General features: G+C 51.6%; 6 protein-coding genes across 12 annotated transcripts; 2 read left to right on the forward strand and 4 right to left on the reverse strand.

The window, feature by feature from the left end:
• Positions 1 to 6,362: 6,362 nt before the first annotated feature.
• On the reverse strand, positions 6,363 to 7,379 carry RNF186 (ring finger protein 186). Its single transcript, XM_009487580.2, has one exon. It carries the CDS (start codon positions 7,377 to 7,379, stop codon positions 6,363 to 6,365), a length of 1,017 nt encoding a protein of 338 aa, XP_009485855.2.
• Positions 7,380 to 11,019: 3,640 nt separating this feature from the next.
• OTUD3 (OTU deubiquitinase 3) lies at positions 11,020 to 21,527 on the forward strand. Of its 5 annotated transcripts, none has more exons than XR_012831641.1 (9): positions 11,020 to 11,189; positions 11,957 to 12,105; positions 12,882 to 12,994; positions 16,157 to 16,279; positions 16,994 to 17,119; positions 17,725 to 17,821; positions 18,108 to 18,289; positions 18,618 to 20,961; positions 21,419 to 21,527. XR_012831641.1 is itself a non-coding variant. In XM_075721492.1 (8 exons), the coding sequence occupies exons 1-8, from the start codon at positions 11,020 to 11,022 to the stop codon at positions 18,792 to 18,794; spliced, it is 1,155 nt and encodes a 384-aa protein (XP_075577607.1). In that variant the 3' UTR covers positions 18,795 to 21,527. The 5 variants fall into 5 exon arrangements, 2 of the variants coding, with proteins under 2 accessions (XP_075577607.1, XP_075577606.1); XR_012831642.1 differs by having other exon boundaries at positions 18,618 to 19,056; positions 20,875 to 21,527; XR_012831643.1 differs by having other exon boundaries at positions 18,618 to 19,056.
• Positions 21,528 to 28,647: 7,120 nt separating this feature from the next.
• LOC104026630 (acidic phospholipase A2 PLA-1) lies at positions 28,648 to 29,535 on the reverse strand. Its single transcript, XM_075721710.1, has 4 exons — positions 29,496 to 29,535; positions 29,074 to 29,218; positions 28,853 to 28,959; positions 28,648 to 28,772 (listed from the first exon to the last, which is right to left on the reverse strand). Exons 1-4 carry the CDS (start codon positions 29,533 to 29,535, stop codon positions 28,648 to 28,650), a joined length of 417 nt encoding a protein of 138 aa, XP_075577825.1.
• A 1,562-nt stretch (positions 29,536 to 31,097) lies between these two features.
• On the reverse strand, positions 31,098 to 32,655 carry LOC104026722 (phospholipase A2, membrane associated). The gene is made up of 4 exons (XM_009478007.2): positions 32,619 to 32,655; positions 31,951 to 32,095; positions 31,580 to 31,686; positions 31,098 to 31,243 (listed from the first exon to the last, which is right to left on the reverse strand). Exons 1-4 carry the CDS (start codon positions 32,653 to 32,655, stop codon positions 31,098 to 31,100), a joined length of 435 nt encoding a protein of 144 aa, XP_009476282.2.
• Positions 32,656 to 41,167: 8,512 nt separating this feature from the next.
• On the forward strand, positions 41,168 to 42,037 carry UBXN10 (UBX domain protein 10). Its single transcript, XM_009479890.2, has one exon. The coding sequence runs from the start codon at positions 41,168 to 41,170 to the stop codon at positions 42,035 to 42,037; it is 870 nt and encodes a 289-aa protein (XP_009478165.2).
• A 4,008-nt stretch (positions 42,038 to 46,045) lies between these two features.
• LOC104025125 (ATP-dependent RNA helicase DDX19B) lies at positions 46,046 to 56,966 on the reverse strand. Of its 3 annotated transcripts, XM_075721495.1 has the most exons (12): positions 56,910 to 56,966; positions 55,810 to 55,858; positions 55,322 to 55,375; positions 54,219 to 54,354; positions 51,767 to 51,859; positions 51,012 to 51,114; positions 50,015 to 50,129; positions 49,659 to 49,836; positions 48,978 to 49,215; positions 47,768 to 47,930; positions 46,791 to 46,982; positions 46,046 to 46,359 (listed from the first exon to the last, which is right to left on the reverse strand). In XM_075721495.1, exons 1-12 carry the CDS (start codon positions 56,964 to 56,966, stop codon positions 46,298 to 46,300), a joined length of 1,440 nt encoding a protein of 479 aa, XP_075577610.1. In that variant the 3' UTR covers positions 46,046 to 46,297. The 3 variants fall into 3 exon arrangements, with proteins under 3 accessions (XP_075577610.1, XP_075577611.1, XP_075577612.1); XM_075721496.1 differs by lacking the exon at positions 51,767 to 51,859; XM_075721497.1 differs by lacking the exons at positions 51,767 to 51,859; positions 54,219 to 54,354; positions 55,322 to 55,375; positions 55,810 to 55,858; positions 56,910 to 56,966 and adding an exon at positions 51,216 to 51,244.
• Between the last annotated feature and the right edge of the window lie 3,982 nt (positions 56,967 to 60,948).

The following is a 60,948-nucleotide window of genomic DNA, read 5'->3' on the forward strand; positions in this document are numbered from 1 at the left end:
GGCACGGCCGAACTGCGGTTAAGCGTCGGACACCATGGCTGCGGAAACATTTGGGCAGATGAGTTTTCCTGGGGAGTCGTGCAGGGCTCCGGAGCCACCCGTGTTTACGCGCTGGGAGCACCACAGCCTCCGCTTTTAATCCGTAGATACGAAGTATGAACAGAGAACGCAATTAATTCAGTCCCGGATAAAATGGCATCTTGCCACAAAAAGATGCGAATGCGATAGCAGGCGGCAGAAACGCATGCTAAATGTAAAAGAGGGATGAGGGATGGAGGGGACGGGGACATGGAAAAGCTGAAAGCTTAAGTAGTTGCAGAACCGAGGGCGTTTGATCCGGCTGATCCCGATGCTTGCAGCAGGACACAGGAGGTGGGAGAAGCTCGGGGAGGGACGGGGCCAGCAGGAATCACCAGAGGGAAGAAGGCGGAGGAAACCCCTCGGCTGGGAAAGCCCTGAGGACTAACACCTCCACAGCCGCCGATACTCACTTTTATCGCAAGCCCTTTGTGTTTGAACTCTCTGCTGCTAGAACGCGGGGGTTTTTTTACAGAAAGTAGCGCTTTTGACAGCCACTGAGGAGAGGAAACCAGCGCCCGGCAGCAGGGCGGCCGCCGCCGCAGCCCTCCCCTCAGGGAGCGGCCTGAGGGAGAGGGCCCCGCCGCTCACCCCTCAGCCCGCGGAGCTGCACGCCAGCCGTACCCAGCCCCTCTCCCGGCTCCCCGCTCCCCGCTCACCCGGCCCGGACCCGACCGGCCGCCGGCCCGGCCTCAAACCGGCGCCGCCGCGCTGCCTTCCGCCGCCGCCTCCCCCCCGCCCGCCCTTTCCGCCGCCGCTGCTACGCAATCTGCGTACGGCGGCCGAGCGGCTCGGGGCGGTCCGGCTTCTCTACGCTTCCCTACGCGACTGGCGTAGCGCGGCGCGTAGATTGCGGAGCGCGGCGAGGGGAGCGGCGGCGTGCTGAGGCGGTGGCGAGGGCGGGCGGCCCCGGGCAGGCCCTCGCCCGGCTCCCCGTCGCGGTGGGGGTGGGGGTGGGTCCGCCTCCACCACGGGGTGCGAATAGCTGCCCACCGGGCCGCACCTGGAATGCTGTGCCCAGTTTTGGGCCCCTCAGTACGAGAAGGACATTGGGGTGCTGGAGCGTGTCCAGGGAAGGGCAGCGGAGCTGGGGCAGGGTCTGGAGCACAGGGCTGGTGGGGAGCGGCTGAGGGAGCTGGGGGTGTTCAGCCTGGAGAAGAGGAGGCTGAGGGGAGACCTGATCGCTCCCTACAACTCCCTGACAGGAGGGGGCAGGGAGGGGGTGCTGGGCTCTTCTCCCAAGTAGTTAGCGATAGGACGAGAGGAAATGGCCTCAAGCTGCGCCAGGGCAGGTTTAGGTTGGAAATTAGGAAAAATTTCTTCACAGAAAGGGTGGTCAAGCACTGGAACAGGCTGCCCAGAGAGGTGGGGGAGTCCCCATCCCTGGAGGGGTTCAAAAAACGGGCAGAGGTGGCACTTGGGGACATGGTTTAGTGGGCATGGGGGTGTTGGGGTGATGGTTGGGCTGATGATCTTAGAGGGCCTTTCCGACCTTAGTGATTCCTAGTTTTTACTTTCATTAAAAAATAATCCAGCCAGCAAGCCAGGAAACAAGAAATTGCTGCTCTGCCCTGAACTGGTTTAGTGGTGGACTTGGCAGTGTGGGTTAATGGTTGGACTGGGTGATAAAGACCTGGATAAAGACCTTTAGTCTTTTCCAACCCAAACGATTCCATGATTCTATGATCCGCAGTCTCGGGCCTTGCCCGCCATGTTGGTGCCCCTCCTGGGGTTTAGGCTTATGTGGGTAGCGGCCCTTTTGCTGCCTTTAAAGCCCTTCTTCCCCTCTGAGAACATCTCGCGCCCTGAGGGAGGCTTACAGAGAGAGGTAGCGACGTGTATTTGGTGAAGCTGCTCTCAGGTTGCGGCACCAAGACTTCTTTGCCGCCTCCGATGCAGGACAGGTTGGTGTCTTTGAGGGTTACCCTGAGGAAAATGAAAGCTTCGGTGGTGCCTCGCACTTGGTGCTGTGTTACCGGCTGGGATCCCAAAGCCATACGTGCAGAAGCCGAATGCTTGTGTGTATGCGCTCATCAGGCAAATATGAGGGCCACGAATGTGTGGCTTCTGATAGTGGTGGGATTACTGGCACAGTCGGCTCAGGAGGCTTTGCTCCATTGTGGTTAATTGGCCTTGCAGAAATCCCAAGGCTTTCAAGTTAGTGCAGCTACCCGAGCATAAGGCTTTTGCACTGTGTTTTGGGGGGTTTAAGAAATGCTCTGAGAGCAGTCTCAGGCTGGAACCCTGAGTCCAGTGCGTAGTAATTTTTGGAGGAATCAGTTTTTTTCAGGAGAGCAGTTTTTCTGTATGATCGCATTTCACGACAGCAAAACTAGTTTTGGTTGCTTGGTAGCTGGGGTAACCAGTTTATGCTTTAAAATGCGCTGGGTGGGACTTATAAATAATTTTTTTAAAAAATCCGGGTACCAGTTCTGTTTAAAAGCTGATTTTGATTTGGCCAAATATCTCGGTTGCTTGCTACTAATATTAGACCCCCTGAGGTTTACTCACACAAGTAGTCGTGTTACTTATAGGTATTTTAAGCATCATCATAGAGTCATTAAATGTGACGCTGAGGTTCAGAAGGCAAGTTCTGTTGATCCCAGTTAGGGTGCAGAAGGTATCTACTTTACCCGTGACTTAGGGAACTGCGCAACACAACGGACAAGTTGCAAATGGTTCACAACAAGCAAGGAATCACCCGGACACAAACCTGTGCTCTCAGACCAAGATCTGCAAATTAGTTTCTTGTGGATTTGACAGTTCTGTGTTTGAGGACCTAAAGTTCTCTTTGTACGGAATCTGAGCGACGTGGAAGTGTGAAATGTGTTATTTATTCCATGTTTATTTTTGCCTGTTCATATCTGATAATGCAGAAGAGCTGGTAAGTGGTCCAGAACAAAAGTTGAGTGGAATGACAATTAGGAGTGAGTTTTTTCAGACGTCCTAAACTTGCGATCTTATTATACATTTTAATAATAATCAAAGCCAGCACAATTATGGATAATTTAAAGTTCTGTAGTTAAAGTGAGACTTCTACATTTAACAGTAATTTAGAACACCTACACTCAAAATTTTTCAGGCACCTGTCTCACGCTCTTACTAAGTAACTAGTGACTGTGGTGGGCGATGGTGGTGCTTTTGTTGACGAGAAGCCTGAAAAGGGATTGGAATAGGGGAAGTTGTGGCTTTGGGAAGAGCCCTGTTGCCAGAGAGGCAGAGTGGGAGCACAGCGTGACAGAAGGATAGGCATATTTTTTTAAATTAAAACTGGCTTTTGTACGTGCATTGTTAAACAAAACACCTTTGAAGTTTCTGGTCCAGGATTCTGTCTATACAGACTATAATCCTTAAATACCGCTGTTGGGTCTTACCACGCTCTTAATGTCTCGATGGGATTCTGTCTTTGTAAATCACAGTTCTCAGGTGTTTATGCAGTTTGTCAGGTACAGCTGAATATTACTGCCTGGGCCCATTTCTCATTACGAACCTCTCTCTTTCAGGCTACAGTGTGTTACCTAATGACTGTCCGAAGTTGGGAGCCAGCTAGGTAAGGTAAGCAGAGCAAGGTAATTCAGAGCTGGAACTTTCTTGCCAAAAAGACTGGCGTGAATTAAAACTGAGTGCAAGCAAATCCTTCACATTTTAGAATGGGAACACAATTTTGTTGGCCTTTTCTCCATAAACTTAGTTGCTGCTTCAAAGGTTTACTTTGTCATTGAGCCTTATTTTGTCAGATGAGAATCAACAGCTGTTATAAAGATATTGGGTTCTAGGGCCTAACGACTCCCACCAACATCCACGAACTCTGAATCAGGTGATTGTTAGTGGCTCTCAAAGGCTGAAGAAACCTTTCAACCGAACTGCTGAACGCAGGCTTGGAAGGTGCTGATACCAAGCAGTGGGGGTGGAAACCTGGACTTCCACAGCTGCTAATCTTACCGTATGGATCCATGAGGGTCCCTTCAGAGAGCCAGCCTCTCGCTGGTCATCGCACAGCACGCATGCTTCCTTCCTGGTGTACACTGCCTTGAGGGAGGCCCTTTTCTGCTCGCCATTTTTTGGACACTGTAGAATTTAGTGTAATAAGATTGAACACACCCTTTTGAAAGGGCAGGGTGATACCTAACAAACTGATTTTTCCTGTTCACATTCATTCTCTGATTTAGTTTGCTCACACCCATGTGCTGACATGCCCGCACGGGCTGGCCGGGCTCCGTGGTGTGTGATACGGAGTATGAGGGACACTGCCTCTAAAATCATCATTATCTTCCTTGACTGATGATGGCAAGCTGATACTGGGTGTGACTTACACACCCTTCCGGAGTTGGTGGTGTTGGGTATCTTGCTTAGTCTCTTCCCCTTTTAGGCAAAATTCCTCAAGTTTTACCTTTTTTTACTAATTGGGATTATTTTATGGCTCTAGTCCAGGTCATCTTTGTCATCTTATCTTTAGGACAGTCTATTTCCTCCTTGCTGTTTGGTCATTTGAATGAGATTAGTGTTTTGTAGCAATTAGCACATGATTTTCCTTTGACCCTTCTAGCTTACTCTGATGCATTCGTGCACGCTACGTTCAGGCCAATGTTAATAGATTTGTTACAAACCTTTACAGTACGGGTCACCCCTTAGTGCTGGTGAAGGGAACTCGCCAGGAAAATTGTCTATGAGCTGAAAGACTTGGCAAGAGTTTCTGAAATTATTTTCAGTACAGCTGAATATCTGGACCAGTGTATTTGGAATAATACAGTATTTGGGTGGTTTAAAAACTACCTGCCTTTTCCCAGTTGAAAAGCTTTTTTTCTGGTTAGTTATTAGCAAATGTTGCTACATATGTACTTCACAGTAAGTCAGTAGCTGTCCAAATATATTAGAAAAAGCAAAGCATTTATTTCCCTTGGAGGTTCGTGTTCTTAGGTAGAAAATAGACCTGTTTGTTTCCAAGACTCTCGGAGGACAGCAGCTCCTTACCCTCTTAGTCTAATCTGTTTTATCTGCTGGTGAGGCACTATGTATATTTATATACTGAGCAACTGGAGTGCATCAGTTTCCATTCTTATCGAACACAAATATTTACCACAGGCCTGATCCAAGGTCTACTGAGATCCATGGTACTCTTAAAAATGTAACTTAACTAGAGCAAACTCTTAATTTTTTTCCAGTTTAATTTTAGTTGGGTTATAGGATATTTTCTTAGCAACTAAGTATTTTTTTTTAAATCAAGGAAAAGAACCAACACATTACTTCTTTGCTTTACTCACCAACTCAGTTGTACAGATTCCTTAATACACTTTCTCAGTTGTAGTTCCTGTCAGTGAGGAAACTGTGAAATGTTTTGACATTAATTGTCAGTGAGGAATTGAAACACAGAAGTCAATGAGCAATTAACATTATTAAACTTTAATGGACACATTCTGTATAAAAATATCACATGTGGTACAGCATAGCAATTGACAGATTTCTGTTTATCTCTGGGCATCTCCAAGGGGAATGTCATACTTAAAGTAAAGAGGGCAAGAAGAGCGGCGGTACAGGTAGTCAGATAAAGGAGTTCAGGCGAGAGGAACTATTTCTGTGCTAAATAACATGGGAATTTGGAGTGTCACGAGCTTTTGAGAGCCTTGCCCTTTGCAAGCCACAGCCTCAAGATTAGGAGCATTGGTATTGCCTCTTGCTCTCCAATTTCATGTGTAGCTTAGAGTGGCATCAACTGACATTCCCTTTTCCCAGTCCCTTTCCCATCCCTGCCAACAACCGTTTGGGCAGTGATAGGGACCGAAGTGATAACCTGGGTTAAAACTGCTCTCTTCCATTGAGGCTAGGCATCCGGTCCCTGATCTAGCAGTCTTATTTCCCCACATTGGCACAAGAAAAGTTGTACGCGTGTTAAGAGAGTGGGAATACGCAGCCGCAGCTAGGGATTTTCACAGGATGTCATCTCTCGGGTGTTTCAGATAATGTTCTGCAGTGCTAATCAGGAGATGACACGAACAAGACCAAAACAACAAAAGCAAAACAACAAAATATTAGTCTGGGATAAAAATTGTGTGGAAACCCTACAGTTTTTAACTCATAAATATCAACGTATAAATATTTTACTGTGTTTCCAGTAGTGAAATTAAACACCACCGAGCATTGCCATTGAGCCTTAGTGGGATTCCTTAGCCGCCTGTTGAACTTCGTACATGAATGATTGCTTTCAAAGTCCAGTAACTGGTGTGTCTTACGTGCAGCGTTGCGGGCAGGAGCAGTCCGTGATCTCTAGGCAGCTCACGTTAATCGTTTCAGGCAATAGCAGCGATGTGGGTCTCCTTGTGGCAGGAGGTGAGCGAGTCCCTGTTACACCTCCAGTAGAATTTAGGAGTGCAGCAAAGCGCCATAGACATGACCAACCCCAAAGTAAGCATGAGACAGATTACCCATTTTATCAGCCCGGAGTATATAAACGGGAGGATGAGGATAGTGAGGATCACCACAAGCAGCAGGAGCAGCACAAGACTCTGGATAGCCAGTCTGTTGTCTGCCGGAACATTTTCGTCTCTGTATAGAGCGTCTTGTCTGGTCTGAGCCCAGCTATTGGTGTCCAGCCCTATGGTAGAGACGTGTACCTCGGGATTTGAATCGGGGTTTTCCAAGTGCTCCATGATGTCGTCTTTATTTTGAAGTGTGCGGACGAGTCCTCCTGACACAAAAGTGGCTTTTCTGCACAGGGGGCAGGTGATTATCCAGGTACTCCCTTCTTTCCTGAGGATAAGCTTGAGGCAGACTGCGCAGAAGGCGTGCTGGCAGTCCAGGAGCTTCGGTACTCTGTAGATGTTGTACTTGTTGAAGCAGACGAGGCAGTCCATATCCACAGATGTTGTGGTTGAAGGCTGGTGGTTCGTTTCAAAACCGCGTACTTCGGGAGAGTTTGAGTTCAGTAGCGTATCGAGAGGCTTTGAGTTCAGACAGTCTCTTTCCAAAATCTCTGGTTTGAAGGCGTCGGGACCGTCTCGCTCTGTGCCTGAAGGTCTCTCCGTTTCTTTAATATATTCTTCAGCGAGTTCCAGCCCCTTCACGTCTGCGGCATTTTCTGTAGGGGGTCCTGCTCTGCTCATTTCGGCAGCACCTTTTGCGGTGGGCGCAGGACTGTACTTTTCAGCCTGTGGTACTCCAGGAGCTGTCGCTTTGTTTTCGTGGTTCAGCTTGTCGGTGGATTTCTCCGTGGAGATAAACTTCGGTGCAGTTTGTCTTCCCTTGGCTGAAGGATTTGCTGAGTACCTGGCTCCTTTTATGTGTTGCTTTATTCCTGTTGTATGCATAATTGATCAGTGACAGTTAGCTTTAAGTGTGTTGTGCTCTTACAATATGATGTTCTTATGAGATGGGGACCTGACTTAATGATTAACTTTGTGGCCAAGACATTTTACAACGGCCGATAATATCACTGAGCAATTCCTGTCCGGAAGCAGACCCCATGGCATTAGCAGACTGCAGCTTTGTCTGCTTTGATAGCCAGACACTACCATTATTACTAAATTAGTACTTTATTTCTTAAAAGCAATTTCATTGGTCTCTAAACACGGCTTTGCTGGACAGTGACACATTCAGAGGAATTACCTAATATTAACATCGGTGTACTGAATGCAGCGCTTTGATTAGAGGGAGCGTGAGTATCGCCGATTTTGAGGGCTCTGGGTAGGAAGTCTGCTCTTGCTTTAGCAACACTCCCTACCCTAGAGCTGTTACCTACAGCACAAAGTAGAGAATGAGACCGAGATTATTAACATGGAGTAGCGAATGTCTGATTATTACCAACTCGTTTATCCTAGGAGCATCCCTGTTGGTTTCAGTCATCAGAGGGCTTCAGGTGCGAACTGAAGCGTGACTTATGGTCACATAGGGTCTCACAGAGCCCGTGGGAGAGAGCTGGAAGTTAAAAGCAAGGGGTTAGTGTCTTGGTAGGACCGTCTGCTTGTTCTCGGCGTTCTCAGGACAACCTCATGCCACTCAGGAATGCCCTGAGGTGGTGGTTTTGTGAATATTCAGCTCTTCTGCGGGGAGGGGGGGAAGCCTGAACAAAATCCCTCCCTCTCTAATTCGTTCTGCCTTTTTATTTGAGGGGTCAAATACAGATGGTTTCTCAGTAAGAATCCTGAGGAAGGAAGGTAGGAAAGGAAGGGTCGGTAATCCCGGAAAGCTGGACTAGGTCAGTGTTACCGGTAGAAGACACCCGGTACTCAGTCTGTAGCCTCAAGCGCACCTGCGTGCTCAAGCTGTCTGTGCTGCCATGTACCAGCCTCTCCCTCCAACAGCAAGAAATGAAACAGCTGCAATTTAGGAGGGCAGGGAGTTCGGGAAGACTCTAATCTCATGAACTCGCCGAGGGGGGATGAGGTGAGAAGAGCTTGTTCTTACTTGCTGAGCAGAAGGTTTGTTGTGAGCAAACTTCGTAAAAGCGCCTGGGCATCGCTGCTGGATTTCTGCTGACGTGGCATATAGCGGTGTTTGATGGACTTTTGGGTGGCCCCAAATGTTAGGAGCCTGAAGATCTTTCAGTTGCAGAAGTGGGACTGGTAGTTGAAGTGCAAGAACGTCTTGGAAGTGGGCTGCTGAACTGCAAGGCTCACTTATGTTTAAAAACAGGAGAATTTTCTATTGCATCTCACATACCCCTTTATTACTAAGAGGTCTCTCTGCCTGTTTTTTATCAGTCGTATGGGGTTGAAAATCTCTGTTGTGCTTCACGGATGAAAGTGTCAGCCAAGTGTCAAAGGACCTGCCCTAATTTTGACTCAGTCTTGTCCTTGGCGTCACCAGTGACGTCCACTGGCTTGCATGCAGGTTGAACTGAACTGAATTGCCTGTAGCCCTTAATGCTACTTAGGCTAATTACTGTTGCATTAATCATATGTAGTCAGTTTATATATTCATCCTGCTTTTAGTATGTTTGCATAAGACAATGTGTTTCTATGGAATATGGACTTGTTTATGACAGGAAACGGACATAAAAGAGCAGTTGTGCCATCTCAGAGTCAAATCCTCGCTTGCCACAGGGCTTTGAGCACAATAATACTCAAAACATCCGAGAAGATACTGGTGACAGTCCTGTGAGCTTCTTCCCATGCTTGAGCTGTGGTTCAGTAAAAAAATACGCAACTTAAAAATTACCTTGATGGAAAGCCTCCTCTTGTATCCCGTTCCCCAGTGTACGTATGAGCAAAGCAGAGAGCTGCTGTGACCGGGCAGTCACCATCAGATTTACAACGCATCGTCCGGTGCGACAAGGAACTTTTTTACACTGAGGTTGAAAAGGAGGTGGTTGTTGGCAGGGAATAAAGCTAGAGCGGATCGTGCTCGGAAGCGGCCTCGTAGCTGGCGCTAACAAATGTTTATTTGACCTGATAAATGGGACCTGAATCGCCTCGCAGGAGAGTCCTGCCCGGCGATTTTATCTGGCCTTGTTAGTCTGCGACGTGCTTCCATGGCACGTCTGTAACACTCGTGCCGTGGGAGTCGATGCACTCGTGGTCTAGGTGTCTGCTCCCACATTTGGAGTGTTCTCCCAGCGTTCATCACAAAGCCGTTTGGATGTGCCTTCTGAACAGAGAGAGCTCAGAATTAGCCATAAATTCGACTGATGCGCAGCGGTTCTGACGGCAGCAGGCAGGTTCCGTTGCGATACCCGCAGAGCAAAGCGGGGCAAGGAAAAACAGAGTAAGGGGACGGAGTAGATATTTACACAGGAGCAGCACAGGAGGGTGTTAGTGGTGGGCGACTTCTTTAACCGGTTGCTGTGGGAAGAGCGGCAGAGCGGGAGAGCGGGAAATCTTCCCCAAGAGCCGAATGCCGGCCAAGTCACCCTCGCGTTGCTCTGCCCCCTTCTCCTGCCGCGCTCGGTGAGGAGTTTCCCTCCGTGCCCGGGGAAATAGGACAGGGGGGTTCAGCATATTGCACGTTGCATTTAATTAATTGTCGCTGTTCCAGCTCTCCTCCTGACCCGTCGCCGCTGCCAGCCATGTTCTCGTGGTGCCACCTCGTGGGTGGTCATAGAATCATCGAATCATGGAGTCATGGAATCGTTGAGGTTGGAAAAGACTTTTAAGATCATCCAGTCCAACCGTTAACCTCACCCTGCCAAGTCCACCACTGAACTGATTAAGGGGAGAGTAGCAATTTCATGTTTCCTGGCTTGGTGGCTGCATTATCTTTAATGAAAGTAAAAACTGGGAATCACTAAGGTTGGGAAGGATCGCTAAGATCATCAGTCCAACCATCACCCCAACACCCCCATGCCCACTAAACCATGTCCCCAAGTGCCACCTCTGCCCGTTTTTTGCACCCCTCCAGGGATGGGGACTCCCCCACCTCTCTGGGCAGCCTGCTCCCCTCTTTAATTCCTTTTTCAGTTCATTTCAGAGCGCTGATTTGGTGCTGAACAGAGACAGACGAAGCGACCAGCGCTGATTTATAACCGGAGCAGACAATGAGATGCAATTAACAGCAGACGCTAACGAGGCGTGGGACGTGCCAGCCTCAGGCGAAGCACTGGGGTACAGCACTCATGGCCGCTGCTCTTCGCACCCCTCCCAGCCGCTCCTTGACGCTTGGCTGCCCCCTCCTTCCCTTCGCAGTTCCCGCTGCCTTTGATCCCTAAAGCCCTCTGCTTCCCCTTGCCTCGCTTTCCCTCCCGGAACCCCCCCGCCTTTCTCCTCTTCTTCTTCTTCTTCTTCTTCTTCTTCTTCTTCTTCTTCTTCTTCTTCTTCTTCTTCTTCTTCTTCTTCTTCTTCTTCCTCCTCTTCTTCCTCTTGCTCCTCCTGCTGCTGCTGCTGGCGGAACCCTCCGGGGCGCTGGGGGGCGCCCCTCGCGGCGGCGCTCTGGCCGCTCCTGCGCCGCTCTCGATGGTGGCGCCGCGCGGTCACGTGGGGGTGGGCTGCGCAGGCGCAGTGGCCGCCGGCGGGGATGTCCCGCAAGCAGGCGGCCAAGGCCCGGCCCGCCGCCGGAGCCAGGAAGGCCCGGCGGCCACGGCAGCCCCCCGCCGGACCGGCTCCGGACCCTACTTCGGGTGGCGGGGGTCTCGCCAGGCAGCTCCGGGCACTCGGTCTCAAGCTGCGGGAGGTGCCGGGCGATGGGTGAGCGCTGCGACGGGGCTGCCTGGCGCTCCCGCGGCCGGTGCTTCCATGGTCCCCGGGGGCTGGGGCTTCCTCCTCCCCCACGAGTGGTGGGGAGCCTGCGTCCCCGGGGGCTGAGGGCTTTCCCCTCGGGGTTGAGTGGGGCCAGTGCTCCGCAGGGGTGAGGGCTTCCCCGCTGTACCCCGCAGGGATCAGGGGGCTCTGCTCCGTGGTTGTGCAGGGCCTGCGTCCCCTGGGGCTGAGGGCGCCCGTGGGCTGTCACCTGCGGGGCTGCGGGCCCTGCTAGTCCTGGGCCTGCTCCCCAGCGGGGCTGAGGGCTCCACTGGCCTGCTGAGCAGAGCACAGGAAGGCCCATAAATGGGGGTGAAAGGGGCATTAGACGTGTCTGCCGAGAAATTGCTTCCTAGATCATTAGGTTGTCCTTTGTTGCATTACATCATTTGTCTCAGTGTCAGCTTAAGACAGTTTCACCCGGCATTCTTACTGCCTTTGACTTACTCTGTTGGCTCTTTGACTCTTACGTGTTCACTCAAAACCTTATGTTCCTGCCAGCATTTCTTCTAATTCCAGCGGCTGTTCAAAGCACAGGGAATAGGTGCTACTTCACATTCATATCCTTGTTGAACTTACCGGGCAGAAGGAGCGCGGCTCTCTTCCTTTCCCATGCACGCCATATTCTTTCTGCTGCTGTGCCAGGGTCATCGATCTGGTGGTGTATCTGTTAGCCGTGTTTCAGACACACTGACTTGCGGTTTCTCTCTTGATAGCAATTGTTTGTTTCGGGCCCTCGGTGACCAGCTTGAGGGGCACTCGCGGAACCACCTCAGACATCGCCAGGAAACGGTGGATTACATGATAAAGCAGCGGGAGGATTTTGAGCCTTTTGTGGAGGATGATGTGCCCTTTGAGAAACACGGTATGGTCTCTGTAGGACACTAATGGAAGGGGTTACTGGGTAATGTGATTACATCTAATTTGAGCACCTTCTTACTAAACAGTTCCTCATCCCACAACTGTGTTAGGACTCCTCTAGTTTTTAGAAACAGTGAGTTTACATTTCTCTCTGTTAAGTTTCTGGAGAAAGATGAGCTATTAAACTTGTATTATATTTGTCTTGGAAATCGTTTAAATTTAGGAGAAACTTGAAGAAGGAAGGAGAGGCAAAAAAAGGCAAGGAGTAAAAATGTGATGTTTTCCAAAGGAACTTGCAAAAATTGCCTAGCTCAAAAATTGTCTAGCTGTCCTGGAATACTGGTGGGTGTCAAGTGGGTTTCTTTTTCTCCTTGACACTTGATATTTCATAGCAGTTACCCAGGGGAAGAGCCAAAGCAGAGCCCAATACAGCCTTTGTTCGAACAGTTTTGAGGATGTGCCAAGTACCATGCGGGTGATGCAGGAAAATGGTTTGGTCGTTTAGTACGTGGCACTCTTCCTTCCGAGCTAACACAGAACTGACGGCCTTACATAATCTAAGGGTGTACTGCGTTTTTAAGAGGTGTCTGTGGTCATTTAAGATGCATTAACTTCTGTCGCTGCCAAATTCTTGCCTCAGCAGTCACTGTTTCACAGTTGGGATTTCCTTTCCAGAATTTCTTGGGCTTGTGTTGATATTTTGTTACTCGCTATCCCTCCAGTGCTTTTGGAAGTGTCAGAAACTAGGTTTCCAACTCTTCTGAATGTTTTTTCCTTTAGTTACCAATTTGGCAAAGCCTGGTACCTTTGCTGGCAACGATGCTATTGTGGCCTTTGCAAGGAACAATCAAATGAATGTGGTTATTCATCAGCTTAATGCTCCGCTGTGGCAGGTGAGAAACAAAACTTGTATATTTTGGCCTCATTTTTAGCTGATGAATACAAATAGTGTTGAAACTTCCTGATCTATTAGAAGAGAGCAGTCGGTAGCTGTAGTTAGCTGGACACAGTGTAGAGCTGTGCTTGCTTTTTCAGCCTTGGAGGAGAACACTCCAGATCTCAGCTAGGAGGAGAGGGAACGAAAGAAAACAATGAATGCATGAAGGATAAGTATGTGGAGATGGGGCAGCGTGTTTTCGTTTGGTTTTAAGCTACTAGCTTCATTGATACGTTTCTCTCTCCTGAAGATCAGACTACATATGAGGTGACTTTTCTGGTAGGAATTGGAGGCAGGCTTAAGGAGACCTGTATGATGGGGTTCAGGAATATATGGAAACGAAGGTATAGCAGGGCAGTCCCTGCAGCATGTTGGAATGAAGCTCCATCAGCTCTGCACGAGATTTGGAACGAGAAGGTTTCTGACAGTTGGAGAAGTGAGGTTCTGGACTGGGCAGAAGAGGGAAGAAGTTTTAAAAGCTGAAGGCGGTGTTTAATCGGCTTCTGGAAAGGACTGTGTGTATGGTTTCCACCGACAGTGGGACACCGGAACAAGTAATCCATCGGGTCCCTACTGCTCTCTCTGGTGTTGTTTTTCTGTGGCAAGTCCACACTGGAATGGGCCACGCTTGGTCTCTGCCTGTTCATTGAGCAAGTGAGAACCTGTATTCAAGTCAGGATTGTTTCTGGCCCCGATTTACAGACAGAACCAACGAAGTATGTAGATTAAACAGGGCAATAAAGATAAAAGACCAGTTGAAAGCTGTCTGTGGTGTCTTAAATACATTTGAAACAGTGTCAGCTGAATTCCTGAACCCAGATGAGTTTAAACTCTTATTTATATGGCAGCCGTGGGCAGTAAGACAGCTAACCTACTTTTTTTTTAAAAAAAGTGTACCTGACAATTACACAAGTGAGTGGGAATACTCAACTGCTTGACCTGCGAGAGTGTACAGAGGTGATGACCCTGCAGGAGGGTTCATGGGGGTGCTGGTCATGTTTTGGTAGTTTTGAACCGGATACCTCAGTGTACTTAACTCCTACTGATATTTTGTATATCCTCTCGAAAACCTTAAATTCTTTTTCCCTGTTCATTGACCTTGCCAGGGTTGTAAATACAGAGTTCGTGATGAGGTTCTGTTTTGCCTGAGTGTAGTCCTGTTAGTGAAAGGTTGTCTTAGGCTCTTGAGAATGGTCTGAGTAAAGAGAGCTGTTAACAGCTGTAACATAACGAGTCTCTGACGCGCACAGAGTTTACATCAGGGCATCAAACAGTGTAGGGGATCACGACGTGGTGCCAATGTTAGCAAGTTGCTAGACTTGACTAACCCAGGACACCCTTTTTCTTAATTTTCTATACATCTCCATCTTTTTTTTTCCCCCCCCCCCCGTCTCTCTGCTTTGGAGCCTCAGCAAAATTTTAGATTAGATTCCAAAGAGAACATGGTTTCCTGAGAGGCAGATCAGCAAGATGCTTAAAGCAGATGGTGTGAATGTCTCCTTTGGTCCCACCTCTAAAGCAGATGGTGAGTTATCCTTTAATTTTAAGAGAACCATTTGTATCCACTGCAGCTGAGCTGGAAAAATGTGAGCAGAAGTGTTAAGGACCGCCAGCTGTTTCTCAAGCTCTGACCTAACCAAAAGCTCTTTGGAGGTGGGCATCTCTGCATGGACTTTTTAGGGCTTTAAATGCCCGTTACCTTTTTTGGTAGTGACTGTAAATGTAGAGCCTCAAGTTAGCTCAGATGTGTATGTTATTTTATTGGCTTTTTGGATAACTGCTTACCTTTTTTCAGTGTTTTTGCCTTTTTTTTTTTTTTTTTTTAATCTGCAGCTATCTTTTACTTACAGTGCTGGTGTACTGTGGAGAGAGCATGCAAAAAGAGGCTTCACCACTGAGAGCTAAATTGGTTAATTCTCAGAATAATCTTTCAAGAGCTTTGGGATTCGTTAGATTCCTATTTAGGCTCAGGCAGAGGAGAAGCATTGAAAATAAATCTTACTCGGATACACTCTGTTGAATAACTTAATAGGATAAAAGGCAGGAGTTAAGTATAACCAAGTGTTGAGATGGAACTTCAAGGTGAACAAGTGATGAATGGAGAGTATCTGTTGTGAAATCTGAAGTCATTAGTGCAACAAACCGCAGACGTGGTTGAAAGGTGACTTGGTGTATATGCTGTAAGTTGGGATAAGCTGATTTAAAGATGTAAAAGGATTGGGAAATTCTGGAGCCCTAAAGCAAGCTTTTCTTGTCATTCACTTACTGACATCTTCTCCAGGAAAGCTGTCAGATCTTTGAACTCTAGCTTGACAGGTAAGCAAAGGAGATCTGCAAATGCAGTGTAATTTTCTGCATTTCTTGCAAGAGCTGGAATGCTGTGTTGCTGTGAGCTAATGGTTTGAGACACTGATGACTGGGGTAGGAATTATTCTTGCACCAGTGCAGATAATACTGAGAGCAGGAATTTTTTACAGAAACTGCTGTACTTGGTGCTGACAAAGCAAAGGAACATTTGCTTGTTAACAGTGCTCCTGAATGGAGTCAATTCATTTTCATGGTTTGGCTTTATTTCTATTAGTCTTTCTTTTAAAAACAAAACATACCCACTTGGAATGCTAACTTAAAACAGCAGCTTGTCCCAACTGCAGAACAAAACTTCTTCTGGGTGACTGTTTCCACTGTGGTCGTAACTTGAACAGACTCCTTTTTTCCTCATGTTTGAGGGGAAGAAGGCATTTTACACTCAGTGGGAGCTGTCACTGAAACTGGGTCTGGGAAGATGATCAAGAAACTAATAACTTCTGTGGAAAGGTTAGAAAATAGTTTTGAGCTTTCCACTGAAATATTTTCATACTGTCTTTTGTTTGTTATGACATAACTGACCCAACATTGTGTATCTGGTTTTCAAACATTATCCTTGAGACAGAAGCTCTGTTGTTACCGTAGGCACATCTGGATTATTAGGTCAGCTCTTCCTGTTTAAAGATGCTTCAGTAGCTGTGTACTTTGCTTCCGACCACAGTGTTTGTCGTTGCTTCAGAAAAATAATACTTTGAAAAACACAATGCCGAAGTTGATTCCAAATCGTCATTTGCAGTTTATTTGTTTCATTTAGATTCGGGGCACAGACAAAAACAATGTGAGGGAACTTCATATCGCGTATCGTTATGGAGAGCACTACGACAGTGTGAGGAGAATCAACGATGATTCTGAAGCTCCAGCGTATCTTCAGATGGAGGTTGGTTATGACAGAATGTCCTGAAGTCGGCTGTGGGTGATTAACAAAACAGATGAATGTTACCCATTGATTTCCTTTCTCATTTGCATTGAGACTGAGAAAAGAGTTTGGTCCCTGTGTCATGCTGGGGATAGAAAAGCCCGTAAGCTCACTGTAACTGGTGCTGCCTGCTCTCTTGAGACAGGCTGTGAAGTGTTTAAATTACTGGGCTGAAAATCAATCCCCAATCTGATGCTGTGATGTGGGTGTCTTGAAGCAACCCCATCTAAATTACATACTCGTGCTCTCGAATGCAAAAACAAAGGGAAAGGAGGAAAGAGATGGGAACGCAACAGCTGGCTAGAGTAGTCCTCTTCATCTCTCACTTTCTCGTGGTAAGGAGTAAGCTGTGTTGGCCTTGAGGTTCTCTGCACACAACTGTGCAATGTGTGGCGTTGTAAAAAAATTAACACTTCATTTGAAAAGCCGGTGATTGTTTATTGGCACGCACAATCTTGTAGTATGTGAGAGTTTGCTCAGTAGCGTACGAGCTGTGGGAAACGGTGTCAATGATGATGGAAGTCACACAATGTTCAAGACGCTTTGCTGCAGGATATTTCTGAGAAAAGTGTGCCGTAATCATTAAATTTATTACGATGTCAGGTTTTTTTTACTGCATGTAATGAAATTGCTGCGTGTGCTCATGTGATCTGCTAGGCTTTGCTTTTCTTGCAGATGCTTTGCAACAACGATTCAAATAAGGAGGAGGAAGTGAAGCCTCAGAAGGGTGACTCTGAAGATGAGGTTGAAGTCGAAATGGAAGATGCTATACAAAAAGTCTGTAATGCAACTGGATGTTCAGTAAGTATTGAGTAGCCTTTTTATGCTTAATGTTCAAACCTTCTGGATACATGAAAGTAGCCTTGGGAAAAATTCTAGAAAGTATTCATCTTGGACAATTTCAGTACCACAGCCAGAAATCGGGGTGGTTTTCATCCTAGACTCAACCCTTCAATGCAGATGAAATATGTATTCTGTGTGGATACCTTGTAATTTTAGAAGGTTTGTCTTGCAATCTCTCAGAAATTTTACTTTGAAACAAATTCTGTAAAATTTTAATCCTTTGAGGATGTCTGTAGTTGAACATCCCAAATGATGAGATACTCTGTGAATCTTAGCCATTGTCGCTGGATAGCCAGCGTGCTTCCTGCAGATCGCTGCTTGCACTGTGCAAATGCGTAGAACAGAAAGGGTCAAGAGTGAAACAGTTACGCTGAAACACAATAATCCTTTTTCAGGATTTTAAGATTTTTCTCCCTCACCTTTTTCAGAATTGGAATACAGGCTAATTGAAAGGTCATAAAAGCAGACAGCAACCCCCTCTCAGTGGTGCAGATGGTTGTTAAATGAATGTATGTCAGTGATTTGCACTCTCTTCAGCGTTACCTTTCTCCTCTTGTGGACAGGACATTGATTTAGTAAGCCAGATTCTGGAAGTGGAAGACTACAATATAGAATCTGCAGTATTTGCCATCTTTCAAGTGAAAGAAGTGGAAAGAATCAGTAAGTACACAGTGTTTGTCACCTGGTGCTTCAGAAGAAAGCTCTCTGACGTTAGTGGTCGCTGTAAACAGCAGCTCCGCAGGGACAGTAGCGGCTGAAGCTTGCTGTTGGCTGCGCTGCCGCCTCAGCCTTTCTGTGCTCAGGAAGGTTATTAGTGAGGGCAGATTCAGTCCAGCTTCTGAAAAAACCCTGCTTTTCCAGAAAGTCTGGAAGAAGGAAATGGCTGATCCCGAGACAGCTGCTGGGTAGGCAGAGTGTGTCTGAGAAAAAATTCTGTCATTGGTAGGTACTGAGGAGAAGTGTGATCCCCAGAGTGAAGATCAGAAATCGTGTGGCGGAACCCTGCGGGAAGAAAACGGAACTGGTTCAAGAATCTTTGGAAATCGGAGTTTGCGTCAAGAAGAAATAGAAAACAACAAAGGACAGGCTAGATCTGATGAAGAGAATCGAGCCAGCAGAAACCCAAAGGTATGTGAAGGGTGGTTTGGCAGTGATTTGCACGCCCTTTAACCGTTAGGATTGCTTAATCCGCAACTACCTTCTTTGAATTAAAAAGAGCTTCCCCTTACCGGATTTTGTTGCTGCTACAGCTGTGACTTCTCCGATACAAATATTTAATAGTGACGTGTGGCACTCTTCCAAAATGACACAAAATAAAGTCCAGATAAGTAGTTTGGAATAAACGTTCTCTGGCGGCTGCTTTGACATCTGCTTGTCTCCTTTCCAGTGTATTATTTTCCCAAACCGAGCAGAAAAAGTGTGCTTTCAACTTTGTGTTTTCATCCTTCCCTTTCAGGTATCTAAAAAACACAAGAAGGAACAGCAGCGGCTAGAGAAGAAGAAGCGGCAGGAAGAAAGGCACCGACAAAAGGTCTTGGCCAACAAGAGTAACTGTGCAGATAGCAGCAGGAGAGAGACAGACTCAAACAACCACGTCACCTTGGTGAAGGCCATGGCAGCTCTAAACATATGACTGAATATGTTCCGAGTGCTGTGGTAAGAAAAGTAAATAAAAGCGATGAAGACAAAACTCCCCTTAAGCAAATTTCCAAGCACCCATTGTTATCTTAAAAGCTGTTTCTGCGGAGATCTCTAAGCGCACATGAATCTCCCGTTTCTTCGGTTGTGGGGCGAACAGTCGTTCGGTAATTCTGCATCAACCTGTGTGTGAGAAGAACCGTTTGAACTTCACAAAAAGTAGAGACCTGGTTTTATAGTTTTGGAGTTAGATGAAGGTGAGAACCTTTTCTTCACACAGCAGTGTTAGATTTGCTTTGAGATCTCTTGATGTGCTTAGATTTTTTTTTTTTTAAGAGCAGCTTTTTACTTGGTTATGCTTGGAGGAGCTTTATTTTACCTTGCTGTCAGGGAAAGCTTAACAGTTCTCAACTCAGGAACATGTTGGGTTTTTTTTCTTCTATTTAAATTTAAAAAGTAAGGGAACAGAATCCCAGAGTCCTTTCCAAAGCTAAGTGTGTCCGCCAACACTGTATCAAATATGAGATTCCTCTTTCCCATGCAAGAATGCAGCGATAAGTTTTAATCTAACTAGAACTGCTTGTGTTGCACTAGGCTCTTTCAGAAGTGATTAATACGTGAAGGGAGACTGGGATTGCTGCGTCCATGCTTGCTTCTTGCTCGAGTTTGAGATCAGCTTGTTTGGTAGCTGTTGAGACCTTTAGACGGGAAAAAAAAAAATTGAAAAAGTAGTACCAGTGGACTCAGGAGACCGCAGAGCCAATTCATCCAATCTGGTGAAGTCTGATGAGGCAGGCATGAGATTTCTGTGGAGTGTTGTTACTTGGACATCTGGAATCTCATCTCCTTGCCGTACTCTGGAGCTTTTGGGCTACTCCAGAGCTTTAGTCCAAGCCAGAAACTTCACAGTTGTTAGCCTCCAAATGAAATTAGTATAGCCAAAGGATCAAGAGTCCTGGGAACAAGCTTCCAAGTAGCAGTGTTCGCTGGGAACCCTGCCTGCTTCACTCTTCATCAATCAAACTTTTTCCAGGGTAGGATTTTTTCATCTTAAATTCCTCTTTGGTAAGGTCACCAAGTACCATAGAATGTACAGCTTGAATCCTGTGATGCTTTCCACTACAGGACTGAGAATTTGAACTGAAGTGTTAGGGACTGTGGGGCTCGGCCCTCAATTTATAGCTTGCAGTGTTTCAGCTTCACTCAGGTTTTTGGACTTGTATCAAGCGCTAAGCTTGAAGAAAGCACACGTGCACTTACACACACAACAGATAACAGGAGACACCTCATCAGCCGGGGCAGAGACAAAATAGAATTTTTGAAAGTAAGGAACGTTGCTTTTGAAAAAAATTCTATGCATTCTTTGAAGTTTCCAAATCGGCACGGAAATATAAATGCGTTTTTTGACTGAACTGCTGAGATCTGAGCTAATACTTCTTCATACGCTCTGCTACCAAGAGCATTTGAAGGATAAAAAGAAAGGAGCTCTACTTTAAATACCGGTGGTGTAGGAGAACAGGCTGTAATGCTGGTGAAGAAGTTCCTTTGGTTCCTGTAATGAGCTTGGTGGAAATAAAAAGTACCACAAAGCAGCTCTTAGGCTTGTGGTGGGACATAGTGTCTGGCAAGTGAAGCAGCGTGTTAAGTGCTGCTCTACATGCCGGTGGTAGGCATGAGTAACGGCTGTAGAGGGAGATCTGGGTAGTATTTCATAGGTAGGAAGAGCATGGATGAGCCTTGAATTCACAGTGCTATCCTTGAAGTAAAAAATGACTTGGGTAAAATCCATTTTATGCCAACCTTAGATAGCCTGTTGTTAGCAATGTTGCTTCCCAGAATTCTTTTTTCCCCCCAAACAGTGCCTTTTACAGTAGTGGAAAGACTGGTAAGTCACTTCACCGGTGTGATGAGTGGCAGCCAGCCAGGGAAATGTCACCTTTGTCTTGCCCGGCCGCATTTTGATTTGAAAGGCGGGTGGCTTCTGCACGTTTGAAAAGATAGTAAGAATTTGCAGTTGTACACTACGAATGAGACATTTCATCTTAATGAATTGTTTTTTTGTCTTCCTGAGCCAGAGCTGACGTGAGGATTATTGTTGCTTCAAACCTGGGGAGATGTGAAGGGAGTTGTCCCGTAGCCAGAAGACAGGATGCGGAGCTTCTGTAGGTGCAGAGGGACCTGCAGGACCTAACCTCACCCTGTCCGGGATAAACGGGCAGGCCTGCAGCAGCAGCGCATCTCAAAGAGCAGAGAAAGGGGCTGACCTTCAGCTCATGGCCTCTGATACCTGTAACCACATATGTGGCTGAAAATGCTTTCATTTCCACGTGTAATATGACTAAAACAAAACTCTTTATGTGCTGGATTCATAAGTCTTGCTAGACCAGTCACATTCTCTTTATTTTTGCCAGGATAGCTTTGTCCTTGCAAAAATATTTTGTATCCAAAGATGTTAAAACTTTCATTTTGTCTGTTTTCGATTTTTCCTTTAGCTGTTGAAATTTCCACCTGCCCTTACGATGCGTGTTCTTCCTAGGGAATCGTTATGCAGGGTTCTCGGGGAACTCCCTTTTACGCAGAGAATTTGCTTTGTAAACAGGTCATGGATTTTCCTTGCAGGAGGAAGGGCGGCCAGAAACACGAGCAGAGAAACATCATGATTCATAGCTCGTGTTTACTCTTTGGTGGAGCTAACCGCGCCTGGCGATGCGCGGTCACGGGACGGTGAGCACGGCGCGTTCCCTGGGCGTTTGGGGAGGGTTGCTGTTTGTGACTAGCTGCTGGCTTACGGCTCTGAGGGTCACCGCGGGCGGAGGGCCGGGAGGCTTGCTGCCAGCCGCTGGAAGGTGCGTACGCAGCAGGACAACGTCGAAAGCCGCTTTCCCTGCGTCCTGTCTACCACCATCGTCTTCCGTGGACTTATTTTTCCCAAATCCCGCCCCTGCGGGTGAGGAGTTCAGCTGAACTGGAAGCTTTAAGCATTGAGCCAGGTTCTGTCCGATGCCCACCAGCCTGCCTTGGCCTTACAACGTATAGGAGGCCTTTTCCGCGTGTGTTACTTTCTGGAGCGCCCCGTTCCTTCTCGGAGGGCTGCCTTTTGGTTTATTTAACAGCAGCTTCGCCTCATCTGCAGTGCCTGAACAGCAGCAGAAGTCACGTCATCCGTGGTATCCACACCCGCTGCATTTTCTCTTGGAGTCTGCTGAAACTACGCAAGAGTTTCCTTCTTTCCCACTCCGGACTCGGCAGGGCACCTGCTTCTGTTACCAAACCTCTGTTTTTGGATGCCAAGTGCAATAAAGGTTGCAAAGCCGCGCCAGCTGAACTGCGCGAATGGAGTCATGCGTATGGGGCGCGCTGCGGGTTAAAGGCAAAGCTTTCGGATTAATTTAACGAGTCTGCGCAGCCTGGGCCCTTCCTGGGGACGGGATCAGGCTGCGGGGCGTACGTTCACCCGCCGGCTTTCACGAGCTTTGGGAACTGCAGAAAGGGAGGGAAACGGCGTGTGAAGAGCGGCCCATCGGCGTATAAAATGGCGGTGGTTTATGCTCGTGAGCTGTGCGAGGGTTCTTTGCTGCTGCCTGGAGCGCAGCCGGTTCGCAGGCACCTCGGGGCAGCATCGGCTTCACCAGCTCCATCCCAGCTCGCTCCTCTCATCCCAAAGCCCTTGAGTGGCACCAGAAAATGAGTAAAAGGAGGAAGGAGCGTTTTGGAAAGGGAGAAGGATACTGGGCTTACTGCGAGGAGGGGGTCGGGATGGCGCTCGTGATGAAACGCTTAATGGAGTCGGGCAGCAGCCCTCGACGCTGAAGAGAAAATACCCTTAAAACAGCACCTTTATTTTAGGAGCCCTGCTCTGAGGGCGTGCAGAACACCTCTCCGGAGGTGGCATTAAAAGCGGAGGTGCCTCCATGGAGGCCCGGGTGCGAGGGGCAGCCGGCCTGGCTCGTTAGCGCTAATTGCAGGCCCTGAGCAGCTGTGGGGAGGGACGAGGGGGCTTGCTGGAGCCGGGGGGCCAGAAGGAGCCGCCCCAGAGCCCTGAGACCCCCGCCACCACGCTCCCCCACAGCTGTAGTGAGTATTAATTGCTTAAATAATTGTATTAATTGCTTAAATAGTCATTAGGACGGGGCTGCGTTGCGGCTAAGCTCCCTCAGGGGATCCGGGTTTGGGGTCAGGGCGCAGCAGCCGCTCGCTGTTTCAGTTGATTCCCCCCCCCCCCCCCCCGAAGCTCTTACGATTTCCCAGTTGGCTGCTTAAATGTCACTTCTGGTAAATGTTTTTGAAGAAAAAGATGCAAAACTGTGTGCGCGTGTAAATATTTACCTCAGTAATCAGCTGCGAAGCTCCGCGTTGTTTCCTCCCCCTCCCGCTATCGATTCCTGAAAAGCAAACGCGACTCTGGATGTGCTTTACAAGTTGCCTTTGAAAATTTACTTTTATTTGCAGGGATTCCCTTGTTTTTAGGATTTATTTAATCGCTGGGAACAGGCTTTCCCTATGCAGTGGCTCTGGGGAAAGGCGCCGGGCGCCTTTTCGGTGCCGCAGGGCTGGGCCGTGCCCCGTACGCCGGTTTTCTTTTTAACAGGAGCTTGTCAGTGCCCAGACGCTCCTTGCGTACGGGGATCCTCCATCATTGTCCCCATATGCGCTGCGTGCTGCGCATAGTCTTGCTCTCAAAGTGGAGCAGGTGATGTTTACGGACCATTGCATGAGGTGTCTGGTTCACCTTTATGTAGAAGCAAAATAAGGCAAGGAATGGGGTAAGGTAAAAAAAAAAAAAAAAAAGCAAGTGGTGTATAATGGAAGGGTGAAAAAAGAGGATGGTTACGTGGTTTGCTTGGAGAGAATTTCTAATTAAATAGGTGATGAGTTAGCGATAGGACAAGAGGAAATGGGCTCAAGCTGCGCCAGGGGAGGTTTAGGTTGGATATTAGGAAAAATTTCTTCACGGAAAGAGTGGTCAAGCACTGGAACAGGCTGCCCAGAGAGGTGGGGGAGTCCCCATCCCTGGAGGGGTGCAAAAAACGGGCAGAGGTGGCACTTGGGGACATGGGTTAGTGGGCATGGGGGTGTTGGGGTGATGGTTGGACTGATGATCTTAGCGATCCTTCCCAACCTTAGTGATTCCTAGTTTTTACTTTCATTAAAAATAATCCAGCCAGCAAGGCAGGAAACATGAAATTACTGCTCTACCCTGAACTGGTGTAGTGGTGGACTTGGCAGTGTGGGTTAATGGTTGGACTGGGTGATCTTAAAGCTCTTTTCCAACTTGAACAATTCCGTGATTTGATGATTCTATGATGCTGAAAAATTATTTTAGCGGTCTTCTCCTGGCAGAGACGGCAGGCGCGCAGTGCTCTGCGTCGCTCTGCGGGGAACCCCGGCATGGGCAGGCGCCGAGCCAGGGGGAGGAAACCTCCTCCGCTGCTGATCGTGACACTGAGGCAGGGAACAGGGATGTGACTTGCGTGGAAATCCGAGAGATGATGAGAAAGGGGAACTCGCGTCGGGGCCTCGGCAAAACCTCTTCCCCCCTCTGGCACGTGCTATTTGCCTCATCCGCTCTTCAGGCCGACTGAAGCAGAGCCCTGGGACGGCGGTGAGTTAATTAGCCGAGCCGGGGCTTGCCGTAATTCAGGATTTTCTGAGTCCGCAGCCTGTTTTTACCACTGGGGAATTAAGGTGTATTTTTGTGCATCCAACTGGCTGAGCTTCCAGGGGAAAAACTCCGCCCCAACGCCTCTGTCCGCGGCAGGTTTGCAGCAGCCCTTCTCCAAACGTGCGATAACACCCCCCGGGGCCGAACCCCTCCTGGGAGGATGTGGATTTTGTTTCTCTTTCGCACCGTGCGAAACACAACTTTTTGCAGCCCGATTTCTTGCAAGGTGCCGAGGGGGTGCAGTATCTGAACCGACACATCAGCACTCGGAGCTCCGTATGAGCGGATTCGTACAGCCGGGTGTCCAGGCAGAAAAATACATAGATAGTTAAAATTCCCGCAGGATTTAAACAGGGAGAGTGGGTTTCAGCTCATCCTGGCCTGCAATCTGTCTGCGTGATCGCCCCTCTCCCGTCTCCGTGAGGATTTGATCCTTGATTTATGCCTCGCAAACAGCAGCTGCTGGGCTGCCCACTCCTTCCTCGTCTCCCCCGGGACTAAGCGCTGCTGGACGAGGAGGGTGGGAGAGCTTGATGCCTGCGTTATAGCCGGAGGGAAGCCTTTCCGATTTAGGGGATATTTCCCGGTGCCGTTGACTTCAGCTTTGGGGCGAGCCAGGTTGGGAATTACAGCTGCCGCTGCCCAGGGCATCAGCCCCTGGGGAAACAGCGTTTCGTTGCTGGTTTTGTGGCTGTATACGATGAAATATATTTTATGGATGAGCCCCACGGGGGTTTGCGGCGCTGAGACCTCCCGGGGGGTCGACCGTGCTGAATTGGCCTGCGGGGCAGGAAACCTGCGCCCGGGGGATGCTTGGCGGTGGCGGAGGGAAGCAGCCACGGCCTGAACTGCCTTTTCCTAGGGGACGTGCTCAGGGTTGTTGCCGAATTGGGCCAAAACATTCTTTTCTGGTGAGAAATCTGTTTTGCTCTGCGCTTGGTGTGAGGCAAGAGCGAGCTCCTGTTGCAGCAAAGCTTGCCAGCGCCCGGCCCTCCAGCAGCATCGCGCCTGCCTGCAGCCCTTTGTACCGGCTTTGATTTCTCGATCTTGGGGCAAACTGCAAATTTTCGGAGCCGGAAGGCTCAGGGCTAAGCAGGGGGGCGGTTCAGGGGTGCAGATGCATCGCTTCTCAGGTAGCATGGACTGACTTCTCCCTCCCCTGCAAAAAGGGGATGATATTGGTGGGCGAGGCAGGCAGCTGGGGAGCAGCATTATAAATCGCCTCCCTGACCCGCCGCTCGCTCCGCGCAAATTCTGCATTGACCTTTGAGCTGCTGCTGGACTAAGCTTAAAAATTTGCAGGTGCAAGGGGGCTTTTTTATTCCAGCAATGTGTATCTCCTCACGCTGCGCCTCAGCTGGTGAAACCAGGCACGAAGCGGGCAGAGGTGAGCTCCTAAGTCATTTGGAAACGTTGCCGCAGGACACGAGAGGTCCCTATTTTCGGTGCTAACTCACTGACTTGCAGGCTTTGGAGGTGATGTTGGAAACGGGCTCCTGACTCTGCTGCTCACCTCTGGTTTTTAATTTTTTTTTTTCCTGGGTATTTCAACGGGAAACCTAGCTAAGAGCTTAGGTGCTCCTCGCCGGCTGCAAGGCGTGGTCGCTGGGCTCAGCTGAGTCACGGCACACTGAGGACCGATGTTTTGCGCGCTCTGGTTTTATTTTGGAGCAACAGAAGCGAATCTGCAGCGAAGCAAAAAGCAGAGGGAGCTGACAGGCTGCACGGGGAGCTCGAGCCAAGGGGAAATGGGTGTCAGTGGAGAGGCTTGCGCTGGTTTCCATCTCGCCCTTCGCAGGGACAAGGTGCAGGTGTCCGCCCCTCCCTTGTTTTTCTGTGTGGGAACAACTGCATCTGCGCTGCTCTCCCTCCTCGGATCCAGTGTATAATGTCGCAACTTCACGAGAGGGTTGTTGTCCTCGTGTCAAAGCCAAAAAGCCCCGAGTAGGAGACCCGCCAGGGTTGGGAAATGCTCCTACATCCCTTTTCTTACCAGCTTGGAGGTGGTTTTGCAAAAAAACCCTTTTGCTTCAACACCGCCCGGCTCGTCCCCGGCACATGCCGCGACGCCGGGGCAGCCTTCGGCCGCGCATCCGGCAGAGCCGGGCTGCCCGCTCGCACCTGCAGGCACCTCTCTGGCACCAGGTCCCGGATCCTGCAGGGACCGGAGAGAAAGCACGCCTGAGACCTTCTTTTCGGGAAGATCCCCGGGGTGCTGCCCTGAAAAAGGGCATCGCAAAGGAGGGAGACGGTCTGGAAAGAGGCATCCTGAACCGCGACTGCGGGGACTCACTGCAGGTGGGGATTCCTGCCCGGGGCGTCAAGAGGGGCTGGATCGGTCCCAGGCGGCACCGCCGTGCAGCCAGCTTGGCGTAGCAGCAGGCACGGAGCAGGCAGCACCTGCGGTGAGAAGGAGAGCCTGGCCTTATCCCAAACGTGGCACCGGCTGCTTCTAACCTACCTGCACCAGGCTCTGCAAGCCGGGTGGGGCGAGCCACTGGCGTTTGCATCCTCCTCCTGCTCCAAATCACCCAGAAGCTGCTCTTCCCGGCCCCTTCCCGCGCCAAGCCTCTTCTCTGCTTCCCCGTGCAACCCCTGCCCCGCTCCGGGAGCCCCTGCGCGTCCTGGCTTCGGGACCGTCCCCGTCCCCTGCTGCCGTCCTGCTGACTCAGCCACTTCTCGCTGGCACAACCCTACTGACTACAGGGCTGGAATTCGGGGTGAACGCTGCCTCGCCTTACCACCTTCCCTAAAACCTGTGCCCTTTCTGCTGCTGCCCATTGCCTGCATTTTGCAAAGTTTCAGAGGATGCGGCTGGGGTTGCTCACAAGCCCTGGGGTTGCCCCAGGGCCAGCGTTAGCCAACCCGGGCAGCGCTGCTGTACCGGTCCATTGAAGCCTTCGACGTGCCGCTGCTGCCCCATCCCAAGTAGCAACCGTGGGCCGTCAGATTTCCTACGGTGCTTCCCTCGAGTCCCGGTGCGTACGTGCGCGGGAGCTTCCCACGAGCCGTGAACACACCTAGAGTGACCGGAAAATGGGATTTTTGCAAGTTATATGCAGAAACGAGGCCCGGGGAGCCAGGGGGGGAGAGGAGGGCTTTGCCGGGAGTCTCCCCACGGAGCGCACGGGGATTTGGGGATGCTCCCCGCCTCGGCGTGGGGCTGCAGCCTGGCTCCTGTCCGTGGGTCGGGGAATGGCTGCGCTTACTGCAGGCAAGCAGCACCGCCAGCGTCGGCAGGACCTTCATCTTCCTCTCAGCCGGGCCTGGGAGGAGAAACCGAGAACAGACTCAGCCAGGCAGAGCGGCCAGTCGAGAGGCGCTGCCTCGCAAACCTTGTCCCTCTGACATTCAGGTCAAATCCCCCCCAAAATTTAGAGGGAGGAAGGCAGCCGTGCTGCCTTGCATCTGCGTTGCTGCCCCTTGGCTGAACGCAGCTTTCTGAAGCTGTCCCAGCTCCCGAGCATCCCCCAGCTCCCGAGCATCTCCCACCTCCCGTCCCACCACTTTGGGCATCCAGGGCATGGCTTTGCAGCCGCGGTGCAGCTATTCCCCCCTGGGCTGCTGCTTCCCGGCTGAGTTTTCATCTGAAAGCAGTGACGCTTTATCTACAGGCATGGAAGACGGCAGAAAGCAGCACCCCTGCTGCCTCCTCCCAACATTCCCCTCTGTATTTTTGTTTCCGCAGCAGCAACGCAACCAACCCATCGCAGCAGCGGGGCGAGGGTGGGAGTCGCTCACCGGGGGATCGCTCCAGCTCCGATTCCTCGCTGCCGGCCCGTTCTCCTGGGGAGAGCGCTGCCCTCCGTGTCTGGCCCGCGGGCTCTGAACTGGAAGCGCTGAAATGACTCGTCTGTCCCAAAAACGCTTTACGCTACGCCCCTTCCCTCGCCGGCCAACCCCCCCCCCTCTCCCTGCGGGCTGCAGCCCGGAGTGACGCAGGGGCCGAGGCAGAGTTTTTGCAAAGTTCTGGGGTGTGTTTGGGGAGGGTGGTGTTGAGTATTTACGAGGATTTCTCTCTCTGCCCAGCAGCAGCTCACGGAGCACCGGGGTGGTTTAAGCACATTGTTTATTTTCACGTTGATTAAATTTACAGCAGCACTAACGCGGTCCGCGCAGGCAGGGACGTAGGTTGATCCAGATGCAGAACCGGCGCGCGTGCTCCGGCCCCGCATCCCGGCTCCCATCACCGGCACCGGTGCTTGGGGTAGAAGCGGTAGCGTTTGCTGTAGCTCCCGACGCCTCGCTTCAGGCAAAGCACGAAGCTGCGGTCGCACTCGCAGGAGAACCGGGCGCACGAGGAGTCCTCTCCTGCAGGCAGAGGGGAGCCCAGGGTCAGCCCTGGCTTTGGCGGGGGGGGACGACACCCCCTTTTCCAGGCTCCTACTTACTGCAGGAGGGGCTGCCCTCGTGCCAGTCGTAGCGGTAGCCCCGCATCTTGGCATTGCAGTGGTAGCTCAGGAGGCTGTTGTAGCAGGTATCGTGCAGCTGGCAGCATCTGTACGAGAGATCGAGGCTTTGGGGGTTGCTTTTTTTCCCCCCCCCCGACCCCCCAAATTTGAAACCATGCAAGGATGTGTTCGGGCAGGGAGATTTTTAAGTTGGCGCTTACCTGTCCGTGGCGTCCTTGGGCTTCCCTTTGCCCCCCAAGCCGCAGTAGCAGCCGTAGAAGGAGTAATGCAGCAAGGCGTTCTTCCCCGTCGCCTTCGTGATCATTTTGTACAGGTCCCAGAGGCTCCCGTGAGCTGGGGACAAGCCTGGGGGGGGAAATCGGTGGGCCTCACGCTGATCCCCGGCTCCCCAGCAGCACCCCCGCACCCCTCCGGTCCCCAAATTGGTACCAGGCTGATGATGTCTTAAAAATGAGTGGATGCAATGGAAAGGAAACGTATCGCCAGCTCAGCGCGGGGGAGCTGTTGCGCGTTTTGGAGAGGTGGTCATGAGGAAAGGTTAAGAAATCACCGAGCTGGTCCGAATTTCCATGGATGCAACTGCGCGGAGAGCCATGGGACGGGTGCGAGCGAGGACACTTACCCCAAGCAAACAGCACGGCGAAGGCGAGGAGAGAGTTCATCTTCTTGACAGCCCTGGGAGAGGAAACCAAGCCTGTGTAATTTCCCCATGATAGCAACCACTTTCTTTTTTACTTCCCCCCTCATCCAGGGCTAGAGATGCTCCCCACCTCTGGGGATTAGGGGAGATGAGGGGGGCAAGCGTGCGCCCGGCGCCATCGCTTCGGCACAAAGCGCTGCTGCGTCGGGGCTGGGAAGCGATGGGAATCGGAATGCGGAGGGCTGGGAAAAAGCAAAACGAAGGGAAAGGAAGAAAAGTCGGAGGAACGGTCAGCCCTCGAGGGCTGCACCCCGCCGCTCTGCCGCTGGCCTGGCATCTCAGGTAGCCTCTCCTTTGCTCCCCGCTTGCGCTGTGGCTTTTGGTTAAAGTAGGAAAGGGAGGAAAAGAGTTCCTCCATCCCCGCTTACCTCGGGAAAGCCGCCGCTTGCTCGCAGGGCCCTGCAGCCGGCAGGGCTTGCTTTATATAGGGTCTGCTCCCCGCTGTCAGATGCTCGTTTCGCCCAAATCTTGCAGACGGGGCTTTTCTGCAAAGGAGAAGGTGCCGTCCTTCCCCTTTACAGGAATGCAGGAAATCCCCACAACGCCCTGGCTCCATACCGCATGCACGGGGACCGGTGCCGGCTGGGATGAGCTGGCAAAGCAGCGTCATTTCCAGCCCGAGGAGGAAACCAACGCTCTCTGCCCCCAGCCGGAGATGCTCGAGGGCCTTTTCCTCTGCCCTCCCCAGCACCACGGTGCCATATCAGGGGGGAAATAATAGCCCTGATTCAGCTTTTGCATCCCAGTGGCCACAAACAAAGCGGGTTTGGGGTTTCCGAGGGGTTGCGTGGTTTGGGAACTGTCCCCCTGCCACGCTGCCGCTTAAGGCACCGTTTTGTTTGAGTTCAGCTAGCGGGAAGGGGCGCTGGGAGAAGCCAAAAAAAACCCACTACCATCAGGGCTTGCGGCTGGGGAATTATTTTGTTAACAAACCCCAGGGAGTTTTACTTGGTGGCATTTATTCGTCCCCGTTTCTCGATGCAGAGTGCTCCTCTGTAGCTGGGAATCCAGCAGCAGCAACATTGCTCTGCAGCGGGCTAGACCTGGCGATAGACCTGTGAATTACGGCTGCGGTCGGGCCTTCGGCTTTTTCAGGCTGCTGTCGGGACCATGGAAATATTGGGGTGTCAGGCAGATGGCGTGGCTAAGGTGTGAGATGTAAAAGCGCTCCCCAAACTCGGCAGCCTGGATGCCACCGTTGCAGTGCCTCAATCTCAGTGGCTCTTACAGAAAAACACCACGGAGGATCATTTCGAATACCTTTTTATTTCGTTATCTTTGCTGGGAAATGAAATCAAGAGAGAAAAGAGAGGAGGAGAGGACCGAAAAATGGAAGCTGACGTCTTTCTGGGAACTGGGGGATCGGCACCCGCAGTGCGCGCGTGCCCTTCCTCACCCGGAGCATCGCCTTGCCGGGAGCCTTGCTGGCTCCGGCTCCGTTCAGCCCGCACATCAGGCTTTTCTTGCTGTAGCAATGGGGAAAGCCAGTCAATATCTGCAAACTCGGGTGCAGATTTCTCCCCCTCAGCACTGGAGCTTATCTCCTCGGCATTTCAGCTTGAAATAGAAGAGGTAGGATTTATTGTAGGAATGCGAAGCGCTCGCAAAGCACGAAGCCACCGCCTTGTCGCATAGGCAGGTTTCTCTCTTGCACCAGCTCTGCTCGTTACCTGCGGGGGAAAAAAACACGGCGCTCTGCGGTGGCTTTTCCAGCTGGCATCGGCCATGGGGTCCCCTTGGAGCCCCCCCGATGCCTGGAGCTGCCCGGGGGAAGCACGTGAAGCAGTGTGCCCCAGTGCTCATCCTCTCCAGCCCGCCCGCATCCCTTGCAACGCCCATTCATTTATCGTACGCTGCATCCTCCCGCACGCACCCGACCGGGCATCGGGCAGGTTTCATCCCCGGGGGCGATGCCCTCCTGTGCACCCTGCTCCAGGGCTGGGGTGTTGCAGGGAGCGGTGCTGGTTCCCCACCTCCGTGGGACCCCCCCGCTCGGCGGTACTCACTGCAGACGATGTCTCCGTCGGCGACGTCGAAGTGGTAGGGGGTTATCAGGGGGCTGCACTTGCCCTCTCGCAGCCTCCTGTAGCAGCAGTCGTGGGCATGGCAGCACCTGCGGGGGACACCGTGTTCAAACCGCTGCCCCCGAACCCTCCCTCACCACGCTTGGAAGGTAAAGGAAGGTCCAGCCTCAAATTTAGGGTGACCCAAGAGGAGGGGATGACAAGGCAGCAGCAAGACGTGGCTGGGGAACGGCGCAAAAGCCCCCCTCAGAGCACCGCAGCACCGGCAGGCTGCCAGCGAGGAGCTTTTTTAGGGACCCCCGCGCACCCCGCAGCGGGGCGGCCGATGTGGCGATGCTTTTCCAGGTACTCACCGGTCGGTGGAGTCCACCGGGGTCCCTCTGCCCCCGATGCCGCAGAAACAGCCGTACCAGCTGTAGGAGAGCAGGGCGCTTTTCCCCGTGGCCGACTTGATCATCCGCTCCAGCTCCAAAACGCTGCCGCGAGCCGGCAGCAGCCCTGCGGAAGGGGCAGAGGGATGGGCTCACGCCGGTGCGGAGCGAGGAGGCAGGCAGCGTTCCCCGCACCAGGCGGAGGAATTAAATAAGTCTGGCGTTGCTGGAAATACATGCTTTCAGGCATGTGAACCAGGAGAATCCCCCCCAGAATCCATTCAGGATTACGTCTGGTTTCTGCAGCTACCTGATTCCGCCTGGCAGAAGATATCATTGCTCTCTGTACAGGCTGTGCCGCGCTTGCATCCTGCAACCGGCAATGCCACGCTGCCAGGATCAGCCGTGGGCTTGGCACAGGCAGGAAAGCCGGTGACAACAGGCTCCAGGGCCTCTTAAAATAAATATGGATCTCAGCGTCCCAAAGCCTCACCGTCATGAAGATCTCCAGGACTACGGCAGTGCTACACGAAGTGTTAAACTGCAAGATTTAAGCAAAAACCTGAATTGTGCACAAAGACTGGGTTTGTATGTGTTTTTTGCCACGCAGACGAGATCCCAGCCTGGCCCGGTGAAACCGGGGCACTTACCGCAAGCCAAGACGACAGCAAAGAGGAGATTCTTCATCCTCGGGCTGGTCCTGGAGGAGGAAACAGCGATGGCGGGCGATGAGCAGGACGCCGGGGGCAGGACAAACGCTGCCCCCGTGCCCGCGCCGAGGGCACGGAGCCGGTCGGGCGCACCCTGGCAGCACCGCACGGTGACATTAGTGTCACCGTGGATATACAGCATTGTGAAGGTATCACCGCGCCTAAGTGCGCGCAGCTGACGCCCAGTGGGGCCTTTTTGACTCCGGTTTTGGGATGCGGCGCTTGGCGGGGATGCGTACAGGGACACAGCGGTTGTCCTGCCAGGGGCTGATGGAGAAGCTCCCTGTCTGCAGCCTCCCACCGCCGCTCCCCAAGCTGGCTGATGAAATAAGAGGGCAATAAAATCCCCGCTCTCCTTACCCCGCCTGGGCTTTGCAGCTCCGAGACTGCCGGCTTAGCGAGTTCGCTTTATACGGCTAGCGAGGTCCACCCCCTCCTCTATCTGCGCTGACGGAGCTATTCAGCGCAGAGCAGGTCTCGCCGAGTGGCCCCTCGGTAAAGGAGAAGATTCCCGGACTTCCCCTTTACAAGAAACCTGAGTTTCCCCGCAGCGGTGTGCCTCCAGCGCGGCCGGCGGCAACGTTCCCTCCGTCATCTCGCTTCTGCTCCTCGGCTGGGCACGAAGCTGTCTCCATCTCGGGCCGACGCGGCTTCTGGATGAGGCCAATGTCTCGGCCGTGGTTTTAAAAGTCACGGAATCACAGAATCATAGAATCATAGACTCGTTTAGGTTGGAAAAGACCTTTAAGATCATCCGGTCCAACCGTCAGCCTAGCACTGCCAAGTCCACCGCTAAACCACGTCCCTAAGCGCCACATCTGCACGTCTTTTAAATATCTCCAGGGACGGGGACTCAACCGCTTCCCTGGGCAGCCTGTTCCAATGCTCGCCAACCCTTTCTCTGAAGAAATTTTTCCTACTATCCAACCTAAACCTCCCCTGCTGCAACTTGAGGCCATTTCCTCTCGTCCTATCGCTTGCTACTTGGCAAAAAGTCGCGGGATTCGGTGCCTGGAGAGACGGGACAAAAGCCGTTCCTGCCCAGAGGTGCAGAGCTGGCCCCGCAGAGGTCACTGCACCCTTGCTCCAGCCGCAGAGGCGGCACTTCGGCCTCGGCGGCATCTCAAGTGGGTGCTTGGTTGTGCCAGCGCACACCCTGCAACCTCCGAGATGGTTTCTCTTGGGTCTTGCCCTTGCAATCGCCCCCTCAAATCCATGTCTGCATCCAAATCCGGCCACGCCGAATGGCAAGGGGAGGAGAAGGGAGGACGGCAAATGCCTCATTTTGTGGGTCTGTAGTTTCCCTGTCCTGCCCTCGGGGCACGGGAGACTCTGGGAGCGCGTGGGCGAGGGGTCTGCGAAATTAAATCGGCAGCAAAGGCTGGAAACGCCATGGAAACCCGACTTGGAATGCTTTTTGAATACAGTTTATTTCATCACCATAACTGAGATGTGATACAAAGAGACGAGGGAGGCAGAAAACCGGAGGAGATAAGAAACAAAAGCCGCTATCTTCCCTGCGAAACCGTGGGGCCGAGAGCAAACACGCACACAAATGCACGGTATCAGGCGTGCATGCAGGGTTCCACCCTCAGTAACTCTAGGGAAGGGAATTTGGGGCAGGGGAGCTGATTGTAAGGAAATGGCTCGGGGGGCTGTATTCGAGAAGAAAACCCCTTGTTGAATTTCTTGAGAGCCGGCAAAGCTGCTCGCTGGAAGGGACGTCACCTCCCGGCTGCCCTCCAAGGCTGGCAGAGACGTCTGTCCCGGGGCTGTTCTTCCCTCTAACCTTTTATTTCCTGCTGCCAAGTGGAATAAAAAGCCATCCGAGCCCAGTAAGGAAAGGATGGGGAGCAGCAGCTCGCCTGTCTCCCTGCTCAGGCATGCCGAGGGACTTACCCGCTCGCCGTCTGCACCAGAAACCATCTCGAAATGCCACGATGCAAACCGACGGGCATCGCCCTGGCACCCGAACCCCCTGCTTCCCCCAGCTGACTTTTAAAACCGTGGCATCCCTGATGATTAAGCATCCCCTTCCCACCTCATCCACAAAAAAACTGCCATTATAGAAGATTTTCCCCATCGTGGCGTTCATTATCTGCACCGCTCGTGCTCGCATGCTTTGGCGTTGCAGGTCCTTGCCCTTCGGGGTGTGTTTGCTGCTGTGGTGGCCCTGATGGGGAAAGAGAGAATCATAGAATCATTGAATCGTTGAGGTTGGAAAAGAGCTTTAAGATCATCCAGTCCAACCATTAACCTAACACTGCCAAGTCCACCACTAAACCAATTCAGGGGGAGAACAGCAATTTCATGTTTCCTGCCTTGCTGGCTGGATTATTTTTTAATGAAAGTAAAAACTAGGAATCACTAAGGTTGGACAGGATCTCTAAGACCATCAGCCCAACCATCACCCCAACACCCCCATGCCCACTAAACCATGTCCCCAAGTGCCACCTCTGCCCGTTTTTTGAACCCCTCCAGGGATGGGGACTCCCCCACCTCTCTGGGCAGCCTGGTCCAGTGCTTGACCACTCTTTCGGTGAAGAAATTTCTCCTACTATCCAACCTAAACCTCCCCTGATGGGAGGGGAGATGGCCCTGACCTCCTGGGTTTTTGCTGTAGAGTTCGGCTAAACCTGCGTGAAAGGCACCGTCCGGGGGCCTAAACGGAGACCAGAGGGCTGGGATCGCGCAGATCGGGGACCCACAGGTGGCTTTAACCAAATCCCCTCATTTTAAACCCTCTTTTCCGTGGAAGATCTCAGGAGAGCGAGCGCGCAAAGCTAAACCCTCTCTTCAATTGAGCCACAAACCCAAGGGCTTAAAAACCACCCGTGGAAGTTATCATCCCCTTGGGAATATGAAACTTCTCAGCCTTCCTACGGAGCAAGCAGAAAGGTGTATCAACCCGCACGTCTGTTTGTCCTTATTATTATTTGGCAATATTTGCCAATATTTGGCCTTATTGAAACGTAAACACGCCCGGTGCTTTGATCTGCAAAGCGGGCGTCTTGGTGCGCCGTTGCCGAACATCCTGCGGATGGGATGAGCTGATACGTGACTCATTTCTTACCTTTTTAATGCACGGGTACGCCTTGATCTTCCCCCTCCCGCGGGGTGGAGATCCCCGATTTGACGGCGGATAAGTTATCTTCAGTTATTTATTGCTTGTTCCTTGCTGCTTTTGGTGGGCATCTGTTAGCGGGAGAAGCATCTGGTTAACTAGAAGCAGGTTTAGAAAGGGATTAACGGGGCGAGACGGCAATGTCAGCGGTACGTGATGTGTTCCCACAAGAAAAACTGACTTGGGGATCGTTTATAGCCCCGGGGGATCAGGACTCGCCCTCCGTCAGCGCGCGCCGGGATGCCAGACTTGCAGGCTGCCGCTCTCCCGGCACAAAGAAAGCTTAGAAGTCCCCCAGAAGTGTTGTTTTAGGTCCCCCGGATGATCTCGTGCCTAAAGCGTAGGGTTTTTTTAAAGGCGTTCTCGTTGAAACTAATAATTTTGGTGTTTATTTGTCCGGTTTTATTCAGCAGTCGCTCAGGTGCAGCTGTTCAATCACACTGTCGTGAAACTCACGTCATGGCAGGGATTAAAACCCAATCCCGTTGTTCCCCTTCTGCTGCCTTTGCTCAGGAGAGGGTCTAACCCCATATTTTTAAACCTTCAGGGTCAAAAAAAAAAAAAAAAAAAAAAGGCTTTTGGTATTCAAGCGGGGCGACGACGGTGTGGTTTTGCGCTGGGGTGGGATGGGGGAAACGAGAGCTCCTGCGGGAGGGACGGGGACAACCTCTGGCACCCACCTCCGGGGTTGGGGGGGCTCTTGGGGACAGGACCCTGCCGCCACCACCCTCGCCCACGCCCGGCTCCTGGTGCCCCTCAGGACGAAGCCCCCGGCCCTGCGGCAGGGCTGAGGCTGGCCCCCCGCCGCCATCACAGAATCGTTTAGGTTGGAAAAGCCCTTTAAGATCATCCAGTCCAACCATTAACCTACACTGCCAAGTCTACGCTAAGCCAATCAAGGGTAGACCAGACTGAACCATGTCCCCAAGTGCCACATCGACCCGTTTTTTGAACCCCTCCAGGGATGGGGACTCCCCCACCTCTCTGGGCAGCCTGATTGCGGCCCCCCGCCGCGGCCCGGCCCAGCGCAGAGCCCGCACCGGGGCACGGCGGCCCAGGGACATCCCTCCCGTCTGCACCGGCGCGGCGCGGCCATCCCCGGGCCTGGAGACGGCCCCCAGGCCCCTGCGGGGACATCACAGAGTCGTGGAATCGTTGGGGTTGGAGAAGAGCTTTAAGATCACCCAGTCCAACCATTAACCCACACTGCCAAGTCCACCACTAAACCAGTTCAGGGCAGAGCAGCAATTTCATGTTTCCTGGCTTGCTGGCTGGATTATTTTTAATGAAAGTAAAAACTAGGAATCACTAAGGTTGGGAAGGATCGCTAAGATCATCAGCCCAACCATCAGCCCAACACCCCCATGCCCACTAAACCATGTCCCCAAGTGCCACCTCTGCCCGTTTTTTGAACCCCTCCAGGGATGGGGACTCCCCCACCTCTCTGGGCAGCCTGTTCCAATGCTTGGCCACTCTTTCTGTGAAGAAATTTTTCCTAATATCCAATCTAAACCTGCCCTGGCGCAGCTTGAGCCCATTTCCTCTCGTCCTATCGCTGGTTCCTTGGGAGAAGAGCCCAACACCCCTTCCCTGCCCCCTCCTGTCAGGGAGTTGTAGAGAGCGATCAGGTCTCCCCTCAGCCTCCTCTTCTCCAGGCTGAACACCCCCAGCTCCCTCAGCCGCTCCCCACCAGCCCTGAGCTGGGACACCATGGCCGCCCCCGGGCCCGCTGACGCCCCCAGCCCCACAGCAGCCCCCCACGGCCGCCCCCAGCCCCACAGCAGCCCCCCACGGCCGCCCCCAGCCCCACAGCAGGCCATCAGGGCCGCCCCCGGGCCCGCTGACGCCCCCAGCCCCACAGCAGCCCCCCACGGCCGCCCCCAGCCCCCCCCCCCCCGGGGCCGCCCGAGGGCGGCGGGCAGGGCCGCGCGCTGCGGCCGCTCGGTCTCGGGGGCTGCGGGGGCGGGGCCCGCGCGCGGCCGGAAGCGGGGCCGTCGCCGTGGTAACGCGGCGGTGTCGGCCGGCGGGCGCGGGCGGTCCGGGGCGGCAGGTGAGGGGCGGCGGAGCCGGGCCGCGGGGTTATGGGGCCGGGGCCTGGCTGTGGGGCTGTGGAGTGGGGTTATGGGGCCGAGGCCTGGCTGTGGGGCTGCAGAGTGGGGTTATAGGGCCAGGGCCTGTCTGTGGGGCTGTGGAGTGGGGTTATGGGGCCGGGGCCTGTCTGTGGGGCTGTGGAGTGGGGTTATAGGGCCAGGGCCTGGCTTAGGGCCTGGCTTTGGGCCTGTCTGTGGGGCTGTGGAGTGGGGTTATGGGGCTGGGGCCTGTCTGTGGGACTGTGGAGTGGGGTTATAGGGCTGGGGCCTGGCTGTGGGGCTGTGGAGTGGGGTTATGGGGCCGAGGCCTGGCTGTGGGGCTGCAGAGTGGGGTTATAGGGCCAGGGCCTGGCTGTGGGGCTGTGGAGTTGGGTTATAGGGCCAGGGCCTGGCTGTGGGGCTGTGGAGTTGGGTTATAGGGCCAGGGCCTGGCTTTGGGCCTGGCTGTGGGGCTGTGGAGTGGGGTTATGGGGCTGGGGCCTGGCTGTGGGGCTGTGGAGTGGGGTTATGGGGCCGGGGCCTGGCTGTGGGGCTGTGGAGTGGGGTTATAGGGCCAGGGCCTGGCTGTGGGGCGGTGGAGTGGGGTTATGGGGCCGGGGCCTGTCTGTGGGGCTGTGGAGTGGGGTTATGGGGCCGGGGCCTGTCTGTGGGACTGTGGAGTGGGGTTATAGGGCCAGGGCCTGGCTTTGGGCCTGGCTGTGGGGCTGTGGAGTGGGGTTATGGGGCCGGGGCCTGTCTGTGGGGCTGTGGAGTGGGGTTATAGGGCCAGGGCCTGGCTTAGGGCCTGGCTTTGGGCCTGTCTGTGGGGCTGTGGAGTGGGGTTATGGGGCTGGGGCCTGTCTGTGGGACTGTGGAGTGGGGTTATAGGGCTGGGGCCTGGCTGTGGGGCTGTGGAGTGGGGTTATGGGGCCGAGGCCTGGCTGTGGGGCTGCAGAGTGGGGTTATAGGGCCAGGGCCTGGCTGTGGGGCTGTGGAGTTGGGTTATAGGGCCAGGGCCTGGCTGTGGGGCTGTGGAGTTGGGTTATAGGGCCAGGGCCTGGCTTTGGGCCTGGCTGTGGGGCTGTGGAGTGGGGTTATGGGGCTGGGGCCTGGCTGTGGGGCTGTGGAGTGGGGTTATGGGGCCGGGGCCTGGCTGTGGGGCTGTGGAGTGGGGTTATAGGGCCAGGGCCTGGCTGTGGGGCGGTGGAGTGGGGTTATGGGGCCGGGGCCTGTCTGTGGGGCTGTGGAGTGGGGTTATGGGGCCGGGGCCTGTCTGTGGGACTGTGGAGTGGGGTTATAGGGCCAGGGCCTGGCTTTGGGCCTGGCTGTGGGGCTGTGGAGTGGGGTTATGGGGCCGGGGCCTGTCTGTGGGGCTGTGGAGTGGGGTTATAGGGCCAGGGCCTGGCTTAGGGCCTGGCTTTGGGCCTGGCTGTGGGGCTGTGGAGTGGGGTTATGGGGCTGGGGCCTGTCTGTGGGACTGTGGAGTGGGGTTATAGGGCTGGGGCCTGGCTGTGGGACTGTGGAGTGGGGTTATGGGGCTGGGGCCTGTCTGTGGGACTGTGGAGTGGGGTTATAGGGCTGGGGCCTGGCTGTGGGGCTGTGGAGTGGGGTTATGGGGCCGAGGCCTGGCTGTGGGGCTGCAGAGTGGGGTTATAGGGCCAGGGCCTGGCTGTGGGGCTGTGGAGTTGGGTTATGGGGCCAGGACTAGGCTGAGCTGTGGGGCTGGGGCCAGTCTGCGGCACTGAGGGCTCTGCTGGGGCACCGGGCTGTGCTGTGGGGCTGGGGCTGTGCTGTAGGGCCAGGGATTTGGGGCTGCCTGCCCTCCCAGGCCCTGGGGGTCGCAGTGTTTTGGGCCACCTGTGGGCACAGCCCTCCCTGACTGCAGTTCCCCATCCCAATCCCTCCCCCAGGCACCCGAACGTAAAACGCGCCATATTTAAACCAGCTCCTCACGGTAAAACGTGCTGAAGTGGTACAGACCCTCGCTCAGGAGGGTCCCGCCACGGCTTCTGGGAGGTTGGTTGTTTCGGGGGTTTTTAATTCTTCAAACTGGCAGTCTAACTGGTGATAGCTGGTAAGTGCTCCGACGCGCTCGGAAGTTCCTCTGCAGAGGATGCTGAACTACAGCTCGTTGCCTTGGAGTTTATTTGTTAGAGGCAGTAAATGAAAGGCACGCGCCCCCCTCCCTCCCGCAGGCTTCTAGGAAACCCCAGCGAGTCACTTGGGCGGCGTGTCCCTGCCCGCAGCTCTGCTCGAGGCTTGCGGAGGGACGGGTCTCTCCGCCTGCCGTCAGCTTCGTACTGGAGCTGGTCAGGGCGCACCTTGGCTTTGCTCGGCGTTGGTTTGCTGAGCGTTTCTGTTTCATGGTGGTGGAGGAGAAAGCACGCGTTAAATAAAGCATTGCTGGCAAAAGGTTGTGGAACAACCACGGTGGCTGTTCCCTTCTCTTTGTTTTGGGGTGGTGAGCAGCAGGCGAGTCCGACTTTACGATTACTGGAGAACGCCAAGCATTGAAAGTTGACATTTTTTTTTTCCCCCTTGATAAATCCTGCTACGCAAACCACAGAAAAGGAAGAGGAGGCGTGTGAGCCTGTCGCGCTTCTCCAAAATGTTGAGTGAGGTTGTGGCCCGGTTGTCTGGGCTTTTGGGCTTTGTCCTGGTAAAGCACAAGCGGTCTGAGCGCAGCCTAGGTTGGGAAACGTACACCAGCACATGCCTTCGTCTTTAGTGGAGGTTAATATCCACCTGCGTTAAGCAGCTTGTGGTCACAGGAGAAGTCAGAATGGGTTTCTCTGTATTGAATCGGACATATTCAATCTCAAAGGTTTTCAGAGATTTTTAAAAAGCGAAGTGCAGTCAGTCTTACCCAAAAGTCCGCGACGGGAACTTAATCTTCCACTGCAGGAACAGCAAAAAGGCCAGATCTGTGCTTTGAACTTCACTCATCTCCCATTTTCACTGAGTTTCTAGCTTCAGAAAAAAACGTTTCTCTTCTTTCCATCAAAAACTTTAAGTTGGGAAGGGCACAACTTCCCGATGCTCTGGGTCAACTTTAAACAATTCCTGACAAAGCCAGTACCTATAAATATACATATCCCACCATCTCTGACTCAGCCGTCCCTGAACCGTAGGATTGCTGCCTGCCTACGCAGTGATACACCAGATTTATTGCTATTATTAGCTGACGTGCAGGACTAAAGTGGGAGCTGTAGGGAGATGAAGCTCTCTAGAAGTTTTCTGGCCAGTTCCTGTAACTTTTCCCTCTGCTACCCCATCCGCAGGTGCCTTGAGAAGCAATGGCCACAGCGGCTCTTCTGCACTTAGCACCATCTCACCGCTACTTCCCTTCGAGCACAGCAGCCGCTTTCTCGTGGACAAACGCCATCGACATGCACGTCACCAGGCCAAAGTCTGCCAAGGGACGCACGAGGCCAAGCTTCAATTACGCTCAGAGCGTGGAAGCCTGTGCTTGCCGAGAGCCACCTTCCCTGCCACCAGCAGCTCCCCACGAATTAGTGAACAGCCGGAGAGCATCGTCCACAAAACCGGCATTCCCATCCGGCCCGGTGTCTCCTGAGGAAATCCCAGAGCTCCTGCAGCAAGTGCCTTTGAAGACCTCCTCTTCCCTGAACAAGTACAGGGTGCTCCCCTCCATCGGCTGGAAAGGCGCTGTGGAAGCGGTGGCTGAACAGACCGACCGGCTGAAAGTGAGTGGGGGACTGGAGGACGCTCCAAAAATCAAAACTTTTCCTGGAGAGCAAGGATCTGCCAGCGTATTGTCAGAAGGCGATGTCCCCGATGAAGAGAGCTCACATGTGCAACGTCCTCCTGAGAAGCCGGGAGGGAAAATGAGACAAGAGAGCCCTTTGACGTCGACTTTAAGTTTGGAAGAGGCGCCGAAAGAAGAGTCGCGACTGCTGCTCGCTGTTCGATCTCCCTCCGGTCAGAGATTTGAACATCACTTCAAGCCCACCGACAGTCTCCAGAGGGTCCTTGCCGTGGCAGAACAGAAAATGTCGGCCAAATACAAACGCTGCAGTGTTGAAACGATGGAGGTGCCCCGAAGGAGTTTCTCTGACCTTACGAGGTCCCTCCACGAATGTGGGATTCTCCACAAGTCCGTGCTGTGCATCCGACAGAAAGAGCAGCACGATGCAGATCTTTAGGTGCTCAGAGACGCCGCCACGCCGCTCGTTCTGCTGAGCGGGACGCGTTACTGCTTCCAAAAGACTGAAATTCTGATCTTTCCTGAGCCTACTTCTTCATCTTGCCGTCTGCCAAAAATTCCCCTTGAAGCAGACTTGTGTATATGTGTGGAAATACTATTTCAAGTGTATGTACCTGCTACGTAAATAGCATCTTTTTTTCACGTGTGCCATCACAAATTGCTTCCTGAGCGCCACCAACTTTTGGCCTCTTTGGTTTTTTGAAATTGCTGATGTTCTTCTTTGAAGACTGAAGTTTCCGAGACCTCTCCCCTTGTCCTTTTCCATATTTCAGGAAGGTTCCGCTTCCCAGAGTGGATCCGGATGCAGAGGCACCTATGTGGGAAGGCAGAAATGGAACTGTTTTACTCTGGAGGACCATCTTCAGTGGGTTAGCATCATCCTAAACATCTTCTTCTCGAGAGTGACGGAAAAGGAGACCAAACCCCAAAACCATCTGGAAATACCAGTAATAACATTAATGGATTATTGCAAAGTATTAAATTGCAAGACCGATGGTAATATACCTGTGAGGGCTCAGCTCTTTCTGGATAACCTCAGTGCAGATAAGATAAGAGTGTGACTACATCATCTTTTTAAGAACAAATAGTTATTATTTCGGCTGTGTTGGTGAGCAGCAGGATTTTCTACTTAGTTTTCCTTCTCTCATTCAACTCGTGTGATCCATAGGTAAGAGTAAATGGAGAGTTAAGATGGGACGTTACAAAAGACTTCCATTTAACACCTTTACACTGAAATGAGTTAGTCTGAGGAAGCAAGAGCTGCTTTGAAAATTTTTAAATAAAAATAGATTAATTGGATTTGACTGAGGAATTGGCTCAGGCAGTAGACCATATTTTACTCAACCATCATTAAAAAAGGCCGGTAGTGTAACTTGGCAGGTTTTAGATAAAGACAATGTGCTTGTGCTAAAAAAAAAAAACCAAAACCTTTTACATTTCTAATGGAAATTTGTATGGTTGAAAGGCAATAATTCAAAGGCAATAATTGAATCTACCCCAAAAATAGACCACTTGCCACACAGCTGAGCTAGTTTTAATATTTTGAGGTAAAACAAACGTATTTTTAAGCTCAGTGTAACTGCCAAACCAACTCAGAACAGTAATAGTAGTGGGAAGCTGATCCTGGTGTTGACCAAGAGCGTGGCACCTCCTCCTAAAGCAGGCGTTCGGGGTCCGGCGGCTTTATAGAAACGGCACCTGATGAAATGGTGTTAGCGGCTGCTGCGGGCGGTCGTAATCGCACAGGAGCAATCCTGGTGTCTTCAGGGGAACCAGGATACCAAAACACACAGGCGCTTTTCATCCAACCTCAGCGGGGAGCAGCGTCTTTCACTTAAGTGTTCAGGAACAGGAACCGTTTTCTGTGTTTAATTCAGCGTTAGGTGGTTAATTCCCTCCTGAGTTTGTGTATACCGTGTTACTCTACGTTTCAGACTGTTTTCGTACTGTGTGGTAGTACAATCAATAAAACCTTTTAGGCTGAAACTTGAACTTAAAATGATTTATGTGAACTGGAGGCTTAGCCATCGCACCTCCTCTTGAACGAGAAATGCTGTTAATTTGACGGCAGGTACCTCGGGGACCGTCCAAATCACACTTTGGACGGTCAGCCGCCAGCCACGCCACCTTGCACGTGCCTTCCCGGAGTCTGTATCTCCGTCCTGCATTCAATACAAGATTGCAGCAAAGAAGGAAGCCCTTCGGATCAGGGACTGCCCGCTGCTACCAACCAGCGACGCGGTGACCGCCGCGCAGCCTTGAGAGCGCACGGGGGCCGATGCTTTAACCAAGAACAGAAGAGCAACTTGGATCACGGCGGACAGAGCTCCTCGTGCTGGAGGATATTCCTCCTGCACGTCTCCATCTCAGGTACAGCCGAATGAGAGTTTGGTTCTCTAACTCGTGCAGGCTACAAAGATGTGCCTTTTAATTATTTCCTTTTCTAAAAACCACATCAAGTCTCGGTCTAAGCGCAGCGCAGGGAAAACACCTCTTTTCTCTCCCAGTTCTCCTTCTCTTCCCTTCAGCAGTCTGCTGGGCATGCAGGGGAGGTCTCAGCAGCAGCTCTGCCAAGTCCGGCACAGGAAGCGCTATGGGAAGAACAGTATTTATCTGACCTCATTTATTGTGTGGTATCATTTAAAGCTTCCTTGTGGAAATTCTTAAAAAAGAATTTCAGAAATACAGCATTAAATCAGGCGAAGTTCAGTCTGTCGCAGGATGCTTTGAGAAGGTCATAAATAGAAAACTCGTCAGGAGGCCTGGCTCGGAACGGCCTTACCTCAGGCTTTTAAACAACAAAAAGTATTCAAGCAAGAAATTAGCGGAGGCATTGTTCAGTACGTGTTCTTTATTCCAATTAAAAGTACATTAGAAACAGCACACAGGACCAGCAGCAGCTTTCATGACAATTCAACCCAATACTCTGCTGTCACGAGGTCATTCAGCTGTACTATTAAAGTAGGTGATTGAAACAAGTCTTCCACTCGACACGCAAGCACTCACTCACCTGCCACTTTAAATAGGTTTCCAACAGAATAAAAATAGATACACCCCAGAATACAAAAAGTTTAATTTTAACAGGTTTTTTTTTTTTTTTTCCACTAAAGCCTTTATACAAATTGATAAAAGGGTGCACAATTTCCTAAAATTTTAGGTACATTTTAAATGAGCCTTTTTTTACTTGGTAAAAGGATCCATGTTCCTGTCTTTGAACAGAATATGATGGCCAAAATTGCAAAGAAAATTCCTAGTTAAATTTACAATTTGTACATTTGTTTTGAAGTGATTCCCGCACCGAGTAGCAGGCCGATGGCTGCTCACGCATGTCCCATTTTCCCCAAAAAAGAGCTGTGCACCCTTAAGTTCTAGTTCAGGAGCCGCCTCCTCCTGGAAACCGGGCTGGGGGAAAAACAACCCACAGGCTTTCAGCTGCGCGCACGAGAATGGTCCCAACGGAACTGAAAGCCCGAGCGCAGAAGTTGCAAATCATTCCTTCTCCGGCAAGGATCACCCCGGGGCGAGGGACCGATGACCTGTCTTGCGCTACGAGCACAATGAAAGTGGAGCGCTTCCCGTCTGCAATTTGGCTGAGCAATTTAACTCAAAACTCTGGTACTGAAACATACTGTAACAGGTAAATTTGGTGTTCTAAAGGTATTTTTTTTTTTTTTTGGTCAGTACAAGCTATCATGATTTTTTTTTTTTTTTTCCTTTTATCCCTATTACTGATCGGTGAAGCCCAGCAGTTCTGTCCGTTATTCACGCGGAGCTTCACAGCAGCATCTTAGAACTGGCACCACCTGCCTAAAGGTGACCGACCCCCACTCCAACAGTCATTAGCGTTTCATGGAGGTGAATTTATTCAGAAAATTAATCAGTACAGTTCCCTTCATACGGCCCCTCCCTCCCCACCCCACCCACCTACACCTTGGCGAGGTTAAACGCTTGGGATGAACTTCTAGAGTACGTCATTAAGCACTGTCACCGCCGCACCGCTTTACGTACAGTGGCCATTCTAACCAATCCAGGACCAATTAAAAAAAAAAAAAAAAATACTGCCCAGCAAAAGCAACACGGCACCTGTGTTTGCGAGTATGAGCTACTGGAGACATCCTTAGGACAATTTACGTAAGGAAAAGCAGGGCAAATCCATCAGGAAGCCAGAAATGAGTCTGAAAGAGCTCAGGGGAGCGCCAAAGAGAATGACGTCCTATTTTGTACAAGTTGAGGTTTTTTTAGCCAAAAACCAGCTGCCTTGTTTGGGTTTTTTTGTCTTTTTTTTTTTTTTCTTTACTTATGTCCTTTATATATTTGGCTGTTGAATTTTAACTGATCAGGTTAATGCTGAACTTTATTCCAATTAAAGGCAATAAAGCTTTTTTTTTTTTAAAAAAAAATTTGTTTTAGGTAATTACACATTGCCCATTTTTTGGGGGCACCTTAGATTCAGAAGATCCTCCCGTTTTAAGGCTAAACTAAGAAATGTTAAAAGCTTCTGTAAACATTTCCTCTTCTTCCCCATAGTTGCACAATTTGAAGTCCAACTGCAATTTTTAAAATGAGGTAATTTTTGTGTACTCATATCTTAAAGAGTCCTCTTAGGGACTAGCTGAGAGGCGTGCCAATCTGAACGCTGATCCAATTGTAGTGGGAGAGCTTCCACAGCAGGGTACACACCAGTTCCAGCAGCTGTACTTCAGTTAGTTATCTTCTCAATCTCATCCAAGTCGTCAGTATCCAATTTGTTTATCTTTTTGTCTGGGAAAGATGAGAAATAAGTCAGATTTCATAACACAGAGCAGAGAAGGGAAAGCTGCTTTCTTTAGCTGGTCTTGAGGAGTTCAGGTTTATCCACAAACTGTTCAGTCAGGTTTTAAAACTACAACATAAAACTTTTTTCTTTTATCAAAGGCCCATCCGGGCGCTCGAATGTTACCCATCTCTGGAACATCCATTTTAAGGACTATCCAGGTAGCCAGCAAACAGACAACTTGACTTATTTCTGCTCCTATCATCTGGAGCAGTTCACCATCCTAAGCGACATTACACAAAACGTAGCTGAGGAGCTCTTCCGTGGTCAGTTTAAGGCTCGACAAATACGCGTTAGATCTGCTCGGAATAGAGCTAGTCAAAATTCTGCAGAAATAACATCTAGTTTTAGAGAAAGAAGAAAGTCTGAGGGTACGTACTGAAATGTTCCTGGATTCTGTTGAGAATATTCATGCTGTGCTTGCTGTCCACCATGTTAATAGCCAGTCCTCGCTTGCCAAAGCGACCTGTACGCCCAATCCGGTGCAGGTAGGTCTCATTATCTGGATTTCCATCCTTATCCACAGGAAGGTCAAAATTGATAACAACGGAGACCTGCTCTACATCGATCCCTGATAAAAAGAAAGCAGGAGATTACACAACTACGTTTAAAGCGTTTTATAGCAGGAACAGCCGCCTCTGCCTGCAGTTCGGTCACCGTACCCAGGCTACCCAGCAGCAGAATTCCCGACGGCTTTCAGAGAGCTGCGCGTGGCTGCCTCCACATTGAGCGAGGAGGTAAAAGACGGTCTCAAACTCTGAATGGATCTTTTCCACAATATCCTTACGGGGCACTTTGAAATAAAAACCACCTAGCTGTTGCACCAGAGAATCCCACTGAAATGGCTAACAGAAAAACAGTTGGAGCTGCTCAGCTTTATCCAGCACTTATATATTCTGGAAACTCCTCCTCTCCAAAGCCGTAAAGGCCTCTTGTTTTTTCAGAGTAGTATGTTGTCTTAACTGTTCTAAGATGTCAAATTGCAACACAAATTCCTACTGGAGTTCAGCACTTTTCAGATTTCCCTATTTCGGAACATGTTTATTTTAAACACTGAGGGTCAGCAGTACAAGCCGGGCTTGGCGCCTGAAGCACAGAATTCTCACAGGACGGACTTTCTCACCTCAAGCTGCAGGAAGCCTACAAGGAGTCCTGTGTTTGCCCACAGGCATCTTTCGATGCACAGACAAGGCCAGCAGCCCAAAAAAGTCCAGGAATTCCTTTAAGGACCCTCACCTCTCCAGACGGGACCACCTGAGGATATGAATTCTTTCTGCAAGCCGGCCAGCACTACCTTATCTTAGGAACCGCTGCTTCTGCCCCTCCCTGGCCCAGCTCTGCCGTGCCGTGCCCTACCTCTGGCACAGACGTTTGTGGTCACCAGCACCTTTTCCTTGCCCTCTCGGAAACGCTCTATCACTGCGGCTCTCTGTTCCACCATCATTTCCCCACTGAGCAGTGCCACCTGATGGCCTTCCTTCGAGAGCTCCGCCGCCAGCCAGCCGGCCGTCTTCCGAGTCTGAAACACAAAGCGAGGCCCGTCTTTGGGAGGAAGTTTTCATGCTGTGAAGCTGGAACAAACCTCTCTGGGGCTGACTGGAAGCTCCGCGGCTGCTCAGTTTTTATACCTCGAAAGGAAACAGCTCCTAAGCGCCGTGCCCTCCCCGTTACAAACTGCGCTCCCGTATCAGAAATAGGAGAGTGTGCATCTGCCGCCACAGGAACCCTTGTTTAAGAAAAGCAGACGTTTTTTCTTTGTGCTCTGCTCCTCAGCTTTCGCTCTACGAGGGATTACATACGTACGCTAAACACTCACGAGCACTGTCAAGAAAACCAAACTACTACGCTTGGAAAATGGCAGGGTTAGAGCTGAATATAGTTGTGAAATCCAACAGAGGCTCTACACAGTCTTGAATTAAACAGTTTCCAATTATGATGTTTTTCCGAGCTCTGATTATGTCTGGTATTATTACATCTCAAGACAGCATAAAAGCAGACTGCTGCAGCAGACTCCAAATACAGGTTTTATCTTGTCTGAGCTAGCTTTACGTGGCTGTTCTGGTGCTGTCAGCACTGCTTTTTCCTACAAGTTATGGTGGCTTCCAGAAAAAAAGAAGTCTCGGTATGATTCACAGGAGACCCCAGAGATATATCACCAATTACCTGAGGGAAATGGAGTCCCAGGAAAAGTAATGTATCAGCTGCAGAACTACAAGGCTTCCCCATCCCTCATTCTGCCCTGTTTTTATCCATTTTCCAACCTCAAGTTTTTGGTATTTTTCAGTAGTTCTAAGTAATACTTTGTTTAGGAAAACGGTGCGTTACTCTGATCTTTGTTTCAGAGGACTTCAAGAATAAAAATTACCTGGACGGACAAACCCAGACAAACAAGCCAGCTAGTGCTATCCTGGCTCTCAAGATTTCACTCAAAGAGGGAGCCAGAAAAGCCAAAGAAAAGGGCAATTCATGTTCTCAGTTCCTCTCTGAAAAGCATGCCTGGCCAGGTTTTTAGCAATAGCAGACACTAGCGGGGTCGTTGGGACTAACGTGCCCCGAAAGGACTCACGTGGCAGAAGATCATGGCCTGGGCAATGGTGATAGCGCCGTAGATATTACAGAGAGCCTGGAACTTCTCATCTCTGTTATTGCACAGAACGTAATACTGCTTAATAGTGTCCAGCGTCTCCTCTTCTCGCTTCAGTTTGATAATGTTTGGGTCAGGAACAACTTTTTGAGCAAACTTCCAGACAGAATCCTCAAAAGTGGCTGAAAACAGAAGCATCTGGCAGTCCCTGGGGAGCATTCTGCAAGAGAGAGCAAAATGGGCAGGGTTCCCAACGCACCACTGTCACCCCCCTGATATCCTGATGGGATTAATGCTGCGGGCAAAGCAGAACAATAACCTCAGAACCAGTTATTTCAGTGGCTGGAAAGACTAATGCTAATCTTACCAACACCTGATCGTTCCCTCATGGACCAGTGGCATCCAGACTTGCATTCTTAAAAATGAATTAACCCTGCTCCAGGGACAGGCTTTTTATTCTGTAAGAAAATGAAACTGCTTGTCATCCCCTGACATTCTGCCTCTATTAACCATCTGGATTAGAGCTAAATATATCATTTTAATCTTGTTGCTCTATCGGTGAAGACACCGGTCAAGAATCTAGCCCCACTGTCCCTATGTTACAAAACAGCTATAATCGAAAGAAACAAAAATCACCTCGGGCAACGTACGCCGAGTCCTTACCTCTGAATGCGGATGCTCTGGTCCTGATGGCCCTGGGTTGCTATCATCACGTCAGCCTCATCCAAGACGAACACTTTGATTTTCTTGGGATCTATGAATTTCAGTTTGGAACACCAGTCCAGCACGGTGCCGGGTGTGCCAATTACGATCTGCTCGGAGATCTTCTGACCTCTCTCCACTGCCGGGACAGAAAGGAAGGCTTTCATAAGATGGCTGCGCAGACAGTGGAATGCTCTGCCTCGCTCTGAACTAGCCTATTTCACCATCTGACTGCTCCACTGTTCATTTACTGTGCTGCACACGAGGAACACGATTTTCTCATTTACGGTCTGTTGGTAGCGTTTCACCTTACTCACATTTATTGCCTCGGACAGCATAGGCAAGTTTCAGCTCCGGATAAAACTTTCCCATTTGTTCAATCACTTTTCCTGTTTGAAGCGCCAGCTCGTATGTTGGGGAAAGGCACAAACACTGGAGGGAGAGAAGGATAACGCGTTTGAGATGACCAACATCCTAGGCAACACTATCACACTTGCTTTTTAAAATCCTTATTAATGAAGATTTCCTGAAGACGAGCATGAATTGGTTTAGTGGTGGACTTGGTGGTGTGAGGTTAATGGTTGGACTGGATGATCTTAAAGGGCTTTTTCAACCTAAATGATTCTATGATTCTATGCGAGCAGCTGAACAGTTTCTGAAAGCCCATCTGTTCTGCATCCTGAAACTCGGGGAATGAACGGGTACGATACAGTCACCTAGCTCCTGGCTTTCTGCGTTCAATCCTGCTCCTCAGAATTGAGAGAGCAGATACTCTGCTGGGGGACATGTACGGGCAGTAGTGACAAGGACCGTAACGCCTACAGTTAGACCAAGAGATAAGAATGGCATTTTTAAGGAAAGAATTGTAGCCTTGGTAAAACTGCTCGACTAGATCATAAGGAAATTTGGTTACAAAAGCCCCTTTCTGGGCATTCTGCTCTATTGTCACAGACATCTTCTCTCCCATCCCAAATTTCACTTACTTAACCCCCTTCAGCCTGCAATATTTCTCCATTTTAATTTCTCCCAGAATGATATCCCCCCGATTTAACTCCTCACAGAGCAACGGCACCCTGAGTGATGCAAAGGAGGGACTGAAAGGAAGAAGCTGTTAGTAAAATCCACGTCTTTTGCATAAAGGCATTTTGATAGATCCCTGAATCACCAGCCCCTGCTAAGCAGTTTACATAAAAGGCATCACAGAGATGGCTTCATCAGGCTATGAATTTACTATAGACGGTCTCAACACAAGCCCAGCCTCGTCACTCGGGGGCCACTAAACCCCCCAAAACAGTCACATCCCCAAAACTTTACCTGTGGGTACTTGTTCCCAGGTTCAACACGACTGAGCATGGCCAGGACAAAGGCAGCCGTCTTGCCAGTACCGGACTGAGATTGTGCGATCAAGTTCTGTGGGCTGCAGAACATAGAGCAGACACGAGCTCAACGAGATGAACCACCCGGACAACGTATGCATGGGGGTGAACGATAAAGAAAACGCAAGTGGCATTTTAATACCTTGTAGATTTACCACGGCTCTGGACTGGTGCCTAACTTGACCAGCTACGCTCCACAGGGCCCAAGTTTCTGCCCTCTACCAACTTTCTCTTTCAGCACCTCTTGGTTATGGAGATTTGGAAGGAAAACTGCGATTATCTGGCAGTTCTTTTCCATTTTGCACATCTCCCTCTAGCGTCTTAACGCTTCATTTCAGCTCAGGGGCGCGGAGAGGAAAACCAGCCACACAGGCAACGCGGCACCTCAGCTACTCCCAGGATTTCTGGAGCTACGTTCCACAGCAGCCTTATTATTTCTCCCCTACGCTGACTAGGAAAACCGGATTGACCTCAGCCGAACACCGCGGCACTGTGTGTTCAGTACCAGCCCTAGGAAAAGACAAATCCAGGGTTGCTGTCACGCAGTTCGTGACCACAGAAGCAGCGTGGCATGGGAAGCCTTTCACCACAGCTCCCCCGTCACCACCCTCCCCTCCAAAGCTCAGTAACAGCACACTAATATCTTTCAAATCCTTCCTACACTGGAAGGGAGTAGAAAGTGTGTGTACATACGGTTCAGCAAGCATCATGGGCAGGGCATTCTCTTGTATCTTAGATGGTCTGTTGAAGCCCATGGCATAGACTCCTTGCAGGAGCTGTGGTTTCCTGAAAACAGAGGAGTTTTTATAGCGTGACCTATTAAAGTACATTTGGGTTTCATTTGCGTACAAAGAGGTGAGAAAAAACCTTGCACCCGGACCTAGAGCTGCCCCTTTCCGTGCACCCGCTGTCATGGCACCGGTGAGGTGACTACGGTCAGTGCCTGGAAGCCACAAGAAGTGACAGCAGAGAGTTTGGAAAGGAAGCTTTGCGAAAACCCCTCGATTTAGTACGTCAGCCTGCACGCCTGCCTTTCACAGCTACGTGGAAAACCTTGTGTCACAGCTCTAAGGCTAGCGCTGGGCTTGTTCTAAAGCCGCTTTTCAGACAATCCCGGGAATCTCAGAGCAGAGAGCATTAATCCTGTCCTTTAGGCCAATCCCTTTTCCTCAGCGACGCCTAATCTCGGCGCCAAAATTATCACTCCTTGAAGACTCAAATACGGGACGAAGCGACCTCCGTACGTGAGGAACAGAATGAAGCGTAACGTCGTGAAATCACTGCAAGGGCTTCGCTAAGTCGTGATGGATTCTGTAATACAAACTGACATCTTAACACCAGAGCGACGCTGGCTTAGCGCACAAAACTGGTAAATGACGGATAAGGTTAGTTCACCGCGACTACGCCTAGTGACCCATGCTTATAACCCAGCACTCCGACCGCAGCGCGTGGTGACGCCGCTAGTCGTCAGCTGCTCATCAATTGCTTTTTCTCAAGGGAGCTTTCTAGTCTCAGCAGGCAGTTGTCGAGACAAGGACATCCAAGAACAACCGAAAATTCAGGTTACGGTGCTAGCAAACTCTTAGCCGGCGACCTCCAAGGGCTGACTGGAGTGCTGTCAGTGGTGCTCAGAAGCAAGGGCTTTCCTTTCAAAGCAGGTTACGGGTTTCCTGCCCACCATTTCCCACTGTTAAGAACTTCCTATTCAGCACAACATGCTTTTTAAAAATCCCGTATTACTTTCAGACGACGGCTGGAACAAAAGCTCTTTGAAAAACGTAACCTTGTGCTGCTCAGAAGCAAGGACGTACGAAGCCCAACTCTGCAACAGTTGCCAAGGATACACCAAGTCATAACAAAATGAAGACTCAATTAGTCCGACTGCCCCCACCATTAACTCCCTTGGATTGTTTGGCTACTGAAAGGTGGGAATTAGTCTAACAGGCACTACAGGACCTCGGCTTGTTTTGTAGACATTCAGGCACTAACGTTAACAAAGTGAAACGACATCCTGACATTTCACGGTGAGAAGTCTCATTGGCTCCGATTTCCCCATGGAGCTTGCAAAAGAGCAACAAAACTGAGATCACTGATATAACCAACAACAATCCCAACAAGACAGCCTTTTTAGCACATTTAAAAAAAAAAAAAAAGAGATAAATCTATCATGCCTTAAATACAGCTATCGTTGCTTGAAAGCTCCACTGGTAAAAGTGTTCAATAGGAAAGGTCAGAAAATACTAACGCTAGTAGCCTCTCCAGTACATAAATCCAGTCCCGCTGGCAGAGAAAAGATAAAGCTTTTCCCCTTTGTATTATTCACTGCTGCTGGACCTTCACAAATAACCAGCAGAGAACAGGAAGAGAAGATGGTTGTGTTCGTTACTTCTGCCAGTAAAACAAATCGCGTGTTTTCCAAAACACTGCCGTGCTGCCGGAACACCTGCGCCGAGCCTCCCTGCATTCGCTGCAGAGCCGCTGGCCAAACAGCGATGCCTCCGACATGGAAAAGTTCTCGCTTTGCAGTTCTCGCAACCCTGGCGACAGTGGCCGTGGAAGGACAGCCCTCCCTCCTCTGCTCGCCTCCTCCAGCTTATCCCACGCGAGCTCCGGTGTGCGTTTGAAGACCAAAAACCGCGCGTGAAAATTGAGAATAGCGTGGCTAGAGCGGATTACAGAAAGCAATGCTAGCTCTGCACCGACCCGGGCTTCAAATGAGCTCGTTTCAGAGGGAAGCCTTCACAAGGCACCGAGATAAAATAATTCTCCTTGCATTTAAATAATACGGTAAATGATATGCTAATTTATTAATGACAAATTTGCAGTAACTCGAAACAGAAACCCATGTACTTTGAAGCGCTATCTCCTACGCAGCCAGGGAATCTATCAGGACACGAGGGGAGGCTCCCGCTATCTGATCGGCTCCAAATTCGCATCTGCTCTCGCAGCCTCACCAAAAGTGAGTCAACGCTGCTCCCCCCGACTTCAAGAACGTGGCTTCCTACAACTGAGTGGGCTGAAAAATACAGTCATAAGGGAGCCTGTTTAATATTTCTGCTGCCCGGTTTTAAGAGCTCAACGCAGAGAAGCCTCTGGCTCATCCCAGCATTGCCCTTCCGGCAGCTTTGAACCGACAGGCACTTACAGTCGCAGCTCCTCAAAAGACTTCACGGAGTAGAGAGGCGATGTGGGATCCCTCTGCAGCACCTCCACTTGATTTGTTGTGTCGACCAAGTTACTGCGGATTAGCTTGTTCAGTAAGGACTGGGCAGCTCTGTCCTCTGTTGAAAAAGGAGGTAGGAAAAATAAATAAATCGCAGCCTGCTTCAGGTGTCGCTCCCGCTGAAACGCTGCATTACCAAGCCACTTAAAAAAGGATGAGATGCATCCAAATACTGAAATTCTCGATTACAGAGCAATGTCCTAAAAGAGTCCAAACGTCCTGAATGAGACATCTCTCGAGACATCCCAGAGATTCACATTTAACATCCAGAAAGACAAACCAAAGCAAGCGCTGCTTTAAGGGAGACCTTAACAGATACAGAACTCTGCTTATTTAAGGTATTATAGCTTAGCACCTAACCGGAAGGCGGGACAGGGTTAAAAGCCTCACTATTATCTGACGCGTGGGCAGACACCTTTTAGAAGGGTTTTTTTTGTCTTTTTAAGGAAAATTTGAGGACAAACGGTACCTTAGAAAGATTTCAGGGCTGAAATGCAGCAAGGGCTGTGGATAAGTGAGATTAATGGTTGGACTGGATGATCTTAAAGGTCTTTTCCAACCTAGATGATTCTATGATTCTATGATTCAAAACAGAAGGCTAAACTCCTGCACTTTGGGGTTTTTCCCAATAAATCTGTTTCCTAAAGCAAGTTTCTCTAAAGCCACCTTCTGAAGGATTTAGAGCCGTTACCCACCTCTTAACAGCCATTTCATAAATGCAACATGTTGGCTGCTACAGCAATTGCAGCGCCAGGTTATCCAGCTGCTCCTGTATCCAGTCCTGCCTTTGAGGATACTGCTATCCCCTTATTTCTCTCCACTCTAATCCAGGAGTCTCCCAAGTTATTACAGGACCCAATGGCTTTAAAAGTATTATGAAGAACATGTCTTACAATTAAGTCCTTGGGGTGGGATACAAGATCATCCATCCTGAGACATAAGGCAGACTTACTTTAAGTATATACGCAATTAATTTCTTTTCAACGATTCCCTGCCGAAGCTTTTTTTTCCAAGGCGGCACTTACCCTTCTCCTCATCCTCCGTCTTCTCCACGTTGTCATCTGCCTTGACAACAGCACCTAAATTCAAACAGGCGGGTTTGGGGCAGATGTGAGGTCAGGCAGCCCACACCTGCAGAGTTTTAGGTTTTTAATACGGTGGGGAAAGCTCCAAAGCAGCCCATTTTCCTGACGAGAGCCCCGCTCTATCGCTGCGCCCAAGAAAGCCAAGCGCCGGCTCGCTCTGTACGGCCAAGCTGAAGTTTATCAACCATACCGACAGATTTTGCCCCCACAGCTCCTCAAATACAGCGAAACGCGATTTTAAAAAGCGAGCCTAGCAGAACAAGCGCGAGCGCCAGATATTTAGTCTAGGCTGCTGTTTAATCTTAGCTTTACGCTTCCCTTTTCTGGAATTTCTTGATGAATCAGGAATTTACTTTGGCAGCAGCGCTCCAAACCCAACAGGAAAACATGACGCCCTTTCTAAGACCATTTGAGCGGCTGTAACTCACCGTTAGCATCTGGTTTGGTTTTTTCCTCCTTCAGGTGTAAACTGCTCAACTACAAGTGAGGAAAAACACAAAATCAGAGTCGTTCAAAAGCTACCGTACCTACGTTTTACTACCAGCCGGGAAAACCTCAGCTTTCATCAAGGCTTCCAGATTCACCGCTGGCTAAAACGATTGCAGAGGCCCTGGCAAAAACCCGTGCTCGAAGGCAAACGAGATGAAGTTAGCGAGACGAACTCCATTTCAAGAGTTTTAAGGCAAACACGACTTTTTCTCAGCTGTAACGATGACGACACGGAGGAGGGATTTGGTTTTCTGTCCCTGCATCTCCACTCCCTAATACCTCTGCTGAGGGCAAATGGGAAAAAAAAAATGTACATTCCAGGATGGAAACTCCAAGGCAAGCGCAGCGCCGGCTGCCAGAAGCTGCCCCAGGACGCGTCCCTCTCGCCGAGGGTTTGTTTTACCCCGAAATGTGACAGGGAGGGAAGCCCCGAGGGTCTTGCCGCATCCCAGGGCCCGAGTTAATGCTTTCCACGCTGAAGCGCAGCGCTTGGAGCGGCTCAGAAAAATGAAAAATCCCAACATTTCAAACAAATTTAGATCTTGTCACAAAAAAAAAAAGAAAGGAAAAAAGGGATTTTTTTTTTTTTTGGGGGGGGGGGGGGGGGTTTGGATGAAGACCGCGGGCTCGGCGGCCGCCTCCGAAGGGGTGCTGCTGACAGGGCTGTGCCTGCGGGCAGGGCGAGGGGGAAGGACCCTGCCCTTTTGATACTCAAAAAATGAAGGTGGGGGGGAAATTAGAAAAAAAAAAAAATAAAGAAAAGGGCTTTTTCTTTTTTTGGTTCCTAAAGGAAGCCCCCAGGCCCAGGGACACCCCGAGGCGGTGCTGCGGGCAGGGCCCCGCCGCGCAGGGGGAGCCCAGAAGCCCCCCTGCCCCTCTGATGCGCCAGAACAGAAAATGGGGAGAAAAAGGGGTTTCCGGCGCTCGCTGTTTTCTGCGAGGCGGCGGCGGCGGCGTCGCAGCCCCGGGGGCCCCGCGCCTCAGGGCCGGGCCGCCGCCAGGGCCCCCCGGCCTCCCCCCGCCCCGGCTCCGCGCTCACCGACTCGGCCGCCGCCTCCTGCTCGTCCACGGCCAGGGCCCAGGAGTCGGTGGCCATGTCCGGGCCGGGGCGCTGGCGCCGGGCTCGCCGTGAGCAGCCGCAATGGCGCCGGCCGCGGGAAGGGCGCCTGCGCCGCCGCCACCCCCCCCCCCCCGGGTCCGGCGGCAACCGCGGCCGCGGCGGCGGCGTTCCGGGAGCGAGGCGTTCCGGGGGGCGGGAGTAAAGGCGGCACAGAGGGGGACGGCGGGGACAGAGAGGGGCGGGGGCGTCCGGCCCAGCCCGGGCTGCGCTGGGGGGCGTGGGGTCCGGCCAGGCCTCGGTGTGGGGCACAGACCCGGCCTGCTGTGGGGCTGGACCCCCGTATGGTGTGGGGCTGGGGTCAGGGCCTGGTGCATTGCATGGTGTGGGGCCAGGCACCATGTATGGTGTGGGGCTGGGGTTAGGGCCTGTATTGCTGCCTGCTGTGGGGCTGGACCCCCGTATGGTGTGGGGCTGGGATTAGGGCCTGGCTTGCTGCCTGCTGTGGGGTCTGGTCCCCCATGTGATGTGGGGCTGGGGTCAGGGCCTGGTGCATTGCATGGTGTGGGGCCAGGCGCCATGTATGGTGTGGGGCTGGGGTTAGGGCCTGTACTGCTGCCTGCTGTGGGGCTGGACCCCCGTATGGTGTGGGGCTGGGGTCAGGCCCTGCCTTGCTGCCTGCTGTGGGGTCTGGCCCCCCATGTGATGTGGGGCTGGGGTCAGGGCCTGGTGCATTGCATGGTGTGGGGCTGGGGTTAGGGCCTGTATTGCTGCCTGCTGTGGGGCTGGCCCCCCGTATGGTGTGGGGCTGGGATTAGGGCCTGCCTTGCTGCCTGCTGTGGGGTCTGGTCCCCCATGTGGTGTGGGGCTGGGGTTAGGGCCTGGTGCATTGCATGGTGTGGGGCCAGGCCCTCTGTATGGTGTGGGGCTGGGGTTATGGCCTGTATTGCTGCCTGCTGTGGGGTCTGGCCCCCTGTATGGTGTGGGGCTGGGGTTATGGCCTGTATTGCTGCCTGCTGTGGGGTCTGGCCCCCCGTATGGTGTGGGGCTGGGGGTCTGGCCTTGCCTTGCTGCCTGCTGTGGGGTCTGGCCCCCCGTATGGTGTGGGGCTGGGGGTCTGGCCTTGCCTTGCTGCCTGCTGTGGGGTCTGGCCCCCCGTATGGTGTGGGGCTGGGGGTCTGGCCTTGCCTTGCTGCCTGCTGTGGGGTCTGGCCCCCCGTATGGTGTGGGGCTGGGGGTCTGGCCTTGCCTTGCTGCCTGCTGTGGGGTCTGGCCCCCCATGTGATGTGGGGCTGGGGTCAGGGCCTGGTGCATTGCATGGTGTGGGGCTGGGGTTAGGGCCTGTATTGCTGCCTGCTGTGGGGCTGGCCCCCCGTATGGTGTGGGGCTGGGATTAGGGCCTGCCTTGCTGCCTGCTGTGGGGTCTGGTCCCCCATGTGGTGTGGGGCTGGGGTTAGGGCCTGGTGCATTGCATGGTGTGGGGCTGGGGTTATGGCCTGTATTGCTGCCTGCTGTGGGGTCTGGCCCCCCGTATGGTGTGGGGCTGGGGGTCTGGCCTTGCCTTGCTGCCTGCTGTGGGGTCTGGCCCCCCGTATGGTGTGGGGCTGGGGGTCTGGCCTTGCCTTGCTGCCTGCTGTGGGGTCTGGCCCCCCGTATGGTGTGGGGCTGGGGGTCTGGCCTTGCCTTGCTGCCTGCTGTGGGGTCTGGCCCCCCGTATGGTGTGGGGCTGGGGGTCTGGCCTTGCCTTGCTGCCTGCTGTGGGGTCTGGCCCCCTGTATGGTGTGGGGCTGGGGGTCTGGCCTTGCCTTGCTGCCTGCTGTGGGGTCTGGCCCCCTGTATGGAGTGGGGCTGGGGGTCAGGCCTTGGTGCATTGCATAGTGTGGGGTCTGGCCCCCCATATGGTGTGGGGCTGGGGGTCTGGCCTTGCCTTGCTGCCTGCTGTGGGGTCTGGCCCCCCATATGGTGTGGGGCTGGGGCTGGGGTTTCCCCTGTAACGGTGTCCCTTTGGGAGCTGAGGCTGGGGGGAAATCATGCGGCGGCTGTGACATTTGCACGGGAACCGCAGCTCTTTCTGTCTCGGAAATAGAGATGTAGGTGAAAAACAAGGTTGTCGACTGAGTCACGGAGGCTGTAGAAGTGGCAGGAACACGGAAAAGTTGTTTGTGTCCCGTCTGTCGCTCTAGGGCAGGACCTGGCTTAGATCCGATATGAAACCTGTTCTTTAAAGCTCCTGGAATAAAGGTGAGAAAAAGGGAAAATAGAAAGGAAAGAAGCGTGGGAAGAGCCTGCGGGATTTCCTCGCCGGGCTGCCGTTCCCTGCGCGGCGTCGGCGCTTCCTTGAACCCTGCGTGGAAGGAGCAGCCCTCGAGGAGGGTCTTAATCCGTGGTTTTATTAGGTGTGGCAGGAGGAGGAAAATGGCCAAGCCTGGAGGCATCAGCCAGAAGTTCCCAAGATGATGGTTACTTCCTTGTCTCGATATTTACCCTCCCTTTTAATGAAGTCGCTTCATTTGCTCCCACAGCCTGAAACTTTCCATCTAAGCTGTTACTTCTTTCTGTGCACGAGAAATCTTGTCCACACCTCGTGCAATTTTGCTGATATTGGTGCGTTAGCCAGGCAGGGCCGGGCCCTTCACTATTGCTATTTTTTTTTTTTTTCCTTCCAGCTAAAACCTGTGATTATCGAGTATTATCATCTGATGCTTTCCCCCCATCCACCTAGTTCCTCTTCAGAGGCGAGAGCCCCGTGTCCCTCTGTGTGTCGGGATCCTCTCCCCCTCCTCCAGCCACACACGTGAAATTTGGGGTCTGGCAGTTTTATTTGCAGAGGTGACATCATGGCTTTTTTTCCATGGCAACTCATTGCAGCGCCCAGGAGGATGCTGAACGCAGGAGCTGAATGCGAGGAGATTTTCAATGGGAACAGAGCAGGCAGCTGAAAGCAAGTCTGAGATGATAATTAATTAATTAGGGTAAAAATAAAAAGGAGCATGGGAAAGACAGGAGTCCCCGCAGCCGATGGGTGCTTTAGCTGCCGAGACGCGCGTGCTTCCCAGTGTAATGTTTTCTTGCAGAGACGCTCGCCTCCAGTGAAGAGATGTAATTGGGATTAGCCCCATTTCAGAGATGGGAAAACCGAGGCACAGGAAACGAGAACTGCCCGCGGTTAGGCGGCGCTAGCCGGAGGCAGATCTTCCCAAGCCCTCCTTTCTAATCCCCTACCTCAGCTGCAATAATTTTGTGGGATTTTCAAGGCTCTGGCACGATCGTGCCGGCGGCCGCGGGTGTTTCTGTCTTGCGTCTTCTGTAGGTGAGGACGGACTTTCCTCCGGCAGCCCCTGGGGCAGGGGTGGGTGCTCAGCCCGTGCAGGCTCCTTGATTTTGCTGGGGACTCCGCTGCCAAATAATTGAATAGTTGTTCTTTTACGCATGAAATAAAAAATTCAGATCAATTTAACGTCAAATAAATGCTTAATTCCCTTCATCAGCGGACTTTGGCTGTGCTAGAACTAGAGATCTCGGGAGGGCAGCTGGTGCGCTGTGGAATTTCATTGGAATTATCCGTGCTCCTTACCCACCAAACAGGCCGGAGGCTCCTTGTCCGCGCGCGTCCCTGCTTAGCCCCGTCTTACCCCTTTTTATCATCACCATCTACCCACAGGATGGTTTATTTTTTTTTTTTCCAGAGCATTCCAGGATGAGGAAAACTGCATTTACATACAGAGCAGCGCATGGAGATAATGAGAAGCGCTCACTGCTCTCCATCTAGCAGGAGATTTGGTTTAGGGTTGTTTTTTTCTTTTTTCCCTGTTCTTTTGTGGTTTTGTTTTTTTTTTTTAATCATGCCCGAACCTCCCAGCCCGTTGACGCAGGCTGCGTTCGGAGGGCACGAACGTGAGCGCGCTGCGCTTGCGCACTCGTCTAATGTTGAAGCCTGAGCGAGCTGAATACCGAGCGGGCCAGGAGCCGGGGAAGCTTGCCCTGTGCTTGGCCACTGGATTCCCTTCAGCTGGTGCCATAA

This window comes from Pelecanus crispus, chromosome 15, assembly GCF_030463565.1.
Source record: "Pelecanus crispus isolate bPelCri1 chromosome 15, bPelCri1.pri, whole genome shotgun sequence".
NCBI classification, from domain to species: domain Eukaryota; kingdom Metazoa; phylum Chordata; class Aves; order Pelecaniformes; family Pelecanidae; genus Pelecanus; species Pelecanus crispus.

What these genes read in the sequence shown, in the direction of transcription:
- LOC104026722 (XM_009478007.2), bottom strand. Translation starts at nt 32,655, where the DNA reads ATGAAGAATCTCCTCTTTGCTGTCGTCTTGGCTTGCG. An exon ending in TGCTGTCGTCTTGGCTTGCG is followed by an intron (nt 32,096 to 32,618) that starts GTAAGTGCCCCG and finishes CCCCTTCCGCAG; the next exon opens with GGCTGCTGCCGGCTCGCGGC. An exon ending in CGACGGAGACATCGTCTGCA is followed by an intron (nt 31,244 to 31,579) that starts GTGAGTACCGCC and finishes TTTCCCCCGCAG; the next exon opens with GTAACGAGCAGAGCTGGTGC.
- OTUD3 (XM_075721492.1), top strand. Translation starts at nt 11,020, where the DNA reads ATGTCCCGCAAGCAGGCGGCCAAGGCCCGGCCCGCCGCCGGAGCCAGG. An exon ending in TTAATGCTCCGCTGTGGCAG is followed by an intron (nt 12,995 to 16,156) that starts GTGAGAAACAAA and finishes TGTTTCATTTAG; the next exon opens with ATTCGGGGCACAGACAAAAA. An exon ending in GTAATGCAACTGGATGTTCA is followed by an intron (nt 17,120 to 17,724) that starts GTAAGTATTGAG and finishes TCTTGTGGACAG; the next exon opens with GACATTGATTTAGTAAGCCA.
- LOC104026630 (XM_075721710.1), bottom strand. Translation starts at nt 29,535, where the DNA reads ATGAACTCTCTCCTCGCCTTCGCCGTGCTGTTTGCTTGGG. An exon ending in CCCAAGGACGCCACGGACAG is followed by an intron (nt 28,960 to 29,073) that starts GTAAGCGCCAAC and finishes TCTCTCGTACAG; the next exon opens with ATGCTGCCAGCTGCACGATA. An exon ending in CGAGGGCAGCCCCTCCTGCA is followed by an intron (nt 28,773 to 28,852) that starts GTAAGTAGGAGC and finishes CTCTGCCTGCAG; the next exon opens with GAGAGGACTCCTCGTGCGCC.
- RNF186 (XM_009487580.2), bottom strand. Translation starts at nt 7,379, where the DNA reads ATGCATACAACAGGAATAAAGCAACACATAAAAGGAGCCAGGTACTCA.
- UBXN10 (XM_009479890.2), top strand. Translation starts at nt 41,168, where the DNA reads ATGGCCACAGCGGCTCTTCTGCACTTAGCACCATCTCACCGCTACTTC.
- LOC104025125 (XM_075721495.1), bottom strand. Translation starts at nt 56,966, where the DNA reads ATGGCCACCGACTCCTGGGCCCTGGCCGTGGACGAGCAGGAGGCGGCG. An exon ending in CAGAGCATCCGCATTCAGAG is followed by an intron (nt 49,216 to 49,658) that starts GTAAGGACTCGG and finishes TCTCTCTTGCAG; the next exon opens with AATGCTCCCCAGGGACTGCC. An exon ending in CACAAACGTCTGTGCCAGAG is followed by an intron (nt 46,983 to 47,767) that starts GTAGGGCACGGC and finishes TCTTTTTATCAG; the next exon opens with GGATCGATGTAGAGCAGGTC.